The sequence below is a fragment of the Staurois parvus genome, unplaced genomic scaffold (genome assembly GCF_062004578.1).
Source record: "Staurois parvus isolate SC_StPar_1 unplaced genomic scaffold, SC_StPar_1.0 ptg002814l, whole genome shotgun sequence".
Taxonomy (NCBI): Eukaryota; Metazoa; Chordata; class Amphibia; order Anura; family Ranidae; genus Staurois; species Staurois parvus.
This window is the reverse complement of record NW_028320610.1, coordinates 1-65,000: the sequence shown is the minus strand read 5'-3', so window position 1 is coordinate 65,000 and position 65,000 is coordinate 1. Positions and strand designations below refer to the sequence as shown.

General features: G+C 47.4%; 1 protein-coding gene across 1 annotated transcript; it reads right to left on the bottom strand.

Annotated features, from left to right (window-relative positions):
* Positions 1-23,305: 23,305 nt before the first annotated feature.
* On the bottom strand, positions 23,306-58,948 carry LOC149429089 (V-set domain containing T-cell activation inhibitor 1-like). The gene is made up of 4 exons (XM_089666744.1): positions 58,906-58,948; positions 54,667-54,999; positions 50,649-50,927; positions 23,306-24,180 (listed from the first exon to the last, which is right to left on the bottom strand). Exons 1-4 carry the CDS (start codon positions 58,946-58,948, stop codon positions 24,134-24,136), a joined length of 702 nt encoding a protein of 233 aa, XP_089522870.1. The 3' UTR covers positions 23,306-24,133.
* Between the last annotated feature and the right edge of the window lie 6,052 nt (positions 58,949-65,000).

Here is a 65,000-nt window from a genome sequence, read left to right as displayed (position 1 = left end):
TCAGCATTCTCTCTCCTCCAAACACAACGAGTTGTGTTTCTACCAAACAGTTCTATTTTGGTTTCATCTGACCATATGACATTCTCCCAATCCTCTTCTGGATCATCCAAATGCTCTCTAGCAAACTTCAGACGGGCCCCGGACATGTACTGGCTTAAGCAGGGGGACACGTCTGGCACTGCAGGATCTGAGTCCCTGGCGGCGTAGTGTGTTACTGATGGTAGCCTTTGTTACGTTGGTCCCAGCTCTCTGCAGGTCATTCACTAGGTCCCCCCGTGTGGTCCCGGGATTTTTGCTCACCGTTCTTGTGATCACTTTGACCCCACGGGGTGAGATCTTGCGTGGAGCCCCAGATGGAGGGAGATTATCAGTGGTCTTGTATGTCTTCCATTTTCTTTTTTTTTTTTCTTCCAAAAAAAGTTTTTATTTTGAAATAAGAAAGGCATAACAAGTCATACACGGATACGGAACACAGTCCGTGCATAAACATCTGTCTTAATCTCCCGTAGCGCAGACGGGTCATAAATTGTTTATTTGAAGTATAAATTACCCTGATACAAAAGATCACATTATAGTAGATGAATGAACTAGACCAATAACAGTGCTGATTATGATAGGTAGTCTGGAGAATTATAGTGGATGCTGCTTTTATGAGTAGGGATTACTCAAATAATGGGACTATGAAGCGTAGTACAATGTGTCCTCTGAAGGCGTACAGTTCTTCTGTGTCCGTAGCCGGGGAATATAGGGTTCTTATTGTGAAAGACAATCATACCTATATGTGAAAGGGCACTCTGTCCCTCATAGAAGATGTAGTTACTTGTAGAAGAAAAAGGTGTGAAGAAAAGTAGGAAAGGAAAGGAGAAAGGAAAAGAAGAGAGAAAGGCACATCAGGTGAAAAGAGGTGGGAAGAGTAACATTATAGAAGGAAGGGGATAAAAAAAAAAAAAAAAAGGGGGGGGGGGGTGGAGCGGATCAAATAATGAATAGTGGCTGTCAACCAATCATATCATGGAGCATTATTTATGGTAACTTAGATTATACCTTTATGTAAGATATAGTCCGGGTAGACACAGTCTGTGGAGCAATTCTAGAGGTGAGAACTCAAAAGGTGTTTGTGTTTTGGATCTCGTCTCATTCATTCATATAAAGACGATAAATACTGGTGGTTTGAAAATGTTTCCAACACGCCCAAGTCTTCCTGAATCTCTCGGGGTGTTCTTTTGCCACTGAAATCAGCTCCTCCATCTCCGCAATCCTGATGACCCTAAGAAACCACTCCCGCACAGTGGGAACCTGTTTTGATCGCCAGTGAACAGGGATACACTGTTTTGCCGCGTTTATCATGTGTAAGGCAAGAGACTTACGATAAGTCCGAAAAGGAAGTGAGGAGTGGTGGAGTAAAAATTGTGCCGGGGTGAAGTCTAGATTATGCGTGGTTACTTGTGAAACTAAGTCTCGCACTTTTCTCCAAAAGGGCAGCAGCAGTGGACAGTCCCACCATATATGTAGGAGTGTACCCTTTGCCCGTTGACATCTCCAGCACAAATCCGAAACATCAGGATCAAATCTATGAAGCAAGGATGGAACTCTGTACCATCTAGAATATAATTTATAGTTGTTTTCTTGTGTAGAGACACAAATGGAACCTGTATGCATATGGTCATAGATGTGATCCCAATCTTCCGGTGACAATGGCAGTTGTAGGTCGAGCGACCAAGCCTCACATGCCTTTCGAGGTTGAGACATATTGGCGGTATCCAGATAGGAATAGAGCTTGGATATAACATGTCTCTGGGGGACGTCCGTAAAGCAAAGTTTCTCATACGGAGTAAGTGGCCTTGAATAATCTTGCATATGTGGGGAGCTTCGTATAAAGTGATGAAGTTGTCTGAACATCCATGGCGTAAATATTAGGGATGGCCATGTCTTCATAATGTCCTCTCTAGATAAGAACTTCTTATCTTTGAAAAGGTGACGTACCGTCAGGTTGTCTGGACAATTATCTCCAGCTAGGAAGGCCCGGGACATACCCGGCAGAAAGTCTGGATTCATTTTGATCGGAGTTAAAGGACCCGGAGGGGAAGAGAGTTCTTTTTTCCGGAACAACTGATGGCAACAGCTTAAGGTAGGACCTATAAGAGGGTGTTCCCGAAACTCCGAAGGAATGTGAGATTTTTCCAGCCAAGGGGAAGGGGCAAGTGGTATCGTTGAGAAATCTGCCTCCAAACCAACCCAAACTTTACGATTGTGGGTCGTGGTCCAATCTACTACCCTTGCTAGGTGACAAGCCCTGTAGTATCGGGCAATATCAGGCAATCCAATACCTCCACCGTTTTTGGGCATGGTGAGTTGGGCAAAGCTAATTCTTGGGCGTTTATTAAACCAAAGAAAGGAGGTACAGAGTGTTTTATAAGATGCGAAGAAAGAAGATGGTAGTTTAATTGGTATTGTTTGCAGTAGATACAATATTCTAGGAAGCACGTTCATCTTGAGAATGGCAGCTCTACCAAACCAAGAGAACCAAGGTTTATTCCAAGTTTGAAGGTCTGTGGAGATATTACGCAAGAGGGGTAAGAAGTTTTTATCGTAAAGTTCCGTTAGGTGAGTTGGTAATTGGATACCCAGGTACGTGATCGCCTTCGACTGCCAGGTAAAAGGAAAATTCGATTTTGCTTGTCTAAACACATCTTGGGTCAAGGAGACATTAAGGGCTTGAGATTTAGAGAAGTTAATTTTGAAGTTAGCCAGATACTGGAACAATTTGAATTCTTGTAGCAGATTAGGTAAAGTGATATGTGGGTCTGTTAGGAAAAGTAATATGTCATCAGCAAAGGCTGCTATTTTATGAATTTTGCCTTTTATCAGAATCCCCTTGATGTTATCATTCTGTTTGATGCAATTCAACAAAGGTTCCAGTGTCAGAATAAATAAGAGGGGGGATAAAGGACATCCTTGTCTAGTCCCATTACCTATCGAAAAGGAGTTCGAAAGGAGACCATTAACTCGCACTTTAGCTGTGGGAGTGGTATATAGAGACATGATAAACGCCAGGAAACGCGGAGGCAATCCAAGTCCAATCAGAACTGCCTCCATGTAATCCCACGCCAGTCTATCAAATGCCTTCTCTGCATCTAAAGATAGAAAGAAGCCAGATTGTTGTTTTTGAGTTAACCAATGATGAATATTTATGGCCCTTATTGTGTTGTCTCTAGCCTCCCTCCCTGGTACAAAGCCCACCTGGTCTGTTGATACGATGGGATCTATGATGCGTAATAGACGATTGGCCAGGATTTTGGCAAAGATCTTTAGATCAACGTTTAATAGAGAGATCGGACGGTAGTTCGCTGGAGAGGTTTGGTCTTTATTCTCTTTTGGTATGACCGTAATATGAGCCTCAGAGAGATGGCGCATGGACTGCCCTGGTGTATCTAAAGTATTGAAGGCCCGTAGAAATGGTTGTGCTAAGATGTCACTAAAGGACTTATAGTACGAAGTGATAAACCCGTCAGGACCTGGACTTTTACCAGGTTTCAATTGTGCAATGGCTTGTTGTAGCTCCGTCAGGGTCAAGGCGCCATCTAAGTCTTGCGCTTTTGTTCTAGAAATAGGGTTTGCCATGTATCTGGTCAGGAAGGTCTGAATAATAGTCTCACGAGGCCTAGTGTCTCCTGTCGGTTTAGAAGGTATGGGCAAATTGTAGAGAGAGGAATAGTATTGCTCAAATTCAGCTGCAATAATCGGTGATGTTTTCAGTAAGCGACCCTGCTTGGAAGTGAGCTGATAGATTTGCTGAGCTGCCCTTCTAGATTGCAAGGCCCTGGCTAGAAATTTGCCACTCTTGTTTCCATGTTCATAGAAAAGTTTCTGTTGTAGAGTAAAATTACGTTTGGTTTTTTTTTCAACGACATCTTGGAGTTGTTTTCACGCCTGAACTAGTTCTGTTGCAGATTCCAAGGCTCTAGAGCGTTTATGCGTGCGTTCCAGTACACAGACTTTTTGCAATAAGGCGGTAAAAGATGCTTGAGCTAGGCGTTTTCGTGAAGCGGATATGGACATGAGAAGGCCACGCATTACACATTTGTGCGCCTCCCACTGTACGAGGGGGGTCGTATCTGGAGATGCGTTTAATTTAAAGTAGTTGGTCAAAGAATCACGGATCTGGAGAGTGACGGATGAGTCTGTAAGAAGAAAGGGATCCAATCTCCATGTTTTGGGTGCGGCTGGTATGTCCGGGAATTGTAAAGTCATCATAATTGGGTGATGGTCAGATAGAATCATTGGCTCGATCGAGGCCGATTTCAATATATGTAAGTCCTTTTGTGAGAGAAAAAAATAGTCTATTCTGGAATGGCGTTTGTGTGGTGCGGAATAAAAGGTGTAGTCTTTGTCCGTAGGGTGAAGGGTGCGCCAGGTATCATGAAGGAGAAGGTCATGAAGTTCAAGTTTAATCTGTTTAAGTGCTTTGAATGGTTTAGAGGAAAAAACAGTTGAAGTGTCTTCCAACGGGTTCAAAGCTACATTACAATCACCTCCCAGAATCAAAATACCTGATTGAAACGTAGCAAGTAATTTGGAGATTTTACGAAAAAAGCATACTTGTGCGGTATTGGGACTGTAAATGTTGGCAAAAGTAAGTGGCTTATTAAAAAGGGAACCTTTGAGAAAGAGGTACCTCCCCTCAGGGTCTTCGAGAGACTCAGTAACTTTAAATGGGAGCTGTTTGGCAAGTAAGATGGAAACACCTTTTGCTTTCACCTCCGCGTTGACTGCATGATAAGCCGTTGGGTAATTAGCATTTGAAAATCTAGGTATGTGATCCGTACGAAAGTGTGTTTCTTGGATAAATAGCACATCTGCTCGAAGGTTTTTCATGTATGTTAGAAGTTGTGAGCGTTTCTCAGGTATATTTAAGCCCTTGGCGTTAAGAGAGGCCACTGAGAGCGTGCGGGCTGAACATGTAGATGTGTGATTGATAGCCATGATATTGTATACTAGAAAAACCTGTGCAAAGTCTATAAGTACAACAAATGAGTGGCGGGGAGAAAAAAAAAAAAAAAAAAAAAAAAAGGGGGGGGGGGGACAGGGTCGTCTAGAGGTAGAAATAGAGATAGTAATTATATGGAGGAAGAATTAAAGAGTGTGACAAAGAAGAAAAGAAGTGTCAGGCGTGTCTCATAGAAACCCATATATATGTATTAATATATATTCCTTCAACTTCCAGAACAAACTAAACTCCAGAGAAGAGATAGACCAGCTACTCTATCTCCTATTGAAGCTCTTATGAAATGGTTGTATGTAAAATTGTATACAGGAATACGAAATTACATGTGGAGATGTGTCGAACCCAGAGACAGCCGCATTGTAAGTGTACAGTAAAATCGTAAAGAGGTCTTATTCTCTCAAACGAGAGGTATACAAAGGAATTAGTTCCAACATAAGGTGTCCTTGACACACAGAGATATATGGGAAGTAGCTAATTTATACCGAGAGGTAATCTATTCTTATTTGGAAAGGGAGGTAGGTGTAAAATAGTATGTATAAAGCTGGATGAGTACAAATATTGTGGATGAGCAAGAGGGTCGATAGTAAGGCTCACAAGAGTAAATGCACGAGAACCGATATGAAAGAGGTATGTGCTAAAGGAAAGGTCCTATTAGATTGAATGTATAAAATGTTGATGTGAATGGACACTAAGACTGTGTTATTCAATGGAATATAGCATGCTCATACCTCAAAGATACTATACGATCACAAGTTAAACAGAATGTAGGAAATAAGTAGACAATTCCTATAAATGACTTCGATCATGCATAGCAAACAATCGTGCCATCGTAAGATGGTCTTCATAAACTGTATCAGTTCCGAGTAAGAATACCATCTTTATGCGAAACAATGCAGGGCAACAGCAATAACATAACATAGGAATATTCCGGGATGTAGGCCTTAGGCCATTCATTCTGTTGAACCGTTTTCCATAAACAAGGTAAATATTGGTCCCAACCGAGTGATCTTATGCTGTACAGTAGGTCACTACTAAGGAATGCTGGACTCCCCAACGCCTATTAGACCATGGCAGGCCATCAAGGAGAAGGCATTCATAATCCGTGGCCATACGTGAGCATGGATCAAATCGAATAACTGTATAGGTCAAAACTTAACACAACAGCGAGATGAACCATAAATGTGAACATCAAATATGGAGGTCCCATATCTCATGGCTGAAACACCACCTAATCCATGAGTGAGTAGAAGGTATGTACTATACCAGATACTACGATGCATGTGAAGGAGTTCGGGTTACTATGTAGGAGAAAAATATTGTAGGGAGAGTGAGGAGGTTGCAGGATTGGGGTATTAACATAGTGTCTGCTTAACACAGATAGCCATACACATGTATCCAGGATGAATGAGGGGTATGAAGGAAAGCATGCTAAACTGAGAATGAATCCTGTGAGACCGTGTAGCAGTAGCATACTCTGGGATTCATTAGGGGCAAGTTGTACAGCCAAGTATACTACGATCATGCACGAGCAATACCATAGGGTCACTTTAGAGATAGTAAGAAAGATTATAACAGCTATCTCCAGAGTGTCTCAAGGAATATAAAATACGTGTCCTCCAAATAGGATCAGTAGGTTTTACACAACTTTGGTGTTTTGACATAAAAAGCAGGAATATATGGATGTCTTATCTAAGTGCATCTAACGCATAAGATGATGTTGAGATTCAGAGAGTCAGGCGTAGATCCAGAAAAGTGGATAGGCCAGCATCTCTAGATCCCAAACAGGTCTACATTTCAGTTTCCGTTAGAGCTAATAAGTTAATACATTAGGCCTTTCCTGACCAGGTGCGTAGGTTCCCAATTCAACAGGGGTACCACCCGCATCTCCCTTAGCAGAGTCACATATATTCCCCTGGGGCCAAGAGTGAGAATAACTTCAGCAGGTATATTTAAGATATACAAATATATATAACTGGTAAATAGTGTACAGAAGCAATATGCTGATTTGATACAATAAACATACCCCAGTGTCCACTCCCCGGGATCATAGGTGGTTTTCGATAGACTGTGGAATGGAACCTTGTACTACAAGAAAAATATGAAACACATTTGGGTCTTGTATAAAGAGGCCTCCGATTGGGAGAATGATGCTACACAGATGGATGGAAAAAACTGAGGAGACTCATTGGTGACGTGCCTTGCGATGTGCAGGTGATGCTGGTAAACTATCTCCAGTGATGAGCCGCCGTCGTACAGGGGAGGTTGAGGCGTGAGGGGATCTGCTTCGTCTTTCTCTTCTAGGGTGTCTAGAGAATTGCGTCTCCATGGGGTCTTCAATTGACCGTGATGAGGGAAGAGTTGCACTTGACCAATTGGGAATGTCCAGTAAAGGGATATTCAGAGTTTCACAGAATAATGTAAGGTCTTCCGGGAATCTCATGAGAGCTGATCTCCCCAGGTGTGTTGCTGATAGGCCAAACGGAAACTTCCAGCGATATGCTATTCCCCTGGAGCGAAGTAGATCTAGTAATGGGCGTAAGTCTTTCCTACGTTGCAAGGTGAGGTGGGATAGATCCTGGAATAATTTAATTTCTGTTTCATGATATCGCAAGTGGTGTTTATCCCGAGCTCTACGTAGTATTTCTTCTTTAAGTCTGAAGTCTACCATACAGCAAATTATATCTCTCGGTGGATCAGTGTCTCTGCCTTTAGGACGCAAAGCCCTATGTAGACGTTCAATTTCAATTGGGGATTCAGGTGGTCTTTCCAAAATATCATTAAAGATGGTTAAAAGCGCCTGGGAAAGTTGGGCAGATTCGATTGCCTCAGGGACACCCCGCACCCTTAAATTATGTCGTCTTCCCCTGTTATCCAGGTCTTCGATGTGACGATCAAGCTCCCTCAAATGCATAGTGTGCGTGTCAACCTGTTTGCACATATCATGAATGGTTAGGTCTTGTGCGATTACTTTATCCTCCACTGCGTCAAGCCTGTTAGCCACTGCCTGCAAATCAATATGTAACTCAGCGATTGCCGCAGAGAGAGTCCCTTTAATATCTGATGCGACCGCTTTCAAGTCCCCTATGGTGAGAGGTGAGGTTTCAGAGTGTCTAATAGAGGAAGCTGCGGCCTGAGCCACGTACTGTAAAGGAGTCTCTGTACGAGGCGAATGTGGGGGAGATACATGGGAAGAAGCTTCCGCGTGCTCTGGAGTCTGAGACCGGAATAATTCCGGGATACTGCGATTGGCAGGGCCATTCAGACGACGAGGGGATCTGGAACGAGGGGTAGTAGATTTCTTGTCAGATTTCCCCATGTTGGCGGTTACTCTCTGTGTTATAATTGCGTAATCTCACCTCCGTGCGTCAAGGATCAAAGTATTAAGCAGACATTTTCAGTGGGATCGGGTTGGGACCCCCAAAACTTGCGAAAGAGGGGGGGATAATTATTCCTGGATAGACTGTGTATATCTCAGCGATGAGCAGAAAGGCAGAGACTGATATTGCTGAATCTGTGTATTTCATAGAATTTTGTGTTCCTGAGGGGCTGTAGGGGTTGCCTTTGTGTTCCCCTAGTATATCTTTGCAGAGGAGTCCGCTTCGTCGGGCCTAGCTGTCACACAGCTCACTACTGCAGGGGATTATATGGGCCCTATTGTTGGCTGTTTCTCTCTAGGTTCGTGTGGGGGGGTGCCCCGATGGGTCAGGGGACAATGTTCACTGTGCTTGGCACAAAGGTGCTGGGGACCTGCAATCCTCTTTATCACCCACCCGGCGTTTTAATGGGTGTGGTCGCGGTCTCGTCGGGCCGTGACAGTCCTCACCGCTCCATTGTGGAGACTTCTCAGTGGGAACAGAGGAATCCGCTGTCTCCCTTCACTGATCCGGGTGAGGAGGGGGAGATGACCAATAGTCCCCTCCTCACACTGACACTGTGCGTCGCTCGCACCCGACACCCAGCCGAGCGCAAGCCGGCGAGTATCGCGGCTTCACTCAGCCGCAGTAGGCCTCACCGGATCACTGCAGCGGAGCAGGGCCAAGAACGTCCCGGGCCTCTCAGTGGTGTCCCCAATAGCGACGCCGGGTCTCCCGATTACTCCCGCCGAAGGAGATCACCTGGATGGCGGTGGATGAGAATCGGGATGCCGAGAGCTCCGGTTAAGGCGGCTTGTCCGGTCGCCATCTTGGACACGCCCCCTCCATTTTCTAATTATTGCTCCCACAGTTGATTTGTTCACACCAAGCTGCTTGCCTATTGCAGATTCAGTCTTCCCAGCCTGGTGCAGGTCTACAATGTTGTTTCTGGTGTCCTTCGACAGCTCTTTGGTCTTCACCATAGTGGAGTTTGGAGTGTGACTGTTGGAGGTTGTGGACAGGTGTCTTTTATACTGATAACAAGTTCAAACAGGTGCCATTGATACAGGTAATGAGTGCAGGACAGAGGAGCCTCTTACAGAAGAAGGTCCAGGTCTGTGAGAGCCAGAAATCTTGCTTGTTTGTAGGTGAACAAATACTTATTTTCCACCATAATTTGCAAATAAATTCTTTCCAGATCAGCCAATGAGATTGTCTGGATTTGTTTTCTCATTTTGTCTCTCATAGTTGAGGTCTCCCTATGATGCCAATTACAGGCCTCTCTCATCTCTGTAAGTGGGAGAACTTGCACCATTGGTGGGGACTAAATACTTTCCTGCCCCACTGTATATATATATATTTAGGGTGTGTCATTCAGCCACGTAGATGTGTTCCCAAAGGAATGTGTATCAGATGTGTACAGAGTGTGTCACCATTTCACGTGTTCTGCACATTTTTGTGTGGTTTTTTATTTGCACATAAAGCCCATTGGTTGCAGGAACCTCAGAGCCCCCCCTCTGCAAACCACCATCAGAGGCAGCAGCAGTCACTCCATCCACCAACACACAGGCATTCCCCTTTCCAGCATTGCAAGCACTCTTATCATCCACATGTTTCCTTTCACTTGTGGCACTACTGCTCCCAGCAGACCCACTCACACCAGATGCTCCTGTCTCCCCCTCCCCCAACATACTCCTCTTAGGTAAAAGCCTTCCACTCCTGGTCACTCTCCCCTGGGTTTCAGCAACACCTTTCACAGTGCAGCTGACATTTTCCCTCCCACCATTTTCTGCTGCATTTGCAACCATCAGCAGGGATTGTCCAGCAAAAGTGTCAGATCCCCCCTTTACCTTCCCCCCAGCAGAGTCCACAGTCACAGGGTTCCTGGTATCAGAGTCCACAGTCACAGGGTTCCTGGTATCGGAGTCCACAGTCACAGGGTTCCTGGTATCGGAGTCCACAGTCACAGGGTTCCTGGTATCGGAGTCCACAGTCACAGGGTTCCTGGTATCGGAGTCCACAGTCACAGGGTTCCTGGTATCGGAGTCCACAGTCACAGGATTCCTGGTATCGGAGTCCACAGTCACAGGGTTCCTGGTATCGGAGTCCACAGTCACAGGGTTCCTGGTATCGGAGTCCACAGTCACAGGGTTCCTGGTATCAGAGTCCACAGTCACAGGGTTCCTGGTATCAGAGTCCACAGTCCCAGCAGAGCGCAGTCCTGCAGGCACAGCAGCCATCTTCCCTGCAGAGCTCTGTGCACACAGGAGAATTTCCCTCCAAAACACTGCAGTGCACATGGCTGTCAATACCGGAGTCCCAACTGTCACTTTTAATATAGCGTGGCTTTGCTGACTTTTTCTCCTTTACAGGACCAGGTACAGAGTCCTCACCGTCATCTTCATCCGCAGAATCCTCAGAGAACCGGAAGGTTTTTCCAATTAGGGAAGACTCCATCTCATTAATGAGCTTTAGCAGCCCTCCGCCATGTTCCGCTACCTCCTGTGCTGTTCCTCCAGCTTGCTGTGGAGGGAGGGGGGCAGAGGCTGACATTTCCTCCAGGGAAGCAGATCCTGAGGTGGATGGGATACCAGGGGCAGCATCCAGGACCCCCTCCTCACTCTCCACCCATACTGCCACCGCCGATGCTGGATCCTTACTGGAGTCTCCCTTCATCTTCTGGAACCTTTCCTCATTCTGGAATTTTTCCTTAAAACCTCCGCTCTTCTCCTTCAGTGCCTTTACCAAACTCTGCCGCTGCTTCATGACGTCCTCCAAACCTTTCATCTCCGGCTTCAGACTCCGCCGCTGCTTCATGACGTCCTCCAAACCTTTCATCTCCGGCTTCAGACTCTGCCGCTGCTTCATGACGTCCTCCAAACCTTTCATCTCCGGCTTCAGACTCTGCCGCTGCTTCATGACGTCCTCCAAACCTTTCATCTCCGGCTTCAGACTCTGCCGCTGCTTCATGACGTCCTCCAAACCTTTCATCTCCGGCTTCAGACTCTGCCGCTGCTTCATGACGTCCTCCAAACCTTTCATCTCCGGCTTCAGACTCTGCCGCTGCTCCATGACGTCCTCCAAACCTTTCATCTCCAGCTTCAGACTCCGCCTTTTGCTGCTCCATGACTTATCATGGAAAACTTTCTTGTAATCTGCTTTCAGGTTCATCAGCTTTTCCTCCTCCTTTGCGATTCTCACCAGATAATCAGCAACCCGCTCTCTGAAGACAGGGAGGGATTCCCCTCTTTTAGGGCCACAGCCAAGGTCTTCTGGTGTAGGTGAAGCATGGGAGGGCAAGCTGGGTCCCTCAGGGGGAGCATGGTCTGAGCCCTTCCCAGAAGAGGCCATGTTTCTGGGGCCAGGCAAGCAGGCCTGCCCCCTAGTGTCTGGAGAGGGAGAGCAACTGCACCACAACCTCTCTGGTGCACAGACTGATGTGACTGTGGGGGAGGGGACATTAGAGCGTAAGCTCCTCTGGTACAGAGACTGATGTGACTGCGGGGGAGGGGACATTAGAGCGTAAGCTCCTCTGGTACAGAGACTGATGTGACTGTGGGGGAAGGGACATTAGAGTGTAAGCTCCTCTGGTACAGAGACTGATGGGACTGTGGGGGAGGGGACATTAGAGTGTAAGCTCCTCTGGTACAGAGACTGATGGGACTGTGGGGGAGGGGACATTATAGCGTAAGCTCCTCTGGTACAGAGACTGATGTGACTGCGGGGGAGGGGACATTAGAGCGTAAGCTCCTCTGGTACAGAGACTGATGTGACTGTGGGGGAAGGGACATTAGAGTGTAAGCTCCTCTGGTACACAGACTTATGGGACTGGCTCAGTGTTCTCTGTACAGCACTACAGACTATGTTGGTGATATTTACATGAACAAAGTATTGATATTTCCTGTACTGTCAGTTCCTCGCACAGATCCCGGGATCCTCCTATACCAGCAGTTGTTTCCTGTTCGGATCCTTCTGCTGGTTGTATTATTGTTGAGTCCGCTGTTTGTCCATGTGTGTCATCATCTACAGGAGAAGGTAAGATACGTAACATACTCCCGAGTCCGATATCCCCGATTTCCCTGACATCCCTGACATCCCTGATTTCCCTGACATCCCTGATTTCCCTGACATCCCTGACTTCCCTGACATCCCCGATTTCCCTGATATCCCCGATTTCCCTGATATCCCTGACATCCCCGATTTCCCTGATTTCCCTGACATCCCTGATATCCCCGATTTCCCTCATGTGACGGAAGCGTAGGCAGGACAGAACGCACATGGAGGATGATAATCAAAGTTTTATTGAAATGGGAGAGACACTCAATCAGGGTAATAAGGTAGCGTCCGGGTACCCAAAAAGGGGGGAAGAGGGGGGAGGAGTCCGAGCAGTGATAATCCGGCCCACGATAGGCCGATTTGGGTAGCGATGGCCCGAGCACTCAGTGGGGCAGTCCAGGTAGCTATGATAATCCAGGCACGCAATAGGGCAGTCCGGGCAAGTATTAATCCAAGGGTTCAAGGGGATAGACCAGGAAGGGGAGAATATGGGCGTACAATGGGGCAGTCCAGACAAGGGCAATATAGAGATTCAAAGGGGGCAGTCCAGGCGGGGGAAATATGAACACTCACAGATTCAGGCAGTGTAACTTCTCAGGCACAGCGGTCAGCAGGCGGGGGTAACTTCCCAGGGGCACAGCGGTCAGCAGGCGGGGGTAACTTCCCAGGGACACAGCGGTCAGCAGGCGGGGGTAACTTCCCAGGGACACAGCGGTCAGCGGGCAGGGGTAACTTCCCAGGGGCACAGCAGTCAGCGGGCAGGGGTAACTTCCCAGGGGCACAGCAGTCAGCGGGCAGGGGTAACTTCCCAGGGACACAGCAGTCAGTGGGCAGGGGTAACTTCCCAGGGACACAGCAGTCAGCGGGCAGGAACAGCTTCCCAGGGACACAGCGGTCAGCGGGCAGGAACAGCTTTCCAGGGACACAGCGGTCAGCGGGCAGGAACAGCTTTCCAGGGACACAGCGATCAACAGACAGGGATCGCTTTCGAGGGACACAGCAGTCAGCAGACAGGGATCGCTTTCCAGGGACACAGCGATCAACAGACAGGGATCGCTTTCGAGGGACACAGCAGTCAGCAGACAGGGATCGCTTTCCAGGGACACAGCGTTCAGCAGGCAGGAATAATCTCTAGGGACCCAGCAATCAGCAGAGCACTCAGCGGGGTCTGGGCTGTTGGGTCTGGCCTCGGCTCAGACCTCACACAGCTGTTCTCTCTCTCTCGTGCAGGGGACCAACAGGCAGCCGGGTCCTGCTCCTGTCTTCTCATTGCCCCGGCAACAGCTGGCCCTGCGTCGGGTTGCCGGGGCAACGATACATGCCCCCCTCACTCCGGCTGCGCCCACGGAGCGCGGCCTTTGCCTCCAGTGGCACAGAGCATGGGCAACCTAGGGGCCGTGCTGCACCCGCCGGGACAGGGAGGGGGAGCACGCAGAAACACCCCGGTGGCTTGCACATGAAGAATCCAGGTGCAGGCACAGCGGGGTGTCAGACTCCTCTGAGGCATCACAGAGGAGAGGTGCTAACCGCACCACAGGGGGTGGTTCCTGACTTCCTGCACAGCCTTTGATGTAGGCTTGAGAGCGAGGGGGAGACCGTGACACCCTGATATCCCTGATTTTCCCTGTGCCGCAGTTAGATCAGTAGAAGGTGAGCCTTTTCCTCCCTAAAACCACTCTGAGCCTTTTCCTCCCTATGACCCCCCCCCCCTGAGCCTTTTCCTCCCTACGACCCCCCCCCGGGCCTTTTCCTCCCTATGACCCCCCCCAGCCTTTTCCTCCCTATGACCCCCCCCCTGGGCCTTTTCCTCCCTTTGACCCCCCCACCGAGCCTTTTCCTCCCTATGACCTCTCCGAGCCTTTTCCTCCCTATAACCCCCTAGAGCATGGGGAGGCAACCTTAAAGTGGTGGAGATCTACCTGACCCACATGGGAGGAGTCAAAGATCACCGGGCGCAGTGTCACCTCCACACACCTGATTTTACCCTCTAATTGCCGTACTGCCGTGTCACAACCGTGTTCATTACACGGCAGTCACGGGTTTACATCCTAGATTCCTAGATTGTAAGCTCGTAAGAGTAGGGCCCTCTTACCCCTCGTACGCTGTCTGTTTTTGTTGTACTGTGCCATGTATTGTCCCCCCCCTATTGTACAGCGCTGAGCAAACCCTTTGGCGCTATATAAACTCGTAGTAATAATAATAATAATAATACATCAGGTGGTGAGGAGACAACATATGGCCTCCTGGCCTCCTCTCACACACACTTGGATGGCTCTGCAGAGGAGCGGCAGGTCTTGCAGCACCTGTGAATGAGCCCTCAGTTGCATTTGGCAGCAGCATTCTAGGGCTCGTTCACACAGAACGTCGGGGGTGGTTTAGTCACAGTTTTACCACCCCCACTCCTACCCCCTTTACCTGCTGAGACAGCAGGCAAAGGTGTACACATGCCACAGCAGGAATTAAACCCCCAGCTGCTTTTGGTGGGGGAGACCTATTCAAGTACATGGGACCAATCTGCATGCTTCTGCTGCGGGGTCCAAGGGGATGAAGCAGATGGTGAGAAAGCAACACGCCGCTGACTGTTTTACCCCTTGTGTACTAATAGAGCGGCCTCATTCACGTGAATGGGTCATGCGTGGCAGGTTCTACACCCACCAACCATGACAGGGCGCAGGAGCCGGCACTACAGAGGAGACCCCAACTAATGCGGCTCTCACTCCCGACTACAGATCCAACTTTACATGTAGTCCCTCTGCACCGCACTCTGATGCTCTGGGTTGGCGAGTCGGCAAGCCCAGACCATGATCTACCATTCAACTGGATGAGATCTACTGGTTGCTGACCCCACCCTGGAGTCACTGGAGAAGATATTTCCTCCCTTTAACCCCATTTGAGTCACCAAGATTTTTTTCTCCCTTTAACCCCCATTGAGTCTCGGAGCTTTTCCTCCCCATAACCCCATTGAGACGTCAAGCCTTCTCCTCTCTATAACCCCTTAAGTCTCTGAGCCTTTTACTCCCCGAAACCCTTGAAGTCTCTAGCCCGTTCCTCCATTGAACCCTCTCTTAGCCCCTTAGCATTTTCCTCCCTATAACTCCAGGAAGTCTCTAATCCTTTCCTCTCTCGAACTATTTGAGTCTCTGAGCCTTTTCTTCCTATACCCACTTGAGTTCCTAAACAATTTTCTCACTAGATCCCTCTTGAGACTTTGAACCTTTTCCTCCCTATAACCTCTGGAATTAATGAACCTTTTGCTTCATATAAACCAATGAGTCCTTGAGCCTTTCCCCCTATAACCCATATGAGTTGTCAAGCCTTTTCCTCTCTATAACCCCTTGGGTCTCTAAGGCCTTTCCTGCCTACAGTGAAGGAAATGTGTATTTGCTCCCCGGCTGATGCTGAATGTTCGCCCCTCACACAGAAACGATCGGTCTAACAATGGAATGTTCGCCCCTCACACAGAAATGATCGGTCTAACAATGGAATGTTCACCCCTCACACAGAAATGATCGGTCTAACAATGGAATGTTCGCCCCTCACACAGAAATGATCGGTCTAACAATGGAATGTTCCCCCCTCACACAGAAATGATCGGTCTAACAATGGAATGTTCGCCCCTCACACAGAAATGATCGGTCTAACAATGGAATGTTCGCCCCTCACACAGAAACGATCGGTCTAACAATGGAATGTTCGCCCCTCACACAGAAATGATCGGTCTAACAATGGAATGTTCGGTGTAACACTGAGAGACAGAATACAACAACAAATTCAGCAGAAATGCGTCTAACAAATGATGACGGATCTGCATGTTCATGAGGGAAAGAAGGATTTGTTCCCCTTCACAAAACATGACTTAGTACTTGGTGGCCAATCCCTTGTTGGCAATCACAGAGGTCAGACGTTTCCTGTAGTTGGCCCCCAGGTTCACACACATCTCAGGAGGGATTTTGGCCCACTCCTCTTGGCAGATCCTCTCCAAGTCATTAAGGTTCGGTGGCTGACGTTTGGCAACTCGAACTTTCAGCTCCTCCACAGATTGTCAATCGGATGAAGGTCTGGAGACTGGCTAGGCCACTCCAGGACCTTAATGTGCTTCTTCTTGAGCCCCTTCTTTGTTGCCTTGGCCGTGTGTTTTGGGTCATTGTCATGCTGGAACACCCATCCACCACCCATTTTCAATGCCCTGGCTGAGGGAAGAAGGTTCTCACCCAAGATTTGATGGTACATTGCCCCGTCCATCGTCCCTTTGATGCGGTGCAGTTGTCCTGTCCCCTTAGCAGAAACCCCCCCCCCCCAAAGCAGAACATGTTTCGCAGTTGGGATGGTGTTCTTGGGGTCATAGGCAGCATTCCTCCTCCTCCAAACACGGCGAGTTGAGTTGATGCCAAAGAGCTGGATTTTGGTCTCCTCTGACCACAACACTTCCCACCAGTCCTCCTCGGCATCATTCAGATGTTCAGTGGCAGACTTCAGACGGGCCTGGACATGGGCTTTCTTGAGCAGAGGGACCTTGCGGCACTGCAGGATTTCAGTCCTTGTCGGCGTAGTGTGTTACCAATTGTTTTCTTGGTGACTGTGGTCCCAGCTGCCTGGAGATCATTGACAAGATCCTCACGTGTAGTTCTGGGATGATTCCTCACTGTTCCCATGATCATTGACACTCCACGAGGTGAGATCTTGCATGGTGCACCAGACCTAGGGAGACTGACACTTGTTTTGTGTTTCTTCCATTTGTGAATGATTGCACCAACTGTTGTCACCTTCTCACCAAGCTGCTTGGCCATAGTTTGGTAGCCCAGTCCAGCCTTGTGTAGGTCTACCATCTTGTCCCTGACATCCTTGGACAGCTCTTTGGTCTTTGCCATGGTGGAGAGTTTGGAATCTGATGGTTTGATTGCTCCTGTGGACAGGTGTCTTTTATACAGGTAACACAATGAGATTAGCAGCACTCCCTTTAAGAGACTGCTTCTAATCTCAGCTTGTTACCTGTATGAGAGACACCTGGGAGCCGGAAATCCTGCTGAATGATAGGGGATCAAATCCTTCTTTCCCTCATGAACATGCAGATCCGTCATCATTTGTTAGACGCATTTCTGCTGAATTTGTTGTTGTATTCTGTCTCTCAGTGTTACACCGAACATTCCATTGTTAGACCGATCATTTCTGTGTGAGGGGCGAACATTCCATTGTTAGACCGATCATTTCTGTGTGAGGGGCGAACATTCCATTGTTAGACCGATCATTTCTGTGTGAGGGGTGAACATTCCATTGTTAGACCGATCATTTCTGTGTGAGGGGCGAACATTCCATTGTTAGACCGATCATTTCTGTGTGAGGGGCGAACATTCCATTGTTAGACCGATCATTTCTGTGTGAGGGGCGAACATTCAGCATTAGCCGGGGAGCAAATACACATTTCCTTTATACATTGTATACAGCCCGGGGGAGGGGGGACTCACTTCTGGGAGATACTGTGTATATGTATATATATATATATATATATACATTGTAAAATGAACATCGATGTGACCCGACGAACGATCAGGAAAGGATCGGCAGTTTCTACAACAGAAAAGTTGGATGGAATTCTGCCCGTGTGACCAGCTGCACACCGACACATCGCTGAACATGCCGGTCTGACCCCGGACACACTGATAGGATTTTCCAATGACAATATTCATACAAATGTTCACATGAGAAATTCTTTCTACATTTGATGACTGAAAAAAAAAATTGTCCGTTCAAAATCTGATTTGTTTCTACCATTCGATTGTAGAATGAACGCAATTCCTGAATGGAAACCACATAGACTGTTAGAAATCCGTGTGAGGAAAAAAAATTCCATTCTGTTCCTGTGAATTCTCCCATCACCGCGGCTGAAAACACGCACTGATTTAACCCCACTAATGGTTCGAAAATCAAATTACTGTTTTTAAAATGTTAAAATAATAAAAAAAAAAAAAACAATTTACATGGATATGGTCGGCATTGAGATAAAAAAACTTAAAATATTTTTCACATGTTTAGTATTTAAAATTCTTAAGTATTTTGTGTGATTTTTTTTTTTTTTTTGTATTTTGTTTTGCAATATTTAATGTGTATATTAAAATGATGTAAACACACAGAATATATCAGCTCACATATTTTTTTTATTATTTTTTTTGTCTTTACACTCATCATCTTTGATAGATTTTTTTTTTTTTTTTCATTTTAACTCCATATTTAATCCAAAGTCCTTATCATCCAATATTTCCAATTGACGTTCATAATTTTTTTTTTTTAAATATTTAACATGTATATTAAAATGATTTTAAAATTGCAGAGTATATCAGCTCATGCATTTTGTATGCTTTTTTCTATTTTTGCAGCTCATGCATTTGTACGCTTTTTTCTATTTTGTAATTATTTTTTTTTTAGAACATTTAATGTGTATATTAAAATGATGTAAACACACAGAATATATCAGCTCACATATTTTTTTTATTATTTTTTTTGTCTTTACACTCATCATCTTTGATAGATTTTTTTTTTTTTTTCATTTTAACTCCATATTTAATCCAAAGTCCTTATCATCCAATATTTACAATTGACGTTCATAATTTTTTAAAAAAAAAATATTTAACATGTATATTAAAATGATTTTAAAATTGCAGAGTATATCAGCTTATGCATTTTGTATGCTTTTTTTTTTCTATTTTGCAGCTCATGCATTTGTACGCTTTTTTCTGTTTTGTAATTTTTTTTTTTAATATTTAATATATATTTAAAATGATTTTAAAAAAACGCAGAGTATATCAGCTCATGCATGTGTATGCTTTTTTCTATTTTGTATTTTTTTTGTAATATTTAATGTGTATATTAAAATGAATAAAAAGCGCAGAGTATATCAGCTTATGCATTTTTTTTTTTTTTTTATATATATTTTTTTTTTTTCTGTATTTTTATTTCTTAAGATAACCTCCTGAGGAATCCTCTTCCTCTTGTGTGATCGTTATCAGAGATGTGTGTATCACAGTCCTCTCTCTGCTCACACACCAGCACCCTACATACTACAGAAGGAAAACGAAAGAAAACGAAGGAAAATTCCTTTTTTAGCTTTTGGAGTTTTGGGAATTTTATGGATTATTTTTATAAAGTTTTTCCATAAAAAAAAAAGAGGCGATTCAATTGACAGCGCAATAGTAACATGCCTACTAAAATTATTAAAGCCCCCATAATAGATCAGGTCCGGCATTTTTATGCTTTTTTATTTTGTAATTTTTTATTTTTTTTTACTTTGTAAGATAACGTCACGAGGAATCCCCACCTCTTGTGTGGTCATTATCGGAGACGTGTGTCAAAATCCTGACTAAATTGAAAGTGAAAAAACAAACAAAAAAATAAAAATTTGAAAGTGTAAAATTTAGCGGGCAGCACCGAGGTCATCGGTTCAAATTCCAATCATGGCACTACACGGTACGGAGTTTGCATGTCCTCCCTGTGCCTGTGTGGGTTTCCTCCGGGTACTTCCGGTTTCCTCACACTCCAAAGACATGCTGGGAGGTTAATTGGCTCCTGTCTACATTGTCCCTAGTATGTGTATGAATGTAAGGGACTTTAGATTGTGAGCTCCTCGGGGGCGGGGACTGATGTGTATATATAAGTCCCTGTAAACAATATGTATTGAATATATCAGTTTATGTATCTTTTATTTTAGACTTTGTTGCTGTATATGATGACCTTGTAAGGACTCCGCTGCCCCTGTGTGATGATCAGACAAGTGACACAATAGACTCCTCCCTCATATTGCAGGGATCGGCTCATCACGGTCACTAGTTTCAGGCCACCATCGTGGGAGCACCCCCCGTAGAGTATCCTACCAGGGACAATATTAGACCAGGCCTCCATCGTGGGAGCACCCCGTAGAATATCCTACCAGGGACAATATTAGACCAGGCCTCCATCGTGGGAGCACCCCGTAGAGTATCCTACCAGGGACAATATTAGACCAGGCCACCATTGTGGGAGCACTCCGTAGAGTATCCTACCAGGGACAATATTAGACCAGGCAGCTATCGTGGGAGCACCCCGTAGAATCTCCCACCAGGGACAATATTAGACCAGGCAGCTATCGTGGGAGCACCCCGTAGAATATCCTACCAGGGACAATATTAGACCGGGCAGCCATCGTGGGAGCACCCCGTAGAGTATCCTACCAGGGACAATATTAGACCAGGCCGCCATCATGGGAGCACCCCGTAGGATATCCTACCAGGGACAATATTAGACCGGGCAGCCATCGTGGGAGCACCCCATAGGCTGTCCTACCAGGGACAATATTGGACCAGGCAGCTATCGTGGGAGCACCCCATAGGATATCCTACCAGGGACAATATTAGACAAGGCAGCTATCGTGGGAGCACCCCATAGGATATCCTACCAGGGACAATATTAGACAAGGCAGCCTGTCACGTCTATGGTAGTGAGATCTATAAAACCACAGCTTGGGGTTCCCCAGGGAGCAGAATCTAAGCCCCAGTCTGCTTGTTCACCAGGGCCCCTGATGGTGGGGATGGACTTGCAGAAGGCTGGGACCAGGTCGCGGCCCCCAGGTACACCCAGCTGAGGTGGAAGAGACCACTAGCGGGAGCAGGGTGCAAGGGAGAAGACACAAGGAATCCAATGGGCAAGCCGAGGCCAGGACAGGCGGAAAAACTAGCAGGAACAAAGCCGGGGTCGGTACAGACAGACAGACAACACAGAATTCACGGGGGAACCACACAGGAGCTCCAACAACACAAAGCTGCTCAGGCAATGTGGCCCAGGCTGAGCACATCTTAAAGAGACAGGCAGACAAGGAGGCGGGACAGGAAGTGATGGAAGGGAAGGACATAAAACCCAGGGAATAGCAGACGACGCCCACAGGTGAGCAGACAACACACATGTGAAGGAATTAGGAGCAGCATGGAGGTAGGAAGCCACAAGAGGCTGCAGGCTAACTTGTGACACAGCCATCGTGGGAGCACCCCGTAGAATGTCCTACCAGAGACAATATTAGACCAAGCCGCCATCGTGGGAGCACCCCGTAGAATGTCCTACGAGGGACAATATTAGACCAGGCCGCCATTGTGGGAGCACCTCAAAGAATGTCCCACCAGAGACAATATTAGACCAGGCCGCCATCGTGGGAGCACCCCGTAGAATGTCCCACCAGGGACAATATTAGACCAGGCAGCCATCGTGGGAGCACCCCGTAGAATGTCCTACAAGGGACAATATTAGACCAGGCCGCCATTGTGGGAGCACCTCAAAGAATGTCCTACCAGAGACAATATTAGACCAGGCCACCATCGTGGGAACACCCCGTAGAATGTCCTACGAGGGACAATATTAGACCAGGCCGCCATTGTGGGAGCACCCTGTAGAATGTCCCACCAGGGACAATATTAGACCAGGCCGCCATCTTGGGTGCACCCCGTAGAATGTCCTACCAGAGACAATATTAGACCAAGCCGCCATCGTGGGAGAATCCCGTAGAATGTCCCACCAGGGACAATATTAGGTATATTATATAATATTATTTGTAAGGGGAGGGAACCGTGATGTAAGGGGAGGAAGCCGTGATGTGAAGGGGGGCCGTTGTAAGGGGAGGGAACCGTGATGTAAGGGGAGGAAGCCGTGATGTGAAGGGGGGCCATTCTAAGGGGAAGGGAGCCGTGATGTGAAGGGGGGCCATTCTAAGGGGAAGGGAGCTGTGATGTGAAGGGGGTCATTGTAAGGGGAGGGAGCCGTGATGTGAAGGGGGGCCGTTGTAAGGGGAGGGAGCCGTGATGTGAAGGGGGGCCGTTGTAAGGGGAGGATCTGAGTAGTAGCACAATCATGAGATTCTGACCCCTACTGGAAGAAAACTTTTGTGACCGGACCACCATGAATGTTACTTCAGTACCCCGGATAGAAACTGAACAGAGAGATAAAATAAGAGCATCGATCCCTGTGAACAAAAAGTGTATAAAAACACAAAAAATGGGAACAAAAACACCATCCAGTCCAACACATAAAAGGTCTCTTTATAAAAAAAAAAAGTTCATTTCTATTATTGATATCACTTTCCATGTCTGTCATTTCCACAACGTGCCTCATATTCCTCGCTGCTCCGCCCCCTGCCACAAATTTCTCGCTGCTCCGCCCCGTGCCACAAATTCCTCGCTGCTCCGCCCCCTGCCACAAATTGCTCACTGCTCCGCCCCGTGCCACAAATTCCTCGCTGCTCCGCCCCCTGCCACATTCTTCCACCTTCCAGCATGCAGATTCAGAGGAGACCAACTTTCATCCAGAGGAAATCCCACCAGACGTTCACCAGCTGAGGCCCGAAGCCTTTTTCTCGCTCAGGTCCCTCGAGTCCCGGAGCAGTTTTTCACCCTACAGAGTCTTGGAACGTTCTCTCATGTGGACGAGGTTTCGGTTCCATACGTGATACTTTGTAGCGCTCGTAGCCTACGCCAACGTTTCATACATTGTGTCGCTCGGGCTCCATCCAACATTCATTCGGTAGCAGCTTTGGATGGATACATTTTTTCTTTCTCCGATTTCTTTTAAAAATAAACGGTGAAAAAAATAGAAAAAAAAAAAATTCCTTGTCATTTATTTACAGCGCATTTATGTCACTTGTGCGCCCCCCCCCCTTATATTTACCGCAGAATACAGTCGACCCCGTATAGTCGCAGTTCAGAGTTCGTGGCCTCAGCCGTTTGCAGATTTTTTTCCTCCCCGGCAGATCAGCCCAGCATTCCCGCATCATAACCGCTCACCGCGTGCAGCTATCTCGAGTGTTTTTTTACCACATCCAAAATTTGTGGTTTTTCACAATTCGCGGGTGCTCTTTGAACGTAACGCCCCCCCCCCCCCCCCCGCGAATTTCTGGGTTCGAGTCTGCCGGTTAAAAGGATATCGCGCTACTCTTAGCAGAGCGGCGAAGCTCAAAGTAAACGTGTGCGTTCCATTTCGCTTCCATTTTGGCGCTGCATTGCGGAAAAGAAAAAAAAAAATTTGCGTAAATGGTTAGCCTAACATTCAGATGCGGTTGAGCTGGGCTGACGAGGACGCAATTTAGCACAACGGTGACTTTTCTTTCACAGGTTTGCGAGCGCTAAAAATGAGAATTACTTTTGTGAGCATTTGATACTTGGATGCAAAGGTCGTCCTGACCATTCGACGTCGTTGCCAGGACCTGGGGATTCATTTTTGGGAGGGAATGAGAAAAATATACATATATTTTTTTTTTCCGATTTGCATTCCGGTCTGCAGCAACAGATCTCTCCTAACAGTGATTTCTTGTTGGCTGTCAGCCTGCAATAGGTCACCATATCTGTGATCTATTGCTGCAGAGGGGAGGCTGGACAGACCTACAACAGCTCGGCCTGCACCTACGTACTGCCAGGAAATGATGTCAGCTCCTAGGTTTAGCGCCAGCTCCCGGCCAACGGTTCCAGTGCTAGTGCTAGCAGGGACTCTCAGGAGCGCTGGATCCTGGTATTACAAAAAGGACGCCTGGGATTCCAGTGGTTGGGATTCCGGTAGAGGATCGCCTCACTATGCGGAGAGGCATACGTGACTGAAGGATGGCCAGGACACGGCTGGCTGCCGTGGTACACATCAGAGATCTTTGCACACAGAGGAGGAGAGCTCAGCAGGAGGATGGAAGATGATCTTTTGTTATGTGGACGGCCCTCTCCGGTGCTCACTCTGGAAGTTTCGTTTCAGTAACAGTCACCGACTTTTGACCATCTGCAAGATAGTAAATGTGTCACCTTCGTTAAAAACGGTCTCCAAAACTGAGCAGAAACACAAACAGAAGTTCATTTTGTAAAACCCGCCCCGTCCAGCCCTAAAATCCATTCTGTAGGTCCTGGTGATGTTCACCAGTTGCTCCATCCTAGAGCCCCGGTGACCTCACTCTCTGACCCCCCACAGGCAGAATGTGGAAAATCCAATGGAAATGTCTGAAGCCTCCCACAGGCAGAATGTGGAGGAATCAGTGGAATTGGCTGAACCCCCTCCCCGGCAGAATGTGGAAAAACCAATGGAAATGGCTGAAGCCTCCCACAGGCAGAATGTGGAGGAATCAGTGGCATTGGCTGAACCCCCTCCCCGGCAGAATGTGGAAAAACCAATGGAAATGGCTGAAGCCTCCCACAGGCACAATGGAAAACCCAATGGAAAATGCGGAACTCCCCCCACAGGCAGAATGTGGAGGAATCAGTGGAATTGGCTGAACCCCCTCCCCGGCAGAATGTGGAAAAACCAATGGAAATGGCTGAAGCCTCCCACAGGCAGAATGTGGAGGAATCAGTGGCATTGGCTGAACCCCCTCCCCGGCAGAATGTGGAAAAACCAATGGAAATGGCTGAAGCCTCCCACAGGCACAATGGAAAACCCAATGGAAAATGCGGAACTCCCCCCACAGGCAGAATGTGTAAAAAACAATGAAAATGGCTGAAGTCCCTACAGGCAGAATGTGGAGGAATCAGTGGAAATGGGTGACCCCCCCCCCCCCCCACAGGCAGAATAGAAAACCCAATGGAAAATGCGGAACCCCCCCACAGGCTGAATGTGGAAAAACCAATGGAAATGGCTGAACCCCCCCCCCCCCCACGGCAGAATGTGGAGAAACCAATGGAAATGGCTGAACCCCCCCATGACAGAATGTTGAAAAACCAATGGAAATGGCTGAAGCCTCCCACAGGCAGAATGTGGAAAAACCAATGGAAATGGCTGAAACACCAGCCTACTCAGGAAGTATAATACCACCTCCAAGTAAAAAAAAAACATTTTGTGGGTAACAAAGAGTAAATAAAAATAATATACCGCATGCAATTGCTACACAAGTCATAATGTACTTGAATGTTATTAAAAATGACATTTTCCTTTTCAACCTGCAGCCGCTGCCATTTTCTGTAAAATGCAATATGGCCGCCTGGAGGCTTTCTGTACACAGATTGTGTGTAACCCCCCCCCCCCACCTAAATGTAATTTTCCCGGAAGTCAAAAAAAGTTGGATTTTAGGCATCATTTTTGATGAGATACTCCAAGGGCAAATCACGTCTAAGGTTGGTTCACACCTACGCAGGCTGCGTTTGAGCCGTTTCTGCATTGCGTTTTGCATTTTTGATGCGGTTATTTGTTTTCATTTTTTTTTTTTTTTTTTGTTGCTAGGCAGATTTAAAATGCAAAACCCAAAACGCATCAAAAACGCTGATGCGGGAGTCAGTGGGAGGAATAGTGCCCCATCATTGGTGTCAGTGGGAGGAATAGTGCCCCATCATTGGTGTCAGTGGGAGGAATAGTGCCCCATCATTGGTGTCAGTGGGAGGAATAGTGCCCCATCATTGGTGTCAGTGGGAGGAATAGTGCCCCATCATTGGTATCAGTGGGAGGAATAGTGCCCCATCATTGGTATCAGTGGGAGGAATAGTGCCCCATCATTGGTGTCAGTGGGAGGAATAGTGCCCCATCATTGGTATCAGTGGGAGGAATAGAGCCCCATCATTGGTGTCAGTGGGAGGAATAGTGCCCCATCATTGGTGTCAGTGGGAGGAATAGTGCCCCATCATTGGTGTCAGTGGGAGGAATAGTGCCCCATCATTGGTATCAGTGGGAGGAATAGTGCCCCATCATTGGTGTCGGTGGGAGGAATTGTGCCCCATCATTGGTATCAGTGGGAGGAATAGTGCCTCATCATTGGTATCAGTGGGAGGAATAGTGTCCCATCATTGGTGTCAGTGGGAGGAATAGTGCCCCATCATTGGTGTCAGTGGGAGGAATAGTGCCCCATCCACGGTGTCAGTGGGAGGAATAGTGCCCCATCATTGGTGTCAGTGGGAGGAATAGTGCCCCATCCACGGTGTCAGTGGGAGGAATAGTGCCCCATCATTGGTGTCAGTGGGAGGAATTGTGCCCCATCATTGGTATCAGTGGGAGGAATAGTGCCCCATCATTGGTGTCAGTGGGAGGAATAGTGCCCCATCATTGGTGTCAGTGGGAGGAATAGTGCCCCATCATTGGTGTCGGTGGGAGGAATTGTGCCCCATCATTGGTATCAGTGGGAGGAATAGTGCCTCATCATTGGTATCAGTGGGAGGAATAGTGTCCCATCATTGGTGTCAGTGGGAGGAATAGTGCCCCATCATTGGTGTCAGTGGGAGGAATAGTGCCCCATCCATGGTGTCAGTGGGAGGAATAGTGCCCCATCATTGGTTTCAGTGGTAGGAATAGTGCCCCATCATTGGTTTCAGTGGTAGGAATAGTGCCCCATCATTGGTGTCAGTGGTAGGAATAGTGCCCCATCGTTGGTGTCAGTGGTAGGAATAGTGCCCATCATTGGTATCAGTGGGAGGAATAGTGCCCCATCGTTGGTGTCAGTGGTAGGAATAGTGCCCATCATTGGTGTCAGTGGTAGGAATAGTGCCATGTTGTTGGTATCAGCAACAGGAATTATGCCCCATTGTTGGTGTCAGTGGGAGGAATAGTATCCCAAGGGTCAGATAAAGGCAAGCAAAGGACCACATCTGGCCCATGTGCCACAGTTTGGAGACCACTGTTCTACGATGTATCACTCTGAGAATACCTCCTGCCTTCCCACTAGAAAACTGATCTGATCTGGTATTTTAGAGCAGGGGTCTCTCTCCCGCGAGACACAGACACTAATTGCAATTTTAAAAGCCACAGATGAGGGAAATTACCCTTTAATGACCATTGTAAGCTGTGTGTGTCACCTTGAGTGTCTGATCTGGGGGCGGAGACTTCTGATCCGGGCCATTTGGGTGAATTTGGTTATCCTTAGGATTTAAAAAAGAAGAAGCCAGACAACGATGTGACCATAAATGACTTCATATCATAACTATCCTTACATAAAAGACAGTTTTTTCAGCATGATCCGTCAGATTTTCAATATAAATAACAAAATATCACCATTTCTGCCAGGGGCGGCAAACGTTTGAGCACAACTGTATGACTTTATTCTAACATTTTCCAGAGCCAAAAGCAAGATAAAAGTAAACCAAAATTTGTACCGATTACAGATTTACAATTCAGATATGAAACCTGTACGGTCCAGTTTCAATTTCTTAGTGACTGAACAGGCATATTGCATCTGGAAATAAGTAAAAATTAGTGATTTTTGGTGTAAAATGAAAAAAGAAATCATGAATTACCAAACAGGAACCAATGTGCCACATCTTGAAAGCCTTTATTAGGTAGCAATTCCTGAGGGAGAGAGCGAGTACATTGTATCTGGAAGTAAAAACCATTAATGCCTCGTATCAGAGACTGAAGGTGGGAGAAAAGGTTAGAGATTCACACCACAGACAATAAACTAGTATGGACAGGCTGCTATTTCTGAGAAAAACTCTATAAAAATGCAGTTAGGGGACAATTCCCAATTCCTCTCAGTGTATGTAAAGATATATGGGTGCGGCGCTAAACAAAGTGTAACATCCCAAAAAATGTATTCCATTAATATGTGAAACAAAAAAACAAATTATATATATATTGGCAGTGCGGTATATTGGCAGTGCGGTATATTGGCAGTGCGGTATCCTGCCACGGTCTAAGCAAGGTTATAACCCAGGATTCTCAGCTATACAGGTTGAGGGGTTCCAAGCAGTTTGCTTAACCTCTTGCCGTCCGCCTGCTGTTGATAAACGGCAGGGCGGTGGCACTCCAGGGGCGGGTTGACGTTCATAAACGGCACCCGCCTTTTCTAGCTGTGCGCGCTCCCTGGGAGCGCGCAGCACCGCGATCCGGTGCCCGCTGTGCCCTCCGGGCACAGTGAAACACCAATCGTCGGGCGGGGCCTCTGTACGAGGTCCCGATCATGTGATCACTGATTGGCGAATCAGTGATCACATGCAAAGTAGTAAGCAAGATGTCACTTGTGACATCATTGCTTACTACGTGTGAAATCTGTGAATGATCACAGAGGTCACATGGTACAGGGCTATTCACAACAGCCTTGTACAATGTGACAAGCTGTGACCAATCACAGCTCACTCAGTAGTTCTCAATGAGTGCAAGAATGCAGACAGAGAGAAAGAGAAATGATTGCTTTTACATCCTATATGGGTGTAAAAGCAATCAGTGTAAAAAAAAAAAAAAAATTCTTCATCACCCCCCACAAGTAGTACAGTGTCACCATGGTGACACTGTACTGCTAGGGTGACAGTATGTAAAAATAAATAAATAAATAAATAAATAAATAATATTATAAAAATAAAAATGTAAAAAAAAAATGTTTAAAAATTATAATTTTTGGTTATAAACTAATTTGGATTTTTTTTTTTTTACTAAAAAAATAGCGGAATAAATTTTGGCCAAGATTTATGATGAAATATTATTTATTTGCAAAATTTTATTTAAAAAAACCACTTTTTTTCAAAATTTTTGGGCTTTTTCATTTACATAGTAAAAAAAATAAAAATCCCAGCGGTGAATAAATACCACCAAAATAAAGCTTTATCTGTCTCAAAAAAATGGTAAAAAATTCATATGGGTACAGTATTGCATGACCGCGCAATTGTCATTCAAAGTGTGAAAGCTGAAAATTGCCCTGGACAGGAAGGGGGGGAAAGTGTCCGGACAGGAAGTGGTTTATGCAGAGGAAACTGGTTTGTCAGTTTCGTCTTTGGTTCGTAAAGCCTGTTTTGGGACCTGGGGCCTGGAGATTTCGAAGTGATTTGGTAGGGATGAAATCTCCAGTCCGGGGTCCGTGTTTTCAGAACCCCCAGCACACTGATTGCACAGGTGTGTGCAGGCCTTTTTGTAGAGACCTAACCATGGTTCTGGGCTCCACCCCGGCAGACAAGGAGGTCATTGTCCAGGAGGGCTCCACCTAGGACAGTGCTTCTCAATTATTTTCTGTCATGCCCCCCCTAGGAAGAAGAAAACATTTTGCGCCCCCCCCGCGTGACTGTAAATAGTATAATTTGGGAGGAATAGCGCCCCATCATTGGTGTCAGTGGGAGGAATAGTGCCCCATCATTGGTGTCAGTGGGAGGAATAGTGCCCCATCGTTGGTGTCAGTGAGAGGAATAGTGCCCCATCATTGGTGTCAGTGGGAGGAATAGTGCCCCATCATTGGTGTCAGTGGGAGGAATAGTGTCCCATCATTGGTGTCAGTGGGAGGAATAGTGCCCCATCATTGGTATCAGTGGGAGGAATAGTGCCCCATCATTGGTATCAGTGGGAGGAATAGTGCCCCATCATTGGTGTCAGTGGGAGGAATAGTGCCCCATCATTGGTGTCAGTGGGAGGAATAGTGCCCCATCGTTTCTGTCAGTGGGAGGAATAGTGCTCCATCATTGGTATCAATGGGAGGAATAGTGCCCCATCATTGGTGTCAGTGGGAGGAATAGTGCCCCATCATTGGTATCAGTGGGAGGAATAGTGCCCCATCGTTGGTGTCAGTGGGAGGAATAATGCCCCATCATTGGTGTCAGTGGGAGGAATAGTGCCCCATCGTTGGTGTCAGTGGGAGGAATAATGCCCCATCATTGGTGTCAGTGGGAGGAATAGTGCCCCATCATTGGTGTCAGTGGGAGGAATAGTGCCCCATCATTGGTGTCAGTGGGAGGAATAGTGCCCCATCATTGGTGTCAGTGGGAGGAATAGTGCCCCATCATTAGTATCAGTGACACCAATGATGCGGCACTATTCCTCCCACTGACACCAATGACACTTGCTGACCCCTGTTGCAGTATGGTGCTGCTGCAGCCAGCATATGTGGTTGCAGCAGCACCTCTGCACTGCACACTTACCGGCTTTTCCCTCACTCGATTTTCGCGGGTCCGCTCGGCTCCGCCTCCTCGCCCGTGATTGGCCGCCTGTGTACCTTTCCTGAGCTACAGTTCTGGCGGCCAATCACCGGTGAGGAGGCGGAGCCGAGCGGCAGGAGTGAGGGAGTGGCCAGAGTGACGGAAGGAGCAGCGCTTCCTGGATGGATCATCGTGGGAGCCAGGTAAGAGACGGCAGCCCTCTGCCCACCCCTGTACTTAGTGTCCCTTCTGTCGGAAGGGGGGGGGCAGCGGCGGCACCGCGCCGCCCCCCTAAAAAGTTCCACCCTAACGTATACCGGCGTATAGGACGACCCCCGACTTTTGAGAAGATTTTCAAGGGTCAAAAAGTCGTCTTATATTCCGGAAAATACGGTATGTTCCCCGAGGTCAAACGTGCCCCCCTTGACGGAGCCTCGCGCCCCCCCTGGGGGGCGCGCCCCACTATTTGAGAAGCACTAACCTAGGAGAAGTGGGAGCCAGAGCAGCAAAGGGGCTGTATACCTGAGAAAGCCAGGAGGCTGAATGTTTTGTTTCATTTGGATTGATGGTGGATACCCCTGCGTGGGAAACGTATTATGTGGAACTTTCCTTTAAATAAAATTGGGCTAAACCGGCCCTTAAGAAGAAGGAAGCGAGTGGCTGTGTGCTGTAGAAGACTCTACCCTTGATGCCGGTCCTCACATATGATAGCGGATGCGAGCAGAACTGGAGATCCCGGCAATGAAGTGCATTCATTTGTTATATGAACTGTGTTTGGTGATGAGTCTGCACTGTGTGTGCCGGGGAGGAGAACCTGCCAGAGAAAAGGAACTTGCCTTACAGAGACAGACTGTACAGAGTTCCATGGTGTTGCTGAATTGTGTAATAAACCACTGTGTGCGTGACTGCAAGGATGGGGCGGTCAAAGCGAAGAAAGGAGGCAATCTTTGCTGAAGCGAGAGATAGAGCCCTGTGGTTAGAGGGTTACATGCCCCAGCCAAGCCGAGAAGTTTAAATGTGGGTGAATCTGCTGTGGACTGATGCAAGCGGCCCCTGGCAGCATTGAGCCAACCTACAGAGGAAAGCAAGCCAACCTTCAGTCCAAGGAGAGAGCTGCAGGATGTCCATACCTGGGAGAGGGGTGTTGTCGCCCCTGGCAGCGCTGATGCAGTTAAACCAGTAGCTGTTGTGGAAAATGTGAACATGTCATGGCTTGAGAGGAGGTCCAGCAGAGAGAAGCCCACACTATGTGCAAGGAGAGGGGCTGACCAGAGGCCAGGACCAAGAGTGGTTGCCCAAAGCAACACAGAGGAGGCCAGTCGGGCTGTCTGTGTACTGGGGGCTATGTCTTACAAGGATCATGGCAAGTGGCATCAAGAGGAGCCAATACAGCGTGTTGGAAAGAGCCAGCAAAGTTCTGCTTGGAGAGTGCAATCTCCCATGGCGACCGGAGGAAAAGTATTGCCTGAAAGGAGGAGCTGCAGCGGAGATGTGGCTCAGGGTCCCAAGAAAGAGAAGTGTGGAAATGTACCCTGCCTGGAATGTGGTCAGTGGGGGCATGGGATCTTTACCTGTCCCTGACTCTGGAATACCTGAGGGACACTACTGGGCAAATGTCTTCAACTACAAGCCCAGATTCTGGTTTTAAAATGTTGGCAGCCACCTCTGGCAACAGGGAGGTAGTACCTTTTGTGCCTGCAGGGGGTGCCAGAGAGTCCATGGAGATTATGAGGGCTTCTGTCACTTCACCTTGGGCCACAAGGGAAAAGTTGCCAAGGAAAGTGCAGCTGAGTACTGGGTTATGAGACGACGAAGATGGTGACACCTACTACTGTGGTGGGTAAGAGGAAGATGGCGACACCTACTACTGTGGTGGGTAAGAGGAAGATGGTGACACCTACTACTGTGGTGGGTAAGATGAAGATGGCGACGCCTACTACTGTGGTGGGTAAGATCTAGATGGCGACACCTACTACTGTGGTGGCTAAGACGAAGATGGCGACACCTACTACTGTGGTGGCTAAGACGAAGATGGCGACACCTACTACTGTGGTGGGTAAGAGGCAGATGGTGACACCTACTACTGTGGTGGCTAAGATGAAGATGGCGACACCTACTACTGTGGTGGCTAAGATGAAGATAGCGACACCTACTACTGTGGTGGCTAAGATGAAGATAGCGACACCTACTACTATGGTGGGTAAGACTGTGTGTGATAAAACCATGGCTGGGACTGCTGATGTCATGTTGAGAAGGACTGGTTATGGTCCATTCTGATGTAGGAGTGACCCCAGTTAGTTGGGCCACTGAATGTGCTCCTGAGAGTGACTTTTCCCTGTGCAGTGCCTTGTACCGTGGGGAGGTAGGGGTTATAGTAAAACCTGTGCATGGTTCTCAAAAAGAAAGTGATGTCACTAATTTGTGCCAGTCACAGGTTGGTAGTGGGCTAGGACAGCCCGCGAGAGCTACAAATGCTGAGAATGGTGGTGATGAGAAATGTACTGCTGTTGGGAAAACCTTGAACTCTTGCAGTGCAAAAGCTGTAAATAAAGATGGGTCATTTCCCATAGCAACTGGTGGTAAGACAGCACAGGTGTCCCTAGAAATCTCCAGGGGACTCCATGTATTGGAGCCGGAGATTGCCCCGGACAACTGCGATGTCACTCTGGTGAAGCAGAGTGGAACTTCACCTTGTCATAGGAGTGTGTTGGGGCCATCATACTAATACTGAAAGTGTTCAGGTAAACAACGGGTTAATACAGCCTGTGCAAAATACAAATGTGTGTGTAATTCAGGAAGCGCCACCAGAGCAAAGTGGTGGATGTGAGGTATTGCAACCTGCAGTGGGAGAACAGGTGTTACCCAAGTCTGACAGGATCCAGAGTGATTTGTGCAATGGATCTGCAACTAAGCCCATCTATTGTTATGTGCCTCCTTGGGCGGATGGATCGGTGCTGAGGAGCACTGGTGAATGGAGCACATATACAATGGATTGGGGTAAAAGGATAATCTCGTTGATAGATGAGGCTTTTATGCAAAAAATTAAGGTGGACATTGTGTCTGCTGTACCGGCAGGAGGGTCCATAGAACAGCCTATAGATAAGGGCGAGCATACAGCAGAGACTGTCTGGGACCCACAAAAGTGATGTTGGCATGGAGGGTCAAAATGAGGTTGTCACTGGGAATGATCGGGGGCAGCTTATGGATGCTGAGATGTTGAGTGAGCCCAGCACCTGGCAGCTTCCTGGTGGAGCACCAGGCTGTGGTTACCTCCAGCTGGGAGGAGGTCCCTTTTTAAAAGTTGAAACTTCTCAAGTCTCATCAGGTGAGTCTCTCGGCATTCCCAGTGTCATAAATATCTTCAGGATGGTCTTGGGTCTGGAGTCAAGTGGCTGGCTATCTTCAGGAAGGTCTTGGGTCTGGAGTCAAGTGGCTGGCTATCTTCAGGAAGGTCTTGGGTCTGGAGTCAAGTGGTTGGGTTGTAACAAAAGCATTAAAGGAGATGCTTGAACTTTGGAATGTACAACCAATGTATACTGGGTTGTCTCCTCCACAGTCAGATGGTCTGGTACTGCGGGGTACCACGAGGTGGAGCACCAAATGGCTGGCTGTATAGATCAAAGGGGAACCAGAAAGAAGTGGTTTATTTCTGCATTTGATGGTGTTAAACATTGCCTCTGGGAACGCTGCTGGACTACTTCCTGTAAATATGATATATGAGAGGTATTGGAGAAATGAAAAATGTCAAAAAATGTTTCACTTCCTAACAGCCAGGTGGAAAGCATTTTTGCTGCTATGGCCCAGGATTATTATTATTATTATACAGGATTTATGGCGCCAACAGTTTGCTCAGCACTTTACAATATAACGGGAGACAATACAGCAACAATACAGTTCAATACAAGAGGGATAGGAGGCCCTGATCCTTGGAGCTTACACTCTAAGAGGGAGGGGCTAGTGGTACAAAAGGTAGTAACTGCGGGGGATGGACTGGTAGGAGGAATAGAAGATTCCATTATTAGCTGAGGGCAGGATAGGCTTCCCTGAAGAGATCGGTTTTCAGAGATCTCCTAAAAGTAAGCAGAGTAGGCGATAGTCTGATAAATTGGGGTAGAGAGTTCTAGAGGATGCGGGAATCTCTGGAGAAGTCCTGGAGACAAGCATGGGAGGAGGAGACAAGGGAGCTAGAGAGCAGGAGGTTGTGGGAGGAGCGGAGAGTACGGTTTGGGTGATATTTGGAGACAAGATTGGTGATGTAATTTGGGGCGGAGTTATAAATGGCTTTATACGTTAATGTTTTGAATTTTATCCATTGGGCAATCGGAAGCCAGTGAAGGGATTGGCAGAGAGGGGTGGAGGACACTGAATGGAGGCCAGTGGAGGGATTGGCAGAGAGGGGTGGAGGACACTAAATGGAAGCCAGTGAAGGGATTGGCAGAGAGGGGTGGAGGACACTGAATGGAGGCCAGTGGAGGGATTGGCAGAGAGGGGTGGAGGACACTGAGTGGAGGTCAGTGGAGGGATTGGCAGAGAGGGGTGGAGGACACTGAATGGAGGCCAGTGGAGATATTGGCAGAGAGGGGTGGCAGATACAGAACGGTTAGTAAGGTGGATGAGTCTGGCAGCAGCATTCCTGATAGACTGAAGAGGGGATAGCCTGCGATGAGATTGGCCAATGAGGAGGGAGTTACAATAGTCAAGGCGAGAGATAACCAGGGAGGGAATAAGTTGCTTAGTGGTTTCAGAGGTTAAAAACTACTGTATCTTAATGGACATGTTGCGGAGGTGAAGTCTACAAGATTTGGACAGAGATTGGATTTGGGGCTGAAAGGACAGATGGGAGTCTAGGATTACACCGAGTACCCCGGCATGAGGGGAGGGACTGATGGTTGCATTATTGGTCTTGATGGAGAAGTCAGGGGAGGGGTCATGGGCTGGAGGGATGGTGCGGGTCAGTTGTCAGTGAAGGGCGTGTCTACTGCACCAGTGGACAAACCACATGTGATGGAAGGGCCGAGCATGGACCAGAGAACAGCAGAGATCCTGACCAGGGCTCAGACAGATGTACATAAAGAAATCAGGGTCACTGAGCCAAAAAGAAGTTTATGTAGCAGGTCTGATAAGACCCCTGAAATACAGGGGCAAAAAGTATGTGAAAACTGGCAAAATGGATCAGAAGAAAGCTGACCTGTTCAGGATCGGGATACAGATCCAAGTGGTGTAGGAAAAGTTATAATGGTGGGACAGCCGCCTGCAGAGTGCATGACACCAGGTGAGGTGGCATCTTGTGAGGTTCCCGTGGGTGATGGCTGCCCTATGGTGTGTGTGCCATCTACAGACACTGTCCTAACAAATGCTGGAAAAGATATTGAGAGCTGTAATATTGACTGGACTATATCTGTTCATGGTAAACTGAATATTGTGGTGACGAGTCATCCAGGTTTGATATTCAAAGGTACCAGAAATAACAGGGGTGGTCCTGGTACAAATACAGTAGAAATAGGTCCCTTACAGCCTTGGGACAGGAATACTGAGAGAGGTATGAGGAAACCTTGGAACCTGAAGCAAAGAGGCAGAAAGGTTGATAAAGACCAATGGGACCCAGTTGAGATTTCAGGAGAGAAAGTGTTTATGGAAGTGCAACAGGAAAAAGAGTAGGAAAGGTATGTTTCTCCCTCCAGAACGAAACAAAGGGGGAGATATGTGACAGTGTGGCGATCTGTCACGATATAAAAAGGATATTTCACCCGGGATTCTCAACAAGCAGGTTGAGGGGCTCCAGGGTACATGTTTGATGCCGAGGTAAGTGGCTTTTTCGCTTTCCTCATTTGTTTGTAAAGTTCATTTGGGACCCGGAGCCTGGAGATTTCAAAGTGATTTGGGAGGGATGAAATCTCCAATCCTGGGACCAGGTTTTGGGAATGGCCAGTAGACTGATTGGTCCGGTGTGTGTGTGTGGCTCTCTTCTAGAGTCAGGACCAGGGTTCTGAGCTTCACCCTCCCGAGGAGTCCATGTGGGTGCATCCACAAGTGTGCATGGTGGCACAAAATAGTCTGACAGCAGACAGAGGGCCCAAGTCTGTGGGCTGGAGAAACATGAATCCTGTGAAGGGTCCCTAACAGCGTTTTGTGTGAACGGTTAAGAGGCCAGGGGCTGTATATCTGAGAAAGCCAGAAGGCTGAATATTTGTTTCATTTGGATTGATGGTGGATACCCCTGCGTGGGAAACATATTGTGTGGGCTAAAAACGGCCCTTAAGAAGAAGGAAGAGAGTGGCTGTGTGCTGTAAAAGCTCTACCCTTGATGCTAGTTTAACTTTTATTTTTTATTTTTTTATATGGGGGATGCTTAGCTCAACGGTAGATGTGTTTTTTAGTGAGTTCACGCCAGACAGGAACTAAACTTAAGGGCCTGGTAGCCCACTTTTATTAAACAGTAACTGAAAAGTCCTTTCAAACACAAGGTTTCCCATGCAGGGGGTTTCAACTTCACTCAAAATAACACTGAAAATGCCGAGCCTCCTGGCTCTCTGGTTAGCAGTACCTTTGCTTGACTTGGTCTCCAGACCACTGGCTATTCAGGCTCTCAGCCTAGGTGACAGCTCCTTGCTATTCAGGCCCCACATGGCCTCTTGACAGTTTTCCCTGTACCTCAGCTTGCTTCCTCCAGAGATTCACGAATTCCCTCCAGCCCCTTGGACTCACTGGCCTCTTCAGCTTCCCAGACCCTCTCTTGGTCTCCCAGACTCTCGTAGCTGGTCAGACTTTCCCAGAATCGCCCTCACTAGGGTTGTAGTCTCCACCAGGTGCATCCAGCTCTCCTGACAGGGCTCTGTCTTCAGGCTTGTAGCAATAGCAACTCCTATTCCACCTCCACCACCAACTCCTATTCCACCTCCACCACCAACTCCTATTCCACCTCCATCACCAACTCCTATTCCACCTCCACCACCAACTGCTATTCCACCTCCACCACCAACTGCTATTCCACCTCCATCACCAACTCCTATTCCACCTCCACCACCAACTGCTATTCCACCTCCATCACCAACTCCTATTCCACCTCCACCACCAACTGCTATTCCACCTCCATCACCAACTCCTATTCCACCTCCACCACCAACTGCTATTCCACCTCCACCATCTTTTGAGATATGCTCAGATCTGCCTTATAACGAGTGTGTACAGCACCTGGACACACACACACCCTGGCGATCTTCTGAAAAACCCGGACGCAAGACTGAAGACTCCGTCCCACCCAATACTCTTTAGAGCCTTCAAGCTTACAGCCCCGATCCACACTTACCAAATCCACGGAAAGCTTAAAACATAGCTTTCCCGGCTCGCAAAACATTTGCTGGAGCCTCTCAGACTGACTGTTTGAGAGTCCTGTGTCCTTCTCAAACCCATTTCCACAGTGTGAGAGCCTTGCACTGTCATATATATATATTTATTATTATTATTATTATTTTTTTTTTTTTTTCTGAGTCTAGCATCAAGTCAATGAAACTCCTGAGATATGGATCTGACCAAGTAAGTAGCAGAGGGGGTTGGTAATCAGTTTCAGCTGCTTTGGTATTTATGAAATGAACAACAGGTGCACTAGATGGGCAACAATGAGACGACCCCCAAAACAGAAAGGGTTTTACAGGTGGAGGCCACTGACATTTATTTCCCTACTCATCTTTTTTGACTGTTTTTCACTGTTTTGCATTTGGCTAGGGTCAGTGTCACTACTGGTAGCATGAGGTGATGCCTGGACCCTACAGAGGGTGCTCAGGCAGTCCAACTCCTCCAGGATGGCACATCAATATGTTCCATTGCCATAAGGTTTGCTGTGTCTCCCAGCACAGTCTCAAGAGCATGGAGGAGATTCCAGGAGACAGGCAGTTCCTCTAGGAGAGCTGGACAGGGCCATAGAAGGTCCTTAACCCATCAGCAGGACCGGTATCTGCTCCTTTGTGCAAGGAGGAACAGCACTGCCAGAGCCCTATAAAATGACCTCCAGCAGGCGTGAATGTCTCTGACCAAACAATCAGAAACAGACTTCAGGGTGGCCTGAGGGCCCGACGTCCTCTAGTGGGCCCTGTGCCTGGCACCATAGAGCTGGATTGGCATTTGCCATTGAACCCCAGAATTGGCAGGTCCACCATTGGCACCCAGTGCTTTTCACAGATGAGAGCAGGTTCCCCCTGAGCACATGTGACAGACGTGAAAGGGTCTGGAGAAGGCGTGGAGAGCATTCTGCTGCCTGTAACATGGTTCAGCATGACCGTTGTGGTGGTGGGTCAGTGATGGTCTGGGGAGGCATCTCCATGGAGGGACACACAGACCTCCACAAGCTAGACAATGGCACCCTCACTGCCATTAGGTATGGGGATGAAATCCTTGGACCCATTGTCAGACCCTACGCTGGTGCAGTGGGTCCTGGGTTCCTCCTGGTGCATGACAATGTCAGGAGTATGCAGGCAGTTCCTGGAGGATGAAGGAATTGGTACCATTGAATGGCCCCCACGCTCGCCTGACCTGAATCTAATAGCGCACCTCTGGGATATCATGTTTGGGTCCATCTGATGCCACCAGGTTGCACCTCAGACTGTCCAGGAGCTCAGTGATGCCCTGGTCCAGATCTGAGAGAAAATAAATATGAAAACCTATAAAAAAACAACAGCTCTCTCATGAAAGTGGTCCCTTTTTAAATGGATCCACTGACCAGATCTTCAAGGTCCAGGGTGTATGAATGTAGATTGTGACTGTATGGGATAGATGCTCACCAAACGGAGCCAGATATGACTTCCATAGTTTTGTATTTATTTAAAACTCACTGCATGCAGCGCAAAACATAGGTTAGAAACAAAGTCCCCGGCACTTACAAAAGTATCCGCTACACAGACTCCATGCAGCGGCGTGACGTCAGCACTCTAACCTCCACCCAAAGCGTTTCAAGATATTTATTGTACAGATTTTCTATAGAGAATCTCATCCTTATTAATGGAAGAATCATTTTAATTCAGAGATGAGCCCAGAGATATATAACTTGAATCTGCATAGTTTCAGATATGGGTTATAAAAATTGCACAAATTTGGAGAAGAGAATTTCATCCTTTTCAATAGAAGGCGCATTTGGAAGCACAGAGTCCGCTTCTTTCAGTCAGAACATAATAAATATATATCCTAGAAAGACACTTTGAGAATATATGTATGGAATATACAGTGCCTTGAAAAATCTTCCTCCCCCTTGAAATGTTCCACATGTTGTCATGTCACAACCAAACAAGAAAATGCACTTTATTGGGATTTTATGTGATAGATCAACACAAAGTGGCACATAATTGTGAAGTGGAAGAAAAATGAGAAATGGTTTTCAACTTTTTTACAAATAAAATGAAATTTTCATCCAAAAAAAGAATCAGAACAAATCGCACATGTTTAATAAGATTCATTATGATGTGAGACTGTTTTTGAAGTGGAGCATATGCAGATTCTCATCCTTTTTAATGGGAGGCAATTTAGGAGGCTGATAGTAGGGCACTGATTGAGCAGATATATGAAATTAAAATGTTGTTTTTCAAATATTGATTTTATGCATGTTTTTCATCCAAGGAAATTATAGAAGCACAGAAAAGTCATAATATAGCCAGAAAAGGGCAATGAGAATTGTTTTTGGAAGAAGCTATAAACATACAGTAATTGTACTGATGTGTTGCACTGAGTCTCTTCTTTTTGTAATAGGAGAGATTATTCCTAATGCAGCCATAACAATACAATCCTTTTATTTTTAGAGACAGGTTAAATGGTAAAGATTTAATGCACAGAATATCATCCTTTAAATCAGGATTACATTTTGGAAGCAGAGAGAAGTCATATTTCAGCTCCAAATATTCAACTGTTCTATTTTTTTTCAGATACATAATAAATTGTACAGATAGGCTGAACAAAATCAAATTATGTCATACAGGAGGCAATGGAAGAAGGAGAGATCAGGCAAACTCCATTCAAAATAAATAATTACAGAAATAAATGACTGAATAAATAAATATGGTATTCCTTATTCGCCAAAAGGGGCAAAATGGTGTACCAACTAGCTGTCAAAATGTAAAGTATATTTTTTTGGGCCACAAAGCTCAGAGTTAGAGAAGGAGAAAGGGTAGTTTCTCTGAAAAGTCACTGTTAGGCCACACTACTTTAAAGCAAGTGTACCCCAAAAAATTCTGGATTGTGCCAATGTAGGGCAAAATATTGATACAAGCAGGGGCGTATTTACCACAAGGCAAACAAGGCATTTGCCTAAGGTGGCATTTTTTCAGGGGGGTAGCAGCATTTTCCAGCGGGGCAGTGTCGCCCCCCCGTAAGAAGGGATGGAACAAAGGACACACACAGCATGAGCAACAGGTGGGATCTGAGAGAGGCTGAGGGCTGCTTGAGGGTGTATGCAGAACCTGACCCTTGTTCCTGGGGATGTCCGGAGCTGTGAAGGTGAGTATCTTCTTTCTCACCGGGGTCGGGGGGGGGTTGCCAGTGCATGGGAGATGGTAGTAGTGGAAGGTTCTCTCAGGTGGGGTGTTGTTGGTCAATGTCAGGCTCTTATCATGGGGGAGGAGGGTGTTTGTCAGTGTCAAGGCCTCTCCGTGGGGGGGTAGACTATTTTTGTGTTGCCTAGGGCAGCACGAAACCTAAATACACCACTGGATACAAGCAGCCTAATAAAGCTTGCATGCAAGCCAAAACATTTCCCAAACTGAGAAGAATGATGTGGATACATAAAGTGTTGTCCATTCTCAATGTGCTGTATTGAAATGCAGACATTAATGACCAATGCAGTGGTTAGCCAGTGGTCACTGATCCAGGATAATGACCAATGCAGTGGTTAGCCAGTGGTCACTGATCCAGGACGGGTTAATTTTAACAAATGTCATCCAATTAAATGTGTGTTGGGATGGACGGACTATTTTGTCTGTGACGAAGACTCCGAAGCGCGAAATGTATGTTCAGTGAGGATGCTGGCTGCAGGACATTGCATACTGGCAAGCTCAGGCCAGTGACCCATCTTCCTAACTGAGTAATCAAAGGGGGTCATCCACTGAAGGGGTGTCAAAGTCCACCACTGACCCCATGTAATCCTCTGCCATATGATGCTGCTATTGCAGATAACTGTTGGCACTTGACAGCCCTGGGAGCTGGATAGAGAAAAATGCCTCACGTAGGCAGCTACCCCAACCACTGCTCCTTATTTCAATGACAGGAGGCTCCAAGCATTATTGTCTGAAGGACAGTATACTGTTGGCCTTTGGAAAGAAGGTTAAGAGGTTCCTTCACAGCATGTCCTCCAGGTGTTTCATTTTTTGTTCCCTCTGCAAGGGCAGAATGCGCTCTGAGCCATAACCCTTGTAACATGGATCCAAGAGGGTTGTCAACCAGTAATACAGTGCATGCATATTGCCGCTGACCTGTGGAAGTGAACCCAAGCGCACACGAGCCTGTCCTCCTGCATTACAAGCAAGGTACTCCTTTTATGGCCCATATCCTCCTGCTGCAGGATGGCTAAGCTGGTCAAACTTTGCCTGGAAAAAGAGTGTGTGGTTGACCAACTCTGAGCCTGTCCCTGAAGATATGACAGAATCTCTGCTCCAGCGTGGCTCCTGGCCCCTAGTGATAGCAGTTACAACACTGTGTGGCATCATTTTCCCTGAGCCATTGCATTGCCTCTTGAATGGTTGTGGGGGACTGGTGATTCAGAAGACGACTCGCGGAGATGGTATTGAAAAGGAACAGATGGAGGCAACTATTAAAAAATAAAATGTAAACCTTTTTAATCCCTTTAATCAAGTGGACCCTCCTGCTGCCTGCATGTTCCATTGACAGGAAAACATTACCTTCCAGATGATGGAAGGTAATACATCATATACTGAGGGACATAATATGACTGGTGGACATGTTCTCCTCAATACGTCATATTCTGAGGGACATAATATGATTGGTGGACATGTTCTCAATACATCATATTATGAGGGACATAATATGATTGGTGGACATGTTCTCCTCAATACGTCATATTCTGAGGGAAATAATGTGACTGGTGGAAATGTTCTCCTCAATACGTCATATACTGCGGGACATAATATGATTGGTGGACATGTTCTCCTCAATACGTCATATTCTGAGGGACATAATATGATTGGTGGACATGTTCTCCTCAATACGTCATATACTGCGGGACATAATATGATTGGTGGACATGTTCTCCTCAATACGTCATATTCTGAGGGACATAATATGATTGGTGGACATGTTCTCAATACATCATATTATGAGGGACATAATATGATTGGTGGACATGTTCTCCTCAATACGTCATATTCTGAGGGAAATAATGTGACTGGTGGAAATGTTCTCCTCAATACGTCATATACTGCGGGACATAATATGATTGGTGGACATGTTCTCCTCAATATGTCATATGCTGAGGGACATAATATGATTGGTGGACATGTTCTCCTCAATATGTCATATGCTGAGGGACATAATATGATTGGTGGACATGTTCTCCTCAATACGTCATATGCTGAGGGACATAATATGATTGGTGGACATGTTCTCCTCAATACGTCATATGCTGAGGGACATAATATGATTGGTGGACATGTTCTCCTCAATACGTCATATTCTGAGGGAAATAATGTGACTGGTGGACATGTTCTCCTCAATACGTCATATTACGAGGGAAATAATGTGACTGGTGGACGGTGTTCTCCTCAATACGTCATATACTGCGGGACATAATATGATTGGTGGACATGTTCTCCTCAATACGTCATATGCTGAGGGACATAATATGATTGGTGGACATGTTCTCCTCAATACGTCATATACTGCGGGACATAATATGATTGGTGGACATGTTCTCCTCAATACGTCATATGCTGAGGGACATAATATGATTGGTGGACATGTTCTCCTCAATACGTCATATACTGAGGGACATGATATGATTAGTGGACGGCCTTCTCCTCAATACTTTATATTCTGAGGGACATACTGTGATTGGTGGATGGCGTTCTCCTTAATATATCATATTATGAAGAATATAATGTGATTGGTGGATGGCTTTCTTCTCAGTATATCATATTCTGAGGGACATAATTAGAGATGAGCGAATCGAAGTAGCCGAAGTGGAATTCGAGTCGAATATCGGAAAAATTTCGATTCCGAAAAATAGCCTAATTCGGACGCGCGAATCGAAATTTTTCCGAAAATGGCGGCTGACATGTGCGGCGACGGAGCGGGGATGTCTGGGAAGGCGCGCAGACAAGGCGCGCTGACCCATAATGCATTCCTCAACGACATGTGATCGCATCAGCCAATCAGCAGCCAGCCAGCCAGCACTGTGTAATGGTCGAGCTATAAATAGCGGCCATTTTGGAATTCTTCATTTGCCTGCAGTCATTGAACAGAGGCAGACCGCTCTGTACTAGGGACAGGGACAGAGTTAGGGCCACAGAAACGATAATTGGGGACAGAGAAACGATACTTAGGGACAGAGAACTATTACTCAGGGACACAGAATTGTTAATTAGGGCCACAGAATCGTTACTTAGGGACAAAGAAACGCTAGTTAGGGCCACAGAATTCATACTCAGGGACAGACAGAATTGTTACTGAGTGCCAGAGAATTGTTACTTAGGGCCACAGAAACGTTATTAGGGCCACAGAATTGTTACTCAGGGACAGACAGAATTGTTACTGAGTGCCAGAGAATTGTTACTTAGGGCCACAGAAACTTTAGTTAGGGCCACAGAATTGTTACTCAGGGACAGACACAGAATTGTTACTGAGGGCCACAGAACTGTTACTTAGGGCCACAGAATTGTTACTCGCACAGACACAGAATTGTTACTCGCACAGACACAGAATTGTTACTGAGGGCCACAGAAGTGTTACTTAGGGCCACATAATTGTTACTCGCACAGACACAGAATTGTTACTCGCACAGACACAGAATTGTTACTCGCACAGACACAGAATTGTTACTCGCACAGACACAGAATTGTTACTCGCACAGACACAGAATTGTTACTCAGGGACACAGAACTGTTACTGAGGGCCACAGAACTGTTACTTAGGGCCACAGAATTGTTGCTCGCACAGACACAGAATTCTTACTCGCACAGACACAGAATTGTTACTCAGGGACACAGAACTGTTACTTAGGGCCACAGAACTGTTAGTTAGGGCCACAGAATTGTTACTCGCACAGACACAGAATTGTTACTCGCACAGACACAGAATTGTTACTGAGGGCCACAGAACTGTTACTTGGGGCCACAGAAACGTTAATCAGGGACACAGAATTGTTACTGAGGGCCACAGAACTGTTAGGGCCACAGAATTGTTACTCGCACAGACACAGAATTGTTACTCGCACAGACACAGAATTCTTACTGAGGGCCACAGAACTGTTACTTGGGGCCACAGAAACATTAATCAGGGACAGAGAATTGTTACTGAGGGCCACAGAACTGTTACTTAGGGCCACAGGATTGTTACTCGCACAGACACAGAATTCTTACTCGCACAGACACAGAATTGTTACTGAGGGCCACAGAACTGTTACTTGGGGCCACAGAAAAGTTAATCAGGGACACAGAATTGTTACTGAGGGCCACAGAACTGTTACTTAGGGCCACAGAATTGTTACTCGCACAGACACAGAATTGTTACTGAGGGCCACAGAACTGTTACTTGGGGCCACAGAAACGTTAATCAGGGACACAGAATTGTTACTGAGGGCCACAGAACTGTTACTTAGGGCCACAGAATTGTTACTCGCACAGACACAGAATTGTTACTCAGGGACACAGAACTGTTACTGAGGGCCACAGAACTGTTACTTAGGGCCACAGAATTGTTACTCGCACAGACACAGAATTGTTACTCGCACAGACACAGAATTGTTACTGAGGGCCACAGAAGTGTTACTTAGGGCCACATAATTGTTACTCGCACAGACACAGAATTGTTACTCGCACAGACACAGAATTGTTACTCGCACAGACACAGAATTGTTACTCAGGGACACAGAACTGTTACTGAGGGCCACAGAACTGTTACTTAGGGCCACAGAATTGTTACTCGCACAGACACAGAATTGTTACTCGCACAGACACAGAATTGTTACTGAGGGCCACAGAACTGTTACTTGGGGCCACAGAAACGTTAATCAGGGACACAGAATTGTTACTGAGGGCCACAGAACTGTTACTTAGGGCCACAGAATTGTTACTCGCACAGACACAGAATTGTTACTCGCACAGACACAGAATTGTTACTGAGGGCCACAGAACTGTTACTTGGGGCCACAGAAACGTTAATCAGGGACAGAGAATTGTTACTGAGGGCCACAGAACTGTTACTTAGGGCCACAGAATTGTTACTCGCACAGACACAGAATTGTTACTCGCACAGACACAGAATTGTTACTGAGGGCCACAGAACTGTTACTTGGGGCCACAGAAACGTTAATCAGGGACACAGAATTGTTACTGAGGGCCACAGAACTGTTACTTAGGGCCACAGAATTGTTACTCAGGGACAGACACAGAACTGTTACTTAGGGCCACAGAATTGTTACTCGCACAGACACAGAATTGTTACACAGGGACACAGAATTGTTACTGAGGGCTACAGAACCGTTACTTAGGGCCACAGAATTGTTACTCGCACAGACACAGAATTGTTACTCGCACAGACACAGAATTGTTACTCAGGGACACAGAACTGTTACTGAGGGCCACAGAACTGTTACTTAGGGCCACAGAATTGTTACTCGCACAGACACAGAATTCTTACTCGCACAGACACAGAATTGTTACTGAGGGCCACAGAACTGTTACTTAGGGCCACAGAATTGTTACTCGCACAGACACAGAATTGTTACTCGCACAGACACAGAATTGTTACTGAGGGCCACAGAACTGTTACTTGGGGCCACAGAAACGTTAATCAGGGACACAGAATTGTTACTGAGGGCCACAGAACTGTTACTTAGGGCCACAGAATTGTTACTCGCACAGACACAGAATTGTTACTCGCACAGACACAGAATTGTTACTGAGGGCCACAGAACTGTTACTTGGGGCCACAGAAACGTTAATCAGGGACACAGAATTGTTACTGAGGGCCACAGAACTGTTACTTAGGGCCACAGAATTGTTACTCGCACAGACACAGAATTGTTACACAGGGACACAGAACTGTTACTGAGGGCCACAGAACTGTTACTCGCACAGACACAGAATTGTTACTCAGGGACACAGAATTGTTACTCAGGGACACAGAATCGATTAATTAAAGAGTATGTCAGACAACATGCAGAGGAGTGGCAGAGGAGGCAATGTTTTAGGAGCGAGCAGACGTGGCAGCAGAGGAAGGGGTCGAGGCAGCACTATTCGCAGCCAGAGGCCAGTGCTCCCGGTGTCATCCAGCGGTCGTGTCTCCACCGACAACCCTGCCGTCATCGATTGGTTGGCTCGGTCATCTTCCTCTTCCCAGGTCACCTCTGACACCTACAGCCAACGGTCGGTGGGTACGTCAGACACAACCGTTAGTTGGCATGGCCCGGGACCAAGCCCACTGAAATCACGTGTCCTCTACCTGCCCCTGTCCTTTGGTGTTCCCTCACCAAGCGAAGTATCGCATGCTGTGGGCTCAGCCCCACTGTACAGTGAGGAAGAGCTAACAGAGGGCGGTCAGGAACGGGGGGAGACATCCGCCTCTTCAGCAGCCAGGCGAAGAAGTAGTGGCGAGGAGAGTGGCCCGGTAGCCGGTCTAGAGACAGGTCTGTCACCTGACCCACACGCAGCCGAGGGGGCTAGTAGTGAGGCGGAGACCCTACTTGATGATGAGGAGGTTGATCGCACTTGGCAGCCTCGTCGTCATCAGGCAATTTCTTCCGCATCATCAGGAGAAGTGGGTGGCAGCTTGGCAGTGAGCGAAACAGTCGGTGGGTTGCCCAGGAGACAGCAGCAGGGTCGCAGCAGTGTCAGTGGAAGCAGTGTCAGTGGAGCCAAACGGCCACGGAGTAGAGCACCAGCTCCACTGCAGCCTACAACCACGGCCAGTAGTGGTGCCGGTGTGCACGGAGGAAGCAGCAGTCAGCCAGTGAGGAGTATCGGGGGCAAAGTTTCCTACTCGGCGGTGTGGCAATTTTTCGTCAAGCCGCCCGAGGAAGTAAACGTAGCCGTATGTCGACTATGTGGCCAGAAAGTCAAGCGTGGCCAGGGGGCCCATGTTGGGACTACAGCGTATTCATGCCATGTGCCACTTTCAGGTCTCCTCACACTGCTGATGTGTTGAATTTTTTGACATAGGGTGCTGGCAGATTATGGGCCTCCTATAGCTGCTGCCAGGCCCCTAATCTGCCATAGGCCCCTATATACCGCCTCCTCATGCTGCTGCCAGGTCCAGAGTCTCTCATGGGTCCCTGTACGGCCTCCCATTGCTGCTGCCTCCATCGCCACACTCTGCCATGTGCCACTTTCAGGTCTCCTCACACTGCTGGTGTGTTCAATTTTTTGACATAGGGTGCTGGCAGATTACGGGCCTCCTATAGCTGCTGCCAGGCCCCTAATCTGCCATAGGCCCCTATATACCGCCTCCTCATGCTGCTGCCAGGTCCAGAGTCTCTCATGGGTCCCTGTACGGCCTCCCATTGCTGCTGTCTCCATCGCCACACTCTGCCATGTGCCACTTTCAGGTCTCCTCACACTGCTGGTGTGTTACATTTTTTGTCATAGGGTGCTGGCAGATTACGGGCCTCCCATAGCTGCTGCCAGGCCCCTAATCTGCCATGGGCCCCTATACCGCCTCCTCATGCTGCTGCCAGGTCCAGAGTCTCTCATGGGTCCCTGTACGGCCTCCCATTGCTGCTTTCTCCATCGCCACACTCTGCCATGTGCCACTTTCAGGTCTCCTCACACACTGCTGGTGTGTAGAATTTTTTGACATAAGGTGCTGGCAGATTACGGGCCTCCCATAGCTGCTGCCAGGCCCCTAATCTGCCATGGGCCCCTATATACCGCCTCCTCATGCTGCTGCCAAGTCCAGAGTCTCTCATGGGTCCCTGTACGGCCTCCCATTGCTGCTGTCTCCATCGCCACACTCTGCCATGTGCCACTTTCAGGTCTCCTCACACTGCTGGTGTGTAGAATTTTTTGACATAGGGTGCTGGCAGATTACGGGCCTCCTATAGCTGCTGCCAGGCCCCTAATCTGCCATGGGCCCCTATATACCGCCTCCTCATGCTGCTGCCAGGTCCAGAGTCTCTCATGGGTCCCTGTACGGCCTCCCATTGCTGCTGTCTCCATAGCCACACTCTGCCATGTGCCACTTTCAGGTCTCCTCACACTGCTGGTGTGTTCAATTTTTTGACATAGGGTGCTGGCAGATTACGGGCCTCCCATAGCTGCTGCCAGGCCCCTAATCTGCCATGGGCCCCTATACCGCCTCCTCATGCTGCTGCCAGGTCCACAGTGTCTCATGCCATGTGCCACTTTCAGGTCTCCTCACACTGCTGGTGTGTTGAATTTTTTGACATAGGGTGCTGGCAGATTACGGGCCTCCCATAGCTGCTGCCAGGCCCCTAATCTGCCATGGGCCCCTATACCGCCTCCTCATGCTGCTGCCAAGTCCAGAGTGTGTCATGGGTCCCTGTACGGCCTCCCATTGCTGCTGTCTCCATAGCCACACTCTGCCATGTGCCACTTTCAGGTCTCCTCACACTGCTGGTGTGTTGAATTTTTTGACATAGGGTGCTGGCAGATTACGGGCCTCCCATTGCTGCTGCCAGGCCCCTAATCTGCCATGGGCCCCCGTACCGACTCCTCATGCTGCTGCCAGGCCCGTAATCTGTCATGGGCCCCTGTTGTCGCTTGTTGGCATATTCCGCTCGTTCAGATGCTCCTTCTCCTGCTACTCCTCTTCACGGATTCCGTCAGCAGTCTTTCTTGGAATCCGTTTCCAAGAGACAACAGTTTGCGAGCACGCACCAGACGGTGCAGAAGCTGAACGTCCTCCTGTCCAAGTTGCTGCTGCCAGGCTCGTAATCTGTCATGCGCCCCTGTACCGCCTCCTCATGCTGCTGCCAGGTCCAGAGTGTGTCATGGGCCCCCGTACCGACTCCTCATGCTGCTGCCAGGCCCGTAATCTGTCATGGGCCCCTGTACCGCCTCCCCATGCTGCTGCCAGGTCCAGAGTGTGTCATGGGTCCCTGTACGGCCTCCCATTGCTGCTGCCAGGCCCGTAATCTGTCATGGGCCCCTGTACCGCCTCCCCATGCTGCTGCCAGGTCCAGAGTGTGTCATGGGTCCCTGTACGGCCTCCCATTGCTGCTGCCAGGCCCGTAATCTGCCATGGGCCCCGTACCGACTCCTCATGCTGCTGCCAGGCCCAGAGTGTGTCATGGGTCCCTGTACGGCCTCCCATTGCTGCTGTCTCTATCGCCACACTCTGCCATGTGCCACTTTCAGGTCTCCTCACACACTGCTGGTGTGTAGAATTTTTTTTTTTTTCTAATACATCATATTACAAGGGACATAATGTGATTGGTGGACGTGTTATCCTCAATACATCATGTGACTGGTGGACATGTTCTTCTCAATACATCATATTACAAGGGACATAATGTGATTGGTGGACATGTTCTCACTACATCATATTATGGGGGACATAATGTGATTGGTGGACATGTTCTCCTCACTACATCATATTATGGGGGACATAATGTGATTGGTGGACGTGTTCTCTTCAATACATCATATTATGAGTGAAATAATGTGATTGGTGGACAATGTTCTTCTCAATACATCATATTATAAGGGACATAATGTGATTAGTGGACGTATTCTCAATACTTCATATTACGGGGGATATAATGTGATTGGTGGACGTGTTCTCCTTAATACATCATATTAGGCAAAGCATTTAGCAGTTTTGGATAGAGTAGGGAAGGTTTAAAACACCTGTTATATTTTTTTTTTTTTTGAGGGGGGGGGGCGTAAATTTATTCTTACTTTCTGTCTCAAAGACACAGCAGAAAGTTAGAACAAATCTCCCAAAGTGAGGAATTCTCATCTTAAACAGTTGTCCATGTTACAGGTGCCCCTCTTGGAAGATTTCCAGTCTCTTTTTGTTCTGGGGGCAGCTAAGATTTTGGATTCTCTCAGTTTCTTCTTGTGGAGAACGATCACCAGTACAAGTACAGGGGTTAATCTTCTCAATGAGAACACAGAGAGGAATGAAAACCTTACAGAGGGCTTGACCCTCCCCACACTATCTGCAACTAAAAACTGTGCTGGTGGTGTCCGGGTCTTCTAGTTGCTCCTCTGGCCTTTCTCTCGGTTTCTTTGTTGTGATTCCCCCATTACATCAGACTTTGTTAGGTTTTATTACCTGATATCACAGCTCGGGCGGTCCTCTTCAGTCTCCCCTCTTTCACCACGCAGAAGTAATGTTTATTTGTTTCCACATCCATGTTCAGCACGGACTCCACCTTCTTCCGGCCATTACTGATGTCAGTTACATTACGTGTTCCATGTTGGGACAGATCCATCTTCTGCTCATCGTACCACTTGACCCACGGATTCCTGAACACGCCAATATCCATACATTTCAGACGCTTCTTCCCATCAATGTGAATGAAAGTAACTGTTGAGTCAGCTGCATTTAAATCTATAAATAAAAGAACCCTTACGTTACAATAGAACTGCAGACTCACATGTACAGGTGAAACTCGAAAAATGAGAATATCGTGGAAAAGTTAATTTATTTCAGTGCAGCAACTTAAAAGGTGACACTAATATATGAGACTCATTCCATGCAAAGCAAGATAGTTCCAGCCGTGATTTGTCATCATTGTGATGATTATGACTTACAGCTCATGAAAACCCCAAATCCACAATCTCAGAAAATGAGAATATTCCATGCAATCAATAAAACAAGGATTGTACATAGAACAATATCGCACCTCTGAAAAGTAGAAGCTGCATATGTACTCAGTACTTGGTTTGGGCCCCTTTTGCAGCAATTACTGCCTCAATGCGGCGTGGCATGGAAGCTATCAGCCTGTGGCACTGCTGAGGTGTTATGGAAGACCAGGATGCTTCAATAGAGGCCTTCAGCTCTTCTGCATTGTTCGGTCTCATGTCTCTCATCTTGCTCTTGGCAATGCCCCATAGATTCTCTATGGGGTTCAGGTCAGGCGAGTTTGCTGGCCAATCAAGCACAATAATCCCACGGTCATTGAACCAGGTTTTGGTGCTTTTGGCAGTGTGGGCGGAGCCAAGTCCTGCTGGAAAATGAAGTCAGCATCCCCATAAAGCTTGTCTGCGGAAGGAAACATGAAGTGCTCCAAAATCTCCTGGTAGACGGCTGCGGGGACCCTGGACTTAATGAAGCACAGTGGACCAACACCAGCAAATGACATGGCTCCCCAAATCAACACAGACTGTGGAAACTTCACACTAGACTTCAAGCATCTTGCAGTGTGTGCCTCTCCATTCTTCCTCCATACTCGGGGTCCTTGTGCCTCTCCATTCTTCCTCCATACTCGGGGCCCTTGGGCCTCTCCATTCTTCCTCCATACTCGGGGTCCTTGGGCCTCTCCATTCTTCCTCCATACTCGGGGTCCTTGGGCCTCTCCATTCTTCCTCCATACTCAGGGTCCTTGGGCACCTCCATTCTTCCTCCATACTCGGGGTCCTTGGGCCTCTCCATTCTTCCTCCATACTCGGGGTCCTTGGGCCTCTCCATTCTTCCTCCATACCCGGGGTCCTTGGGCCTCTCCATTCTTCCTCCATACTTGGGGTCCTTGGGCCTCTCCATTCTTCCTCCATACTCGAGGTCCTTGGGCCTCTCCATTCTTCCTCCATACTCGGGGTCCTTGGGCCTCTCCATTCTTCCTCCATACTCGGGGTCCTTGGGCCTCTCCATTCTTCCTCCATACTCGGGGTCCTTGGTTTCCAAATGAGATGCAAAAGTTGCTCTCATCAGAAAAGAGGACTTTGGACCACTGAGCAGCAGACCAGGTCTGTTTTTCTTTAGCCCAGGTAAGACGCTTCTGATGTTGTTTGTTGTTCAGGAGTGGCTTGACAAGAGGAATACGACATTTGAAGCCCATGTCCAGGATCCGTCTGTGTGTGGTGGCTCTTGATGCACTGACTCCAGCCTCAGTCCACTCCTTGTGAAAGTCCCCAACACTTTTGAATGGCCTTTTCCTGACAATCCTCTCCAGGCTGCGGTCATCCCTGCTGCTTGTGCACCTTTTTCTTCCACACTTTTCCCTTCCACATAACTTTCTATTAATGTGCTTTGATACAGCACTTTGGGAACATCCAACTTCTTCTGCAATTACCTTTTGAGGCTTTCCCTCCTTATGGAGGGTGTCAGTGATGGTGTCAGGTCAGCAGTCTTTCCCATGATTGTGATTCCTACTGAACCAGACCGAGAGACCATTTAAAGGCTCATGATCTGATTAGAGTGGGACACTTTGAGCCGAGATTATTCCACCTTTTCACAATATTCTCATTTTCTGAGATTGTGGATTTGGGGTTTTCATGAGCTGTAAGCCATAATCATCACAATGATGACAAATCACGGCTGGAACTATCTTGCTTTGCATGGAATGAGTCTCATATATTAGTGTCACCTTTTAAGTTGCTGCACTGAAATCAATCAACTTTTGCAACGTATTCTAATTTTTTGAGTTTCACCTGTAGTTTGTTGTCCAGTCATTTTAAAAATGAGACCTGCTTGCTGCAGTAACCATTTGGGGGATTTACTAAGACTGGAATCTGGTGCATCTGTGCATGGTATCCAATCCGCTACTAACTTCAGCTTGTTCAGTTAAAGTGCTACTCCACCCCCAACAGTCCACTCCGTCTGTAGATGCAGTAAAGTATGCTTGTTCTACTCACTGTGGAACTTAAGGGGTTAATCCTCTGCATTGTGTAAAAAGGCTGTTTGATCCTGTCTTCTCTGATCCTCCCCTTCTTCTACTGTCCCCAATCCATCTGCTGATAACAGAGCTCTAGGAGGCACTCTGCACATGCTCAGTTTTGTGTGTATCGCTAGAGAGTTTTTTTTTCATTTGGGGAGAGTGCATGTGATCAGCACAGGGCCAATCAGCACTGTGCAGACAGAGAGTCAGGGGTCAAGCAGCCTCATAGGAAAATCAGAAGAGGATGAAAACCCCTTCTACAAGTTTTAACCAGTGCTCAGCTGGACACTGATAGAAGTCACAAGACTGCTATATACTGCTAATGGGAAAAGGGATTTAGCAGTTTATATTTATGAAAACAATTGCATTTCCATGTTGTGTGTACTGTGGGAGACCAGATATCGTGAATGCGGGGTCCGGGGAGAGCGTATATAGCGAATGCGGGGTCCGGGGAGAGCGGATACGGGGAATGCGGGGTCCGGGGAGAGCGGATATAGTGAATGCGGGGTCCGGGGAGAGCGTATATAGCGAATGCGGGGTCCGGGGAGAGCGGATACGGGGAATGCGGGGTCCGGGGAGAGCGGATACAGTGAATGCGGAGTCCGGGGAGAGCGGATATAGTGAATGTGGGGTCCGGGGAGAGCGGATGCAGCGAACGCGGGGTCCGGAGAGAGCGGATATAATGAATGCGGGGTCCGGGGAGAGCGGATATAGTGAATGCGGGGTCCGGGGAGAGCGGATATAGGGAATGTGGGGTCCGGGGAGAGCGGATGCAGCGAACGCGGGGTCCGGAGAGAGCGGATATAATGAATGCGGGGCCCGGGGAGAGCGGATATAGTGAATGCGGGGTCCGGGGAGAGCGGACATAGTGAATGCGGGGTCCGGGGAGAGCGGGTATAGTGAATGCGGGGTCCGGGGAGAGCGGATATAGGGAATGCGGGGTCCGGGAGAGCGGATATAGTGAATGCGGGGTCCGGGGGGAGCGGATACAGTGAATGCGGGGTCCGGGGAGAGCGGATATAGTGAATGCGGGCTCCGGGGAGAGCGGATATAGTGAATGTCAAAATAGTGACCCTCCAGCTGTTGCCAAACTACAAGTCCCATCATGCCTCTTTCTTTGGGAGTCATGCTTGTAAATATCAGCTTTGCAATACCTCAAGGGACTTGTAGTTTGGCAACAGCTGGAGGGCCACCAGTTTGACACCCCTGCTGTATCTGGTCAGCTGTAGCATACACGGGGGCACAATTGAGGACTGCAACCTGGGAGTTGTCCAGCAGCAAAGCCCATCACATCATGGTTCTCCAGTGCATACCCAGCGCTCAGTAGACTCTGCGCCTTAAACACACATCTATCATACATGCAGGCTGCATGGTGGGCCCACAATTCCCAGCCATATATGACAGTATAGAGATGGTGAACCGGGAAAACAGAAAAGCTGTGTATGTAAGGCCATAGATTGGAACAGAACTTACTGCCTATGGTCAATTCCACCTTCTGGTCCCCATGGCCTCTCCTATTGGCTGCTCTGCAGTAATACGTTCCTTCATCACTGAAGGTGACCTCTCGCAGTGTCAGGTCCAACGTTCCCTGGGAGACATCTTCAGACAAGGCTGTGCGTCCTGTGTAGTTTAGATCTTGATCCTTGAGATCATCCCGGCCATGTATGAACTTGTGTGCGATAAATCTTCTTCCATCCGGATCATTCTTCTCCCAGACCACCACCAGACCTTCCAGCCCACGTATGAAGGGAAATGAGCAGCGGAGGATGACGGTGCCATAGAGCGAAGCAACCACTTCAGTCTGATCTGTGGAGGGGAGCAGAAATATTCACTAAAAATGAATCCTTCGTACAATAAGCCTCACGCTGAATATCTTTCACACGATCTTTGTTTGTTACATTGTGTTATGTTTAGTATTTTTTCATTCGTAACACTAAGAAATGTGTACATATACAGTGCTCAGCATACATGAGTCCACCCAACAGATTTGTCAGAAAACATTTACTTTCCTTTCAGAATCCACATTTTCTATGGAACACTATACTACAAAATCCGGCCATTGATTGCAGAAAAAGATTTGTTAATTTGCACACACAAAAAAGTATTTTTCATAACAAATTCATTGCAGACCGTGCTGCAAAAATGAACACACCCCAATGAAAGTCTTAGGAGCAAAGTCAACAAAATTCTAATGATCGAATCCAGGTGAGTCTAATTATTTATTAAACAGGTTTCCAGCAGACAGCTGATTATAAAAGGGGGCGTTACTTAACAAAGAAAACCCCGCCCATTTCATGCTGTCAGCAATGGCACCACATGGAAGATAAATGTCACAAGGCCCAAGAAAGAAAATCATTTTTTTACACAGGAAAGGTGAAGGCTACAAGAAGATCAGCAAAGCTTTACTTTATCAGTCAGAATACTGGAGCAAATGTAATCCAAGAATGTAACAAAGATGGAACTGCAACCATCTCACAGAGACGTCCAGGCCATCCACGGAAGTTAAAACTTGGACAGGAGCGTCTTCTGATGAGACGGGTTGAGGAAAATTGCCATGCAAGTTCACTGCAGTTAGCTAAAGAAGTGGAAAGCGAAACTGGAGCGACTGTTTCCCGTGACACAATACAGCGTACACCGCAGAGGAATGGCATGCATGGGTGTTGCCAATGAAGGAAGCCTCTCCTAAAGCCCATGCACAAAAAAGCCCTCCTAGATTTTGCCAGGGCCCATGCTTAAAAAGAAGACGACTATTGGGACTCTGGAGTGATGAGACCAAGATAAATGTTTTTGGAACTGATGGCTTCAAAACTGTTTTGTGTCACAAAGGTGAGGAGTACAAAGAAAAAAATGCATGGTGCCTACTGTGAAACATGGTGGTGGCAGTGTCCTTCTGTGCAGATGCATGAGTGCTGCTGGTGTCGGGGAGCTGCATTTCATTGATGGTGTCATGAATTCACAGATGTACAGCTCTATATTGGAAGAGAAGATACTCCCATCACTACGTGCCCTCGGTCGTCGTGCACTCTTCCAACATGCCAAAAATCCCAAACACATCTAAGGCCACTGTTGCATCTCTGAAGAAGAACCGGGTAAAGGTGATTCAGTGGCCAAGTATGTCTCCTGATCTGAACCCAATCCAACACCTATGGGGGGATTCTGAAGAGACAGATTGAGCATCGCTCCCCATCCAGCATCCAGGATCTAAAAGAGGTCGTTCTTGAAGAATGGAAAAAGATCGATGTTGCAATACGTCACCAACTTGTTCATTCCGTGATTGGAAGACTCGGTGCCGTCCTTACAAATCATGGAGGTCATACAAAATACTAGACGGGGTAGTTTTTGTTGTGGGGTGGATTCATTTTTGCATCAACTAATTTGAGTAAAACTGATTCTAATAAGTAATATATTGAGTAAAAGTTCTAATATTAACCTTCCTTCCATGTAATGAGCCGAACAAATGTTCTAGAAAACTCAATTTTGTCAAAATCTTGGAAATTGTCTTTGTGTTCATTGAGATATTGATTAAAATCTAACTTTTCAAAGGGGTGGGCTCAGTTATGCTGAGCGCTGTGGGATCATTTTCAATTTATAATCGAACCTTAGTATCTGAACCAACAAACTGCACAGAAAGCATGTGTAACACACAACCAGACAACACAGAGAAGGATTTGCATTCTGCCTGGCCAAGCCTTGAAATCAGTGGAGGTTCAGGATATTGTTTTGTGGCCAGGAAAGTACTGTTCTGTATATAGGAAGGATATTGTCTGGTGGCCTGAAAGGATATGGTTTGGTGACCAGGAAGGAAATTGCCTGGCAGTCAGGAAGGATATTGTCTAGTGACCAAGAAGGATATTGCTCGGTGGCCAAGAAGGATACTATCCTGTATCCAGAGAGAATATATATTCGGTGGCAAGGAAGGATATTGTCTGCTGCCCAGGAAGGATATTGTCTAGTGCCCAGGAAGGATATTGCATGGTGGCCTGGAAGTATATTGTATGGTGGCCAGGAAGGATATTGTATGGTGGCCAGGAAGGGTATTGCTCGGTGGCCAAGAAGGATACTATTCTGTATCCAGAGAGAATATATTCAGTGGCAAGGAAGGATATTGCCTGGTGCCCAAGAAGGATATTGTCTAGTGCCCAGGAAGGATATTGCCTGGTGCCCAAGAAGGATATTGTCTAGTGCCCAGGAAGGATATTGCATGGTGGCCAGGAAGGATATTGTATGGTGGCAATGAAAGATATTGTATGGTGGCCAGGAAGGGTATTCTGTCACAACCAGGAAGGATATTGCCTGGTGCCCAGCAAGGATATTGTATTGTGGCCAGGAATGGCATTATGCAGTGGTCAAGTGGCCAAGAGGGACAATGTCTGGTGGTCAGAAAGGACATTGTCCTATGGCCAAGAAGGATATTGCTCGGTGGCCAGAAAGGATACTATCCTGTGTCCAGAGAGAATATATTCAGTGCCAAGGAAGATTATTGCCTGGTGGCCAGAAAGGATATTGTATGGTAGCCAGGAAAGATATTGTCTCACAGCTAGAAAGGATGTAATTTTGTTGCCAGGAATGACATTATGCAGTGGCCAAGAGGGACAATGTCTGGTGGTCAAAAAGGATATTGTCCTATGGCCAGGAAGGACACTATCCTGTTTCCAAAAAGACTATATTTGGTGGTCAGGAAGGATGTTGTCTTGTGACCAGGAATGGTATTATGCAATGGTCAAGGGGCCAAGAGGGACATTGTCTGGTGGTCAAAAAGGATATTGTCCTATGGCCAAGAAGGATATTGCTCGGTGGCCAGAAAGGATACTATACCGTGTCCAGAGAGAATATATTCAGTGCCCAGGAAGGATATTGCCTGGTGGCCAGAAAGGATATTGTCTGGTGGCCAGGAAGGATATTGTATGGTGGCCAGGAAGGATATCGTCTTGCAGCCAGGAGGAATATCGTCTCATGGCCAGGAAGGATATTGTCTTGCAGCCAGGAAGTCATTTTGTTGCCAGGAATGACATTATGCAGTGGTCAAGTGGCCAAGAGGGACAATGTCTGGTGGTCAAAAAGGATATTGTCCTATGCCCAGGAAGGACACTATCCTGTGTCCAAAAATAATATATTTGGTGGTCAGGAAGGATATTGTGTTGTGGCCAAGAGGGACAATGTCTGGTGGTCAGAAGGGATATTATCCTGTGGCCAATAAGGATATTGCTCGGTGGCCAGAAAGGATACTATCCTGTGCCCAGAGAGAATATATTCAGTGCCAAGGAAGAATATTGTCTGGTGGCCAGAAAGGATATTGTCTCACTGCCAGAAAGGATGTTATCTTGTTGCCAGGAACAACATTCTGCTGTGGTCAAGTGGTCAAGAGGGACAATGTCTGGTGGTCAGAAAGGATATTGTCCTATGGACAGGACAGATACTATCCTGTGTCGAGATAGAATTTATTTGGTGGCTAGGAAGGATATTGCCTGACCTAGAAAGGGCGTATGGTGGCCAGGACGGAAGTTATCAGTTGGCCAGGAAGACACTGTATGGTGGCCAGGAAGGATATTGTCCCGTGGCAGAGGTGGCATTGTAGTGATGTCACTTCCTCCTTCATAATGTAGGATAGTTTCTGTCTCAATTGTAGGTTGCAGTTGCAGAAGTGCGAACTATAATAGAAAATGTTTCCTGATTCCCAGGAGATAAAAGAAGTCATCCGGTGACTCACGTTACCAGCATCTACCGAAGATAATTTCCACTGAGGGCGGACCGACATTCTCACAAAAAGTGTCATTAGGTTAATTATCATTTTAGATAAAGTCCCTCATTAACTCACATTGGGGAAATACGTGATGACGTCTCCAGTGCAGAGATAAGTACAACGATAAAACAGAAATGAAAACTGCATTTTCTCAGATCCGAGGCTAGATATATGTACCCATCTGTACATTGAATCCTTTTCATCAATCATTACATACATCGGCCTTTTATTATCTGCCTGGAACTCGGCTTATGGGAAGGACACAATACTAACGTGATGATACAAAAGTCTCATCTCCCAATCCATAGACAGGATTGGGCTCATTCACTGCATGGATCCAAGCTGTAGCTGAAACGGCTGTAATGCGAGGCAACCAATTACAATTTAGAATAGATCTATATGGAAAAGGGGTTTTTTATTATATATTTTGGATAGAAGGGGAAAAGGTTAAAATTCCCCGTCAGGTTTTCTGCTACACGGGGCCATCATTAGAGAGATTTCCCCTCACTTCCTGTCCTGGAAACAACCTATTTACAGGACAAGAAGTGATTCTCTCCAAAGGAGTGACAGTAAAACCTGAAAGGAGTTCTGATCCGCCCCACTCCATCCATAACTTAATAAAAATGTTTTGGAGCACAGATACACTTTATTTAACCCCTCCCCCTCCTGAGGATCCCGCCCCCCCCTCCTGACCAGGCTATTTTTGCGTTATTTTAACTGACAATTGAGCGGTCATGCAACACTGCACCCAAATTTTTTTCCAACAAATTGAGCTTTTTGTCAGTGGTATTTGATCGCCTGTGCATTTTTTTATTTTTTGAGCTATAAAAAAAAAAGACTGACAAGTATGAAAAAAAAACAATATTTTTGACTTTTTGCTAATAAACATGTCCAGTAAAAAAATATGCGGCCTCTTGGGGGCTGGGCTTTAACACCGAGTGGCCACGTATTTGCGTACCGTTTTTAAACAAACATGTCAGTGATGCTAAAGTGACCATTGCAATAAACAAATAACAATTGCACAAAAACAACAATATAATGTCCATAAAGTGACAAAAGTGGAGATCTGGGTATGTCTGATCTCAAACTCGGTGATCCACGCGCTATACTCAATGATTCGGTGATGTGCCAGGTAAGTAGTAGAATTACGCACTCACCAGATGCGTAATAATAATACGCTTGTACAGATATACACTGTGGTCAGCCGGAGGTCCCTTTAAGGATGTCTACAGACCAGGCTGGAGTTGAATGGGACTTTTAAAGCTTCAACAAAGCTTGCAAATTCTTTGTCAAAACCTACAGCTGAGGCCCATGTGAAACAGGCCATAGGATCTATAAATGTCATCTTAGGAACACCATCTTGCGTATTGGCAGACATATTTGCCTGGCATGGCATTGATGGCTTTGGGTCATCCTGTCCTTTGGGATATCTGGTGGTAGTAAAGCCAGCACTTCAGGCACATTGGCTGTTCTGCTTCTTCTCTCCGTCCGGTGCTCTTGCTGCACTTTCTTTTCACAACTCCTCTGGCGTTTTCCATCATTGTCCTTATAATTGGTTGCCCTGATCTCATCCGGGTGGTGTGAGGTTTTAATGACCCCCAATCTGTGTTCCAGTGGGTGGCAGTAATCAAACAGATGATCTTGTTCCATAACACAATCCAAAAAGGCCGGATTGTTGTCTGGAAAACCTTGGCGCCTTGTCCGCTGAACTCACGTGTGCAGTAAAGGTTTGTAGGTCACTTTATTTTACTTTGACCCGTCTGTTATCCACATACTTCTTCTATCTCAGGATCGGTGTCAAGTTCTACCTTTTCCCAGAGGTTATGTTACTCCATGTGCTGGCATCCATCTTGGATTTCTGCTGAGCATGGTGGGAATCTTTTATGCCTTCAGGTCTCTGAGGTCCATCCCCCAGAGGGGTGTGGCTGATGACATATAAGCCTGTGGTCCGCACATGCTCTTTGCACTTGTGTCTTTGTGTTGCTATAACTCTGTTCTGACTCTCGTGACTCTCCTGGTATCTGACTCGGCTTGTGACTCGACTATTCTTTGTGTTCTCCTTTGATCTGACCCTCTGTTGCTGAACCCGGCTCGTGACCTGTGATTCTCGTCTGCTGTCCTGTACCGTTTTGTCTCGTTGTTGTTGACCCGGCCTGCCTGACTACTCTATTGTCTTTACCACCAGCTACACGCCATTGGCGGCGGCCATTACCACAACTGATGTGTTTGGGGGGCCGCGACCTGGTTCCTGGCTGCGTCAAGTCCATCCCCACCATCAGGGGCCCTGGTGAAGGGCAGCCTGGGACTTAGACTCCGCGCCCTGAGGGACTTCGGTCTGTGGGTGGTGGTTGTCGTCAGCCAGTGCGTTACATTGTTTAGGCCTGCCTGTCCGTTCCTCAGCTCCTGCCCTGACAATCGGTTACGATGGCAGAGACCAGCAAACCCAGTGCAGAGATGAATTTCTATCTATAGAAATGATCTTTGTCCTTCCTGTTGGTATTGGAGAAACGGTTCCAGCCAGAGGTGTATTTAGGTTTTGTTCTGGCCTAGGCAACTCAAAAAATCTGCCCCGCTCTCCTGAAAAATGCCACCCAAGGAAAACACCTTGTCTACCTTGTGGCCAATACACCCCTGGTTCCAGCAAAGAACATACTTGGCCAGGACTAAGTCCCTTTCAGCTGCCCAAAGATTTATTCCATGACATTGTTACAGCCCAGACTACCTCAGTGATGGGTATACTTGAGAATAGATATGACATCAAAGCATACTATTTGCTGTTCCTCTAGTTTCATCCCATGATCCCTGATAAACTCCTTCAGTCGTGAATGTGGTTGCATTTTTGCATTGGGTTTGCTGGAGCAGAGGGCTATCATGTCACTGGCCAGGAATTGGCTTCAGCTTCTCTAGTAACCCCCACCAGACTCAGAGCCAGATACTTCACCAGGCAAGGTAGGCCTTATCCGCGGCCTTCATGTTCCTTCAGTAAACCTTGAGGAGACCACAACTGGTTAAAGCTGTGCACCTGCCTGACACTTTATAGTGGAGGATGTAGTCAGAGGCAGTTGGTGTCTGATGGGGCCATGATGGAGGTCGGTGCCTACTACAATCCATATCAATGGAAAACAAAGGGTTGGGAAGGGGATGATGCTACTACCGATCCTGCCTTAATCCATCTCTAATTTGGCAAACCAACAAAGTCTTTTTTAAAAGAGCTTTACTTTTATATGTAGTTTAGTGTAGGCTGCTGGGTATACACATAGCTAGCTCCACTATAAACAGAGGAGCCGGGGTGGATTGCTTAGCGCTGCTCACTGTTTCACAGCTGCAGCTGTTACTTCCCCATGTTTTCTAGAGAATTCTAGAACATAGTGGGAGGGAGGACAGAGTGTGCAGGCTGAATATTTACAGAACTCCAGCCAATCTCTGGTGAGGTGTGCCCAGAAGGTGGTGGGAGAGCCCATAAATGGTCTGAGGTCTGAACAGCAAGGGGTAGTGTTCCAGGGTCCAGTTCTGTGTGAGGAGACCCTTGTGCAGGGGCTCTGCTCCCTGGGGCAGAAGTCTGGAAGGAAGCCAGCTCAGAGACACTAAGGTCCCAGCTATACTTAGCTAGGGGGCCCTATTTGCAAGTCCAGGTACAAGGATGAAGTTGGGTCTGGAGAAGCTCATGGGAGAGTGAGCCAGGATGAGGTTGTAGAAGACAGTCCAAGTTGTCCTATGATGGTGTGAGTCTACATCTCCCTCACTAGGAAGAGCCTGGTGGATATCAGCAGGAGGCAACCAATGATTCTGTGGCTAAGTGAGTACATGACCCAGTCCCAGCAGTGTGTAGCTTTGAAACTATGGAAGGAGTACAGGTCACCTTCACCATAGAGATCCAGTGGGATATATTTTTTAGTGCAAGTGCAGCCAGCAGTGAATCAGTCCTCAAGTTGTACAGTTTTACAGTTTTGGGGTATCCCATGTTCCCTATCGCTATCCAAGTTCATTGTTCCCCAATAAAATGCAAAAAAACAAAAAAGAAATGCATAGACTGTTCTTTGGAGCTGGAGGAAGAGTACAGAAAATGCTGTGCGTTCTCTAAAGGAGAAATAGGACTCACCGGCGGCTCTTTATGGGATGCGCTACATATAGTTCACACATAACTGCATTGATGTAAGAGGTTATGGGAAGAAACCTCTATAGAGAGAGAGGGGGGGGGGAGAGGAGGGGGGGGAGGGGGGAGAGAGAGGGGGGAAGGAGAGAGAGAGAGGGGGAGAGAGAGAGGGGGGAGGGAGAGAGAGGGGGGTAGGAGAGAGAGAGGGGGGGTGGAGAGAGGGGGTGTAGAGAGAGGGGATGGGGAGAGAGAGAGAGATGGAGAGGGAGGGGAGAGAGGGGGGAGAGAGGGGGGTGGAGAGAGAGAGATGGATGGAGAGAGAGGGGGGATGGGGAGAGAGAGATGGAGGGAGGGAGAGATGGATGGAGAGAGAGAGAGAGAGAGAGAGAGATGGGGAGAGGGAGAGAGATGGGTAGATAGAGAGAGATGGAGAGATGGAGGGAGAGATAGATTGATGGATAGATATAGAGAGAGAGATGGAGAGAGAGAGATGGATAGAGAGAGAGGTGGAGAGAGAGAGGGATATATATATATATAGATGGAGAGAGAGAGGGAGAGAGAGAGAGAGAGAGAGAGAGAGAGAGAGAGAGAGAGAGAGAGAGAGAGAGAGAGAGAGATGGAGAGGGAGGGGAGGGGGGGGAGAGAGAGGGGGGGTGGAGAGAGAAGGGTGGAGAGAGAGAGATGGATGGAGAGAGAGAGGGGATGGAGAGAGAGAGATGGAGGGAGGGAGAGAGGGATTGGGAGATGGATGGAGAGAGAGAGAGAGAGAGAGAGAGAGAGAGAGAGAGAGAGATGGGGAGAGGGAGAGAGATGGAGGGAGAGATAGATTGATGGATAGATATAGAGAGAGAGATGGAGAGAGAGAGACGGATATAGAGAGAGAGATGGATAGAGAGAGAGAGAGAGATGGATAGAGAGAGAGGGATATATATATAGAGATGGAGAGAGAGGAGGGAGAGGGGGGAGATGGAGAGAGATAGGGAGAGGGAGAGGGGGGGAGAGAGGGAGAGAGAGAGATGGGGAGAGAGAGAGAGATGGGGAGAGAGAGAGGGGGGAGGGAGATGGGGAGAGGGGGGGGTGGAGAGAGAGGGGGAGAGGGAGGGAGAGAGGGAGAGAGATGGAGAGAGAGAGGCGAGGCGGAGAGAGAGATGGGGTAGAGGTAGGGAGAGAGAGGGGAGAGAGATGGAGGGAGGGAGAGAGAGGGGGAGAGGGGGGTGGAGAGAGAGGGGGGGGGAGATGGAGAGGGAGGGAGGGAGAGAGAGAGGGGGAGAGGGAAGGAGAGATGGAGAGAGAGGGAGAGGGGGGAGATGGAGAGAGATAGGGAGAGGGAGGGGGGGGGAGAGGAGAGAGGGAGAGAGAGAGAGGGGAGGGAGATGGGGAGAGAGGGGGTGAGAGAGAGAGAGGGGGGGGGGGCGAGATGGAGAGAGAGAGGCGAGGCGGAGAGAGAGATGGGGGAGGGGGGAGAGAGGGGGAGAGGGAGAGAGAGGGGATTTCTCGGTCTCCGATTCAGCTCTCGTCGCACCCTACTACTCTCAATCAATAGAATAACAAACGTCCTCCAAACTTCCTCACCCTTAACCCCTACCCAGCCTTACCAGGGCCACCTAACATATACATGTGACTGTAATCAGCAGATTGATACAAAATAATGAATAAGATGATCTAAACACTCACATCTCCTATGGATATATATGTACACAGTACAGGGGGTCATGGAGATAAACCAGAATAAAGACCTTGTAAACCAGAGTTCACAATGAGGATTGTTGGATCAGGACCCCATCTGTAGACAAAGAACAAGTCCATGCAGACCCGGGGACAGATCAGATCTGTGTGTGTATAGTCGTCAGGGCTTCTCACTTCTGACAGCTTTTCTCCAGTCAGTAGGAACGAGCCACGAATGAATATATGTAAATTAGATTTTACTAATTTGCCCTATTTTTTTTTTTTACGCAAAAGGCATAGAAAATAATT

Coding starts and splice junctions, on each gene's coding strand:
- LOC149429089 (XM_089666744.1), bottom strand. CDS start 58,948: ATGTCGGTCCGCCCTCAGTGGAAATTATCTTCGGTAGATGCTG. Junction 55,000..58,905: donor ATTATCTTCGGTAGATGCTG/GTAACGTGAGTC, acceptor TCCCCTCCACAG/ATCAGACTGAAGTGGTTGCT. Junction 50,928..54,666: donor GGTGGAATTGACCATAGGCA/GTAAGTTCTGTT, acceptor TTTTATTTATAG/ATTTAAATGCAGCTGACTCA.